The 72,089-nt window shown below is 41.7% G+C and overlaps 1 protein-coding gene, 4 long non-coding RNA genes and 3 pseudogenes across 7 annotated transcripts in view; all 8 read right to left on the reverse strand.

Annotated features, from left to right (window-relative positions):
• Window positions 1-248: 248 nt before the first annotated feature.
• LOC134132990 (uncharacterized) lies at window positions 249-9,782 on the reverse strand (annotated as a pseudogene).
• Window positions 9,783-12,515: 2,733 nt separating this feature from the next.
• LOC134132968 (cytochrome P450 2K1-like) lies at window positions 12,516-16,216 on the reverse strand (annotated as a pseudogene).
• A 1,660-nt stretch (window positions 16,217-17,876) lies between these two features.
• On the reverse strand, window positions 17,877-22,405 carry LOC134132969 (uncharacterized). Of its 2 annotated transcripts, none has more exons than XR_009957126.1 (3): window positions 19,773-20,071; window positions 19,014-19,096; window positions 17,877-18,863 (listed from the first exon to the last, which is right to left on the reverse strand). It is a non-coding gene; the product is annotated as an uncharacterized LOC134132969 (long non-coding RNA). The 2 variants fall into 2 exon arrangements; XR_009957125.1 differs by lacking the exon at window positions 19,773-20,071 and adding an exon at window positions 22,093-22,405 and having other exon boundaries at window positions 17,878-18,863.
• Window positions 22,406-24,261: 1,856 nt separating this feature from the next.
• Window positions 24,262-36,112, reverse strand: LOC134132972 (uncharacterized). Of its 2 annotated transcripts, XR_009957130.1 has the most exons (4): window positions 36,003-36,112; window positions 35,097-35,168; window positions 34,800-34,998; window positions 24,262-25,446 (listed from the first exon to the last, which is right to left on the reverse strand). It is a non-coding gene; the product is annotated as an uncharacterized LOC134132972 (long non-coding RNA). The 2 variants fall into 2 exon arrangements; XR_009957129.1 differs by lacking the exon at window positions 24,262-25,446 and having other exon boundaries at window positions 33,563-34,998.
• On the reverse strand, window positions 25,443-27,542 carry LOC134132963 (uncharacterized; annotated as a pseudogene).
• Window positions 36,113-47,681: 11,569 nt separating the features above from the next.
• On the reverse strand, window positions 47,682-49,538 carry LOC134132971 (uncharacterized). The gene is made up of 2 exons (XR_009957128.1): window positions 49,158-49,538; window positions 47,682-48,481 (listed from the first exon to the last, which is right to left on the reverse strand). It is a non-coding gene; the product is annotated as an uncharacterized LOC134132971 (long non-coding RNA).
• Window positions 49,539-52,830: 3,292 nt separating this feature from the next.
• LOC134132970 (uncharacterized) lies at window positions 52,831-54,687 on the reverse strand. Its single transcript, XR_009957127.1, has 2 exons — window positions 54,307-54,687; window positions 52,831-53,630 (listed from the first exon to the last, which is right to left on the reverse strand). It is a non-coding gene; the product is annotated as an uncharacterized LOC134132970 (long non-coding RNA).
• Window positions 54,688-71,011: 16,324 nt separating this feature from the next.
• Window positions 71,012-72,089, reverse strand: part of LOC119219935 (cytochrome P450 2K1-like) — a 3,817-nt gene continuing 2,739 nt past the window's right edge. The window contains exons 7-9 of the mRNA XM_062566005.1: window positions 71,852-72,036; window positions 71,446-71,587; window positions 71,012-71,359 (exon numbers count right to left, since the gene is read on the reverse strand). Coding sequence (XP_062421989.1) covers window positions 71,175-71,359; window positions 71,446-71,587; window positions 71,852-72,036 — 512 coding nt within the window. The 3' untranslated portion in view covers window positions 71,012-71,174. The remainder of the gene's footprint in view (window positions 71,360-71,445; window positions 71,588-71,851; window positions 72,037-72,089) is intronic.

Genomic DNA, 72,089 nt, shown 5'->3' on the forward strand with positions numbered 1-72,089 from the left:
AGAATTGCTCATGTACAACTTTTTCTCTTCTAAATAAATGTTAAACTTTTTAACTAATTTCCTGCAGTGGATTCTTCTATCAACCAACTCGGGTGGATAAGGAATATCCTAACAACTTTATTATCTCAAAGTAAAATGACTAGTGATACAATTATAAATGAACCAGAAACCATTTTCACAGAGGAGGTGTTGAACCTTAATATTCATAGTGAATCAGACGGATCAAGGTCAAGTTTTAAATTGTTAGTTTATTTTATGGATTACTTTGTGTACTGCTTCCAGGGTAGTTTCCTGAAAAGCTAATATCCCTCACGCTAGAATTGGAGACAGTTTTACTGCAACCACTTTGTTTTCCCTTATCACGGCTGAATAGACACTCAGCAGCCAATCAGAATCCAGTCTTCTTGCAGAGAACAGTCAATACATACATTGACTTGTCAATAATATCACAAATTATATCATGAATCAAAAACGTTGTCAATCCTGTGGTGACTTCTTTTAAACACATTGATGTTTCGCTAATGAATCAAAGAAGAAAATGGCTTTTCTAACAGCTTTTAAATAATTGTTCTCATTTACATATTAAATAATCTACTCATTTTGAATTCCCTCACGACTGATGGCACACAGCTCATGAGGTGAAGGCATGCGGGTGACGGCCACAGCTGGAGTCAGATCCAGATCCTCCTCTTTCACTCCAGGTGGAGGAGTGAAACGGAAGCACTGTACGAGGGAAGTGAAGAAGAGGAAGAGCTCCATCTTGGCCAGACCTTCTCCAGGACACGCCCTGCGTCCTGTGAGGGAACAGCCTTTAGACAATCTGAAAGTATATTTTGGTATTGGAAAGAAGTGTTGGCTTGGTTCACTAACCTGCAGAGAAGGGCATGAAAGCGTCTCTCTTGACAAATTTCCTGTCCTTGTCCAAGAAATGGGCAGGATTAAAGGTGCGTGGGCTCTCCCACTCACTCTCATCCCACAAAACCGATGTCAATAGAGGAAACACGGGGGTCCCCTTGAGAAAGCCACATTGATCATGATTACAATGTTTTAAAATGCAGTATAAACTTTTATATTTAAACAGCTTTCCAGATGCATAATTCATCATTATCATAAAGACGGTTTACCTTTCTTATAAAATAGCCCTGAAATGTCACATCTGTGCTGGTTTGGTGACGCAAAGCGATGGGAAATATATTAGCAAATCTCTGTGTCTCATGGATGACAGCGTCAGCAAAGGGCAGGATCTTCCTGTCCTCTGCCCTCACCTGACGGTCTCCAACCACCCTGCTCAGCTCTGCCTGGACCTGGTCTGGAAATGATTAAATGATTAGAAAAGACAGGGACTAAAAACAAAGCAGCAGTTAAGCATTCTTTAAAACGTGATTATTTTTACCAAAAGTCCAAGAACCAAGTCCTTTGCAACACGTTGCTATTGCTCCATCAAAATGTTTGGCCCATGGTAGATAATTACCATATCACTGCTATTGTGTAACTCAGACCAGTAGAACAATTCACTTTGGTAAAGAAATTAAGGCATTTTTCTATTTTGGCCAAACATTCTTTTCCGAGGTGGAACAGCATTCAAATGAGGATTACATCATGGGCAGAAGGAAATCAATCTGTAATTTAAGCTACAGTTAAATTTTCAAGTTACTGTTTGCGAGTAAAAAGTGGGGCTGCAATCTTAAGAAACTAGCAAGAGTATAGAAGCGCTCTTTTTCTATGATAGTAGCTAGCAGTACTAGCAGGGTCTCCCTGTGAAGCTAAGAGTTTGTAGAATACTCTGTTGACCATCATTGAGTGCAAGTGTAGTGCACTGCAGTTCTTTGACTGTCACAAACTGCAGATTGTTTTGTCACTGCATTTGATTCACTGTTTACTTTCAGTGAACAAATTGTCCTGGATTGTAAATGAAGGAACAACCCATACACTATAGACACTGTAGTTTAAGTTTAAATATTTCAACTTTACAGTTGGGGACTGCATCTCAGGTCCAAGCATATTACTTACCTTGAATTTGGGGATATTTGGCCATGAGCAACAGAACCCATCTCAGTGTAGTTCCTGTCGTATCAGTACCAGCCGCAAAGAGGCTGACAGCAGTCGACACCAGGTTATCAAGGTTATAGTGTGAATCCGTAATCTTCAAATCCTTAACAGGGAAGAGATTTCAACTTTTTCGTTAAAAAAATATAATATAATACTTTTATCAAGAATACCTCTAGCTTCTGTTTGTGTGCTAGGAACGAGTCCACATATCCTCTGCACATCTCAACATTCAAGGTTTCTTGTAGACGTCCGATCAGCCGTTTCATTTGATTTCGGTTTTCAGCAACGTTCCTCTTGAGACGCATCCTGTTTCTCGCCCACCGAAATATCCACGGGAACATATTGAACAACTGTTGGAATTTAAAGAGAATAAAAGGTTCAGCATTTTATTTGTTATCTATTTATCATGAAGGTACAGTTAAAAAACTCAGTATGCCACCTAGTCTGTAATTCTCATTATAACCCACAAAAAGGTACATCATAGTTTTTTAATGAAAAGAAACAAAATGGTACCTGCATTGAAGAAGAACCTGCAAGCTGAAGGTTTTCATTTGCTCGGGTTACCATGAGTTTAAACTCTTCATCACTGTATTCAAATCTGCTGCCAAAGACGATTGAAGAGATGATATTGGAGACTGCATAATTTATTGACTTGGCATTACTGAAGGGTTGACCTATGAAGAAAAAATGAATGAAGTAAAAAAAGGATACCAATATGAAATTCTTGTGAAGACATAATGCTATAAAGGAGACTAGTTACCTTCATGTCTTTCAAACACATCGATCAGATACTGAATCTCCTCAATGATTTTATCCTCTGCTGCTTTTTTGCCCATCCCAAAGTCTCTCAGGTTGCTCACGGCAAAACGCCTCATTTCTTTCCATGATTCCCCGTTGCCAAACAAGATTCCATTCCCTGAAGTGAAATAAAGTACTTTTGTCAAAAACATATGTTCTCGTGTTGGATATTTTAAGGAATATTTCAGCAAAAAGTTCAATGATGACGTTTATTTTTCTTTGGGGGAATTCACTTTGCACATAAATATCAGAAGAACGTCAACGGTCATACATGACAGCATATTTAAGCAATGAGGTAACAAGGGGCTGTTCTTAATCCATTTTGCGTTGGGCATAACACCCTTGATGTGTAATAATAATAATAATAATAATAATAATAATAAAGATCAAGTACTGCCTCAAGTACCCTTTTGCTTTCATAATACGGTTACCAGCGACATTATAAATAGGCAGGTATTTACTAATTATCAGCTCAACATAGTTGAAGCCACCAAACGTTGTGTATCACATTTCAGTAGTCAGAGCGTGCAGAGGCCTGTTTCAATACTACGAGCAAACATCTAGGTCTATCTACTAGTCTACTATTTATCTGGACATTGGTTCCCCTGTTGCTTTGCCACCCAGATCCACAACCTTTCTTCAGGTCTGTTCTTGCTACGGATTTTGTTCAGACAAAGACATCCCTACAACTATTGGATGAAATTAAATTCTATTACAGTGGTCAACTTTGAGCTGTGTTATGTTAACATTGTCATTAATTCAAATGTGGACGTTGCCTAAACCATCTAATAGTAGGAGTAAGCATTACTTAAATCAGCTGGGTACTACTTACTTTGTTCACCGCTGAAGTCATGGCTAGACGGACTGATATATCTCTCTCCAAACTCCACAGCATAGTTAACCAGTGCCTCCTTCACGGTCTTGTTTCCAGCTAGAATCACCACTTTCTGGGATCCAAGGTACACTGTGAACAACGATCCGTATTTCTTGGAAAGCTATGAAACACAAGCAGTAATCATTACAACTTACAATAAAATATAGAATATTTAAATTGCCAGAACATAACTCTGAACTCCCAACATGGAAAAAAAAGACAGAAACACCTCTTAATGTTAGTTCCAGAAGCACATATTCCAATTCTGCCTTAAACATGACAGTTGAGAAGATATTAAATTTCATACATACACACACACTAATATCTGGAATGGGATCCCATGTTGCATTAAAGCAATAACCTATATTACAAATTGCAAACAGGCATACAAATACCAATTGTTTGAAATACAGGTGTGCAACCTGTCATTGAAACCACGTATCATCTTGCTCACAAACACATTACTCACATCAACAAGAGAGCAGTCAATTCTCTTGAGATCCATCTCAAGCAAGTTACCAAGCAGGGGAAGAGGTTTAGGTCCAGGAGGCTCCCTCGTCTCGTCTTTGGAGCGGGATAAAAAGGAAATAAGAATGCATATGAGACCCACCATCATCGCTACTGAAACGTAGGACTGGAAAAGATCTTCCAACATCATCATATTGTAACTTTTGGAACACAGCCCTCCCAAGAAACCTTTCAGCTGAACAGCTTTGTGAAAAGGTAGCTGACAAAAATCTAATAGTGGCAGGCAGATCTTCTTGTCTTATGAACTCAAGTTTCTGCAGAGAAGGCCCCGCCCCTTTAACCACAGCTGTGTGAAGCTCTTCATTAACTGTGAATGAGCTGGTCAGCCAATCACATTTCTGACGGTTAGTCATGAGTAATCTTCTGAAATAAATAACACACAAATGAAAAATTCTATGAAATATTATATATAAAACAGACATTGCAAAGTGGTTGTATTTTACTGTTTCATGGTAAAAGTATAAATTTCTATACTTTTTAAATTCAAGACTTTTTTTCAGATTTTTTGAGAAAAATGTTCGAGACACCAAAAATCTAATATTTGTTCATACATAATACTTATTTTACTTTAAAGGGTACAACATTAAAAAAACAGGTAGTGATGTCATTGTAGGATATTAAAAATAAATTGACCACCAGGTTCATAAATTAAGTATAAAAAAAATGCATTTAGTGCACACCAAAATACAACCACGATATGGATTCAATCAAGTGATGAGAGGGGGGTGGCCCCACTCCCAGGGGGCGTGGCCCCACTCCCAGGGGGCGTGGCCACTAACGGTCAGACCTTTACTGATCTTTAGAAATATTTGAAGGCAGCCATTGTTCTCCAGTTCGCTGTTTGAGACAACAGACATAGTCTAGGGATGGTGAAACGACTGTCCTGTGGCCTTTTGGGTGTAGAGGCCAACACTCCTCAGCAAAGATGTTATTTTTAGCACAACCCATTTTCCTTTATTAAATACTTTTGATTTTAACTGTTCATTCCAAGATGTCTTCCGTCTGTCTGGTGTTTCTTCATTTTTTGAACATATTATTCAAAATAATTTAGTTTTAAGCTGACATTTGAGAGAGCCAAGTCAGGCTGAACCCTCAACCCTTTTTCGCAACGTCCAATGGTGACTCAGCCCAAGGGAATTCCCCACAAGAGATTGCAAATTTGACAGTTAAAACGTTTTAACCAGTGAAAACTCTGTGGGTAAATAAAGGACAGCACACGTATGGTCAGACTGTCATGATAGAATAAATACATTTAAAACAAAGGATTGAAGATGGAGAAAAACACAGACAATATTTATTTATTCAATGAATAAATAATCTTGTCACCAAGGCAATTTTGACAAAAAATGTACAACATTTTAACCCATTCTAACTAATCGAGTTCAAGCAGTTGTGGTTCTTTATTTCTTTTTTCATCCAAAAACATAGAAGGAAATAGTAAGATCATTACATTTTATTTGGTATTCCTGAAAAACCAAAGAAAAAAAATCAATCAAGTAATCACCAAAATAATGACTAAGTTCATGATATATTTAGATGCAAGCTACAGGTATTGGCTATTGGAAAGGGCATCTCTTAATGTATTTACAGTAGGCCAATACATTATATGATTTCTGCAATACTAATACAAAAAATAAAATCCTTGAAAAACTAATCTACGCAACCACGAACATTAATTCGTCAAAATAATGAACAGGAAACCGAAGCAGGAGCATATATGTGTTTATTTTTGTATTTTCGGCACTGGTGTAAACAATCCGCAGGGATCTTGATGTGTTATCACGTATCTAGAGTGAGACCGCTCATAGATGTACTTTTCTGCTGCCTGTGAGTTAAACCCTGTTCATACCATGGTCACCAGTGTGAAGCCATACTTCAGCTCTCGTGTTCATTAGCGACTGACGGCACACAGCTCATGAGGTGACGGGGGGATGGTGAAGCCTACAGCTGGAGTCAGATCCAGATCCTCCTCTTTCACTCCAGGTGGAGGAGTGAAACGAAAGCGCTGGAGGAGGGAGCTGAAGAAGAGGAAGAGCTCCATCTTAGCCAGACTTTCACCCAGACACACCCTGCGACCTGTAAGAACAAAAGGATGAGCAAAGACTGCATCTTAGTCTGTAAAAACACAAAAGAAATACAAAGTCCTGACAAAGTTGTGGTACCTGCAGAAAAAGGCATAAAGGCATCCCTCCGAAAAAATTTCCCATCCTCATCCAGGAAGTGGGAAGGGTTAAAAGAGTGCGGGGTCTCCCATTCACTCTCATCATGAAGGACAGAAGTAAGAAGAGGAAACACAGTGGTCCCCTGTAGGCAAAGGTATAGAGAGAGGTGTGAGTTGCATAATGGTAATAATTTAGATTTTTTAGACTTTAAGAAGACAATAAACATTTTTAGTAATTTGATATTAATTTATTGTTTTATTTGACTGTTATACTGCTTTTGTTTGCTATCAAACTTACTTAAAGTGATTATTGCCATCAAATCCCTTAGTAAGCTCCGGGGGTTTAAGGTTCTTTAAAGCATATACATATTATTACCAGCAAAATAAAACTGGTGTGAGCAACTCACTTTTTTGATGAAGAAGCCCTGGAAGGTGACGTCTCGGCTGGTTTTGTGAGGAATGGAAAGGGGGACAATGTTGGCCAGTCTCTGTGTCTCATGAATAACAGCATCAGTGTACGGCAGGTTCTTCCTGTCCTCTACTCGAGGCTGACGGCTTCCTACCACCCTGCTCAGCTCCTCGTGCACCTGGTCTGGACTCACACGTGAACAAATTCAATGATGCTTCTGCATTTAGACCAGCCCACAGTCACCTAATGTCTCTGACGATGTAGCCTACTACCATGTAACTGCTAAAGTCAGCAGCATAAAATGTTCACAACTATTTATATTTCTATAAACAAAAGGGACAAAACGTTTCTGCTATGGGACTTTTCATTTGAACTCTGTCTTTGAACAGTAAGCTTTACAAGTGGAAAAAAATGCACACCAACAATCCGCATCCCTCTCTTTACCTTGAATATGTGGATATTTAGCCATAAACAGCAAACTCCATCTCAGAGTTGTCGCTGTGGTATCAGTGCCAGCTGAAAACAGGTTGGTCACTGTAAATATCAAGTTGTTCTCATTGTATGGAGTGTCCTTGACACAAGCCTCCTAAGAGAAAGTACATCCACATTTCATTACCTATGTACGATATTAGGTCTTTTGGATGGTTAAAAGCTGAAAAAAAGGAAATTGTCTTACCTCGTCCTTTTGCATCCGGATCAGAAAACAGTCGACAAGGCCTCTGCACGACTGAGGGTTCAGTGTGTCTTTTAGATGCATGATTAGTTCTTTGACATCTCTGACAGTCTCCGTCCGGTTATTTACCAAAAGCTGCCGTTCTTTTGTCCAACTGAACAGCCTGGGAAACATGTTGTAAACCTGTGATGTAGCAGTGAAGGCGACAAAGATTAGTGGAGACAATGTACACCAATCAACATCCTGAGTAGAATTCATATACTAATAAAAACAAATTCAATAGCAAGATTTGTTATACGTTCCCAAATACGTACAGTATATGTAACCATAAACTGTGTATTTAGCATTTGAACACACTTTTGATCAGTTTAAATTCATCTTAAGAGGTGTACAGGACTCTACTTGCCTCCAATGACGCACTTCCTCCCCCACTCAGAGAGGAGGCGTCCTTTCCTCCCAGAATGTAAACTCCATCCAGGTCTCTTTCCCTCCTTCCCTTACACCCCCCTCACCTTCTTCATCCCCCTTCACTGACTGCATGAAAGAATTGCTCATTGTTGGAACCGAACTCACTCCACGCGCCCCTCTGTTTTATAATCCCTCCTCGAAGTTTGTTTGTTTGTTTCCAATGTTTTTACGTGAAGCACTTTAAAATGCCCTGTTGTTTAATGTGCCATACAAATAAAACTCTTACCTTGTTGCTGTAACATATTGGTGCTGTTTAACATTCTGCGCAACCTTTGACGGCTGCCATAGTGTGCAAATCCCCTAATACTGGAGCAATTAAAAAAAAACAAATATGAAGTTCACCTGGATTTGTGTGGAGCCCACAACGCTTATCCTTTCCTTGGATCGCTTCACCATACTTAGAAATTGGGGGTCGTTGTATTCAAACCGGCTGCCGTACACAATAGCAGAGATTATATTGGATGTAGCATAACTTAACGGATTTTCTGTAGAGAAGGGTTTCCCTGTGAAATGGCAGTGACAAAAAAGGACATTATTAAGATGTAGCACTAAAGTTAAAGTTGTGTTTTAATCAATTATAAGAAACCTCAGTATGACTTACATTGAAAGCTACAAAAAAACGAATAAGTGGGGCATGATTCTTGCACAGTGTACCATTTGCCGGGCATTAAAGGTGTACTGAATACACAAAATAACACTCTGTGGAGGAATATTCACTCGCAATTAAGATTTTCTGCTCTTATTCGTTTATACCGTAAGAAATGTCCTTGTAAACTTGTATACTATACCCTTGTATATTTCTACTCCATACCTTGCTGCTTTTCAAACACTTCAATCAGATATTGGCATTCTTCTAAGACTTTATGCTCAGAGAGTTGTTTTCTCATTCCAAAGTCTTTGAGGTTGGTCAGGGCAAAACGTCGCATCTCTTTCCAGGATTCTCCATTAGCAAACAGAATTCCTTTCAAGCATAAAAGTGTATGTTTATTTTAAACTGCACTAGTCATTTGGATGTCATCACATACAACACTTGACACTGTCACTATATTATTTTGTTTAGTGCTAAAGAGTAAATGAGTATTCAAAGGTAAATCATACCATGGCCTTGATTCAAATCATAAAAGATAGGTGAGATTTCTCTGTCTCCAAAGTCCTCTGCATGGTTGACCAGTGCCTCCTTCACGGTCTTGTATCCAGCTAGAATCACCACTTTCTGGTGTCCAAGGTACACTGTGAACACCGATCCGTATTTTTTGGAAAGCTATGAAACACAAGAAAAAGTCATCTTTACAACTTTGAAAGATAAATGTTAAATTTCCAGAACAGAACACTGAATTCCCAACATAAATTTCATACATACACTAATATCTGGAATGGGATCCCATGTTGTGTTAAAGCAATAACCTTTATTACAAATTGCAAACAGGCAAACAAATACTATTTGTTTGAAATACACATGTGCAACCGGTCATTGAAATCACGTATCATCTTGCTCACAAACGCGTTACTCACATCAACAAGAGAGCGGTCAATTCTCTTGAGATCCATCTGAAGCAAGTTACCAAGCAGGGGAAGAGGTTTAGGTCCAGGAGGCTCCGTCGTCTCGTCTTTGGAGCGGGAAAAAAAGGAGATAAGAATGCATATGAAGGCCACCATCAGCGCTACTGAAACGTAGGACTGTAAAAGATCTTCCAACATCATCATATTGTATCTTTTGGACCACAGCCCTCCCAAGAAACCTTTCAGCTGAACAGCTTTGTGAAAAGGTAGCTGACAAATATCTAATAGTGGCAGGCAGATCTTCCTGTCTTATGAACTCAAGTATCTGCAGAGAAGGCCCCGCCCCTTTAACCACAGCTGTGTGAAGCTCTTCATTAACTGTGAATGAGCTGGTCAGCCAATCACATTTCTGATATAACGATTAGTTATGAGTAATCTTCTGAAATAAATAACAGAAATGAATACCATGAAATATTATACACAACACAGACATTGCAAAGTGGTTACATTTAATTCATGTTTTGTATTTTACGGCTTCATGATAAAAGTATGAATTTCTATACTTTTGAAATCAAAGATTTATTTTCTAATTTTTGGAGAAAAATGTTTGAGAGAAAAAAACTCAAATATTTGTTCATCCATAAAACTTTTTCACTTTAAAGGGGACAACATTCAAAAATACAGTCAGTGATGTTAATTCAAAATATTTTGTCTAGCGCAAATTGTGGCAGTGACAACTCGCTGAGGCCCTTCCTGTTGCAGGTTGCGGTGCTGCGGCGAGTCGTGGCAACGGCCTCGTGTGTTTACTCGGTCAAGAGAGGTACCTCGAGCGGTGCCACAATTTCAGGTACAGGTCCCTCAGTCGAAGGAGCTATATGGACCGGTGTCTCGAGTTAAAGGAGCATTGCTACAACCTAACAGGAGTTTAAGGGAGCCTTAGCCTCGGCTGGTCGAGGGAGGTAGCTCAAGCGGTTCCACGAGTTTAGGTACCGGTCACTCGGTCGAGAGAGCTACCTGGACCGGTGCCTTAAGTAATAGGAGCATTTCCAAGACCTAAGGGAGCCTTGGCTAGTGAGGTATATAGTTTAATGGAGAGGTGCCACGGCTGCTAAGGGAGCCTTCAACTTGGTCGAGGGAGGTAGCTTGAGTGGTTCCACGGCTGTTAAGGTAATGGTGCTACGGAGGTTGAGGGTGCTGCGATTGTTTGGGAGAAGTGAAGTTTCCGTTACTTTTAGTATTTCAACAATATATCAAAGTAAACGTTACGCCCGGCCTAGGGTAGCCGGAGCGCCGCATACACGAGAGTCTCCCCACCTCCCAAATTAAGACCAATGCTGCAGCGTTCTCGTTCACAAAGGTTATCTATTACAAGGACGAGGTCATGAACTCTCTTCAGGGTGAGCGTGGCCCAAAACAACAAACAAGACAATCTGTGCAGGTCCCATACGTTCCCTATAACACACAATGAAACAAACCAAAGTACAAGTGTCTTTACCTATCTCCCTACCCGAAAACAGGAGAAAACATGAACAAACAAAATGGGCTTCTCAGCCCTACCGATCTCCTCGCTAACCCCACCACCCAAACATGCACAAGGTCCAGCTTGGCCCAGTTGGAAGCTGGAGAGACAGGCAAAAGAGCCCCGGCTGGCGTCCACAAGATCCCTGTTATACACCAACGACCAATCAACTACAAGAAAAAAAAAGGCACAGAGCAAGGCAAAATATAACAGCAACCCCCTCAGGCAGGGAGCTGAACTGCAACTTTAATATGACACTCTGGGTCATAACAGTATAATACACTTTAAGTATGACTGTTATCCGCAAGTTGAGTTGCCTCGATGCCTGTGCAGGCGTGGAGTATTTTACATAACAAACAAACCTCTCTGATTTAAATATTATGGTGTAAAGTGAAAGTGAAGATATCAAGGAACGCACATTCCTGAGTTTTATGTCTATTCACAATGTTGTTCGTTTCAGATGTTGTACTGCTTAACTCTGGGTATTGTGCGCATGGAGAGGCTGCAGAAGCAGAACTCGCTATCAAACAAATGTATCATATGTTTGACTTGCTGTAGTTTCAGCCTGACGGTTGAGAGAGTTGACAAATGAACCCTTTCTCGCAACGTCCAGAACATTAGCACCTTCCAAAGCCTGGGACGTGGCCTCGTTGTCTTATGTACATTCAAAAAAAGAAAACATCAAGTTACATTTCTTACTACACACTGTTCACTCTATTTGAACTCTAAATAACAAGAACTCTCAAAAGTCCTGTCTACCAGGTGACGTCTCATCCATCAACACAATACAAAAAAATATAAAATAGGACAGACAATTTGAAGTGGTAGCAGTATTTTCTGACACAAATTCATATGGGTGTAGTACGGCAGATGTGTTGGGACTTCAACATGTGGTTGTTTACTGACCGCCGAGAACCCCTGCTGTGTAAAGCCACGTAGTGTGTGAATGCAGCCTGTATTGTGTGCCTCAATAATCTATGAAATACATAGAGCCTCGCTGCCAGTTTAGTGTATCGTTATCATGTACACTATCACAAAGGCCATTTTTATTTTGCTCTTGATTCTCCCTCTAATCCCACATTAGAGCTTAGAGCTTTCTGTAACTACTTTGTGCAAATGCATTGTCTCAATTTTATAGCCTGTGCTCCTCCATTATCTCAAAGTGAAATGACTAGTGAAACAATTATCGATGAACCAGAAACCAATTTTACAGAGGAGGTGTTGAACCTTAATATTCATAGTGAATCAGACGGATCAATGTCAAGTTTTATATTGTTAGTTTATTTTATGGATTACTTTGTGTACTACTTCCAGGGTAGTTTCCTGAAAAGCTAATATCCCTCACGCTAGAATTGTAGACAGTTTTACTGCAACCACTTTGTTTTCCCTTATCACGGCTGAATAGACACTCAGCAGCCAATCAGAATCCAGTCTTATTACAGAGAACATTCAATACATACATTGACATGTCAATAATATCACAAATTATATCATGAATCAAAAACGTTGTCAATCCTGTGGTGACTTCTTTTAAACACATTGATGTTTCGCTAATGAATCAAAGAAGAAAATGGCTTTTCTAACAGCTTTTAAATAATTGTTCTCATTTACATATTAAATAATCTACTCATTTTGAATTCCCTCACGACTGATGGCACACAGCTCATGAGGTGAAGGCATGCGGGTGACGGCCACAGCTGGAGTCAGATCCAGATCCTCCTCTTTCACTCCAGGTGGGGGAGTGAAACGGAAGCGCTGTACGAGGGAAGTGAAGAAGAGAAAGAGCTCCATCTTGGCCAGACCTTCTCCAGGACACGCCCTGCGTCCTGTGAGGGAACAGCCTTTAGACAATCTGAAAGGTATATTTTGGTATTGGAAAGAAGTGTAAGCTTGGTTCACTAACCTGCAGAGAAGGGCATGAAGGCGTCTCTCTTGACAAATTTCCTGTCCTTGTCCAAGAAATGGGCAGGATTAAAGGTGCTTGGGCTCTCCCACTCACTCTCATCCCACAAAACCGATGTCAAAAGAGGAAACACGGGGGTCCCCTTGAGAAAGCCACATTGATCATGATTACAATGTTTTAAAATGCAGTATAAACTTTTATATTTAAACAGCTTTCCAGATGCATAATTCATCACTACCATAAAGACGGTCTACCTTTCTTATAAAATAGCCCTGAAATGTCACATCTGTGCTGGTTTGGTGACGCAAAGCGATGAGAAATACATTAGCAAATCTCTGTGTCTCATGGATGACAGCGTCAGCAAAGAGCAGGATCTTCCTGTCCTCACCTGACGGTCTCCAACCACCCTGCTCAGCTCCGCCTGGACCTGGTCTGGAAATGATGAAATGATTAGAAAAGACAGTGACTAAAAACAAAGCAGCAGTTAAGCATTCTTTAAAACGTGATTATTTTTGACCAAAAGTCCAAGAACCAAGTCCTTTGCAACACGTTGCTATTGCTCCATCAAAATGTTTGGCCCATGGTAGATAATTACCACATCACTGCTATTGTGTAACTCAGACCAGTAGAACAATTCACTTTGGTAAAGAAATTAAGGCATTTTCCTATTTTGGCCAAACATTCTTTTCCGAGGTGGAACAGCATTCAAATGAGGGTTACATCATGGGCAGAAGGAAATCAATCTGTAATTTAAGCTACAGTTAAATTTTCAAGTTACTGTTTGCGAGTAAAAAGTGGGGCTGCAATCTTAAGAAACTAGCAAGAGTATAGAAGCGCTCTTTTTCTATGATAGTAGCTAGCAGTACTAGCAGGGTCTCCCTGTGAAGCTAAGAGTTTGTAGAATACTCTGTTGACCATCATTGAGTGCAAGTGTAGTGCACTGCAGTTCTTTGACTGTCACAAACTGCAGATTGTTTTGTCACTGCATTTGATTCACTGTTTACTTTCAGTGAACAAATTGTCCTGGATTGTAAATAAAGGAACAACCCATACACTATAGACACTGTAGTTTAAGTTTAAATATTTCAACTTTACAGTTGGGGACTGCATCTCAGGTCTAAGCATATTACTTGCCTTGAATTTGGGGATATTTGGCCATGAGCAACAGAACCCATCTCAGTGTAGTTCCTGTTGTATCCGTACCAGCCGCAAAGAGGCTGACAGCAGTTGACACCAGGTTATCAAGGTTATAGTGTGAATCCGTAATCTTCAAATCCTTAACAGGGAAGAGATTTCAACTTTTTCGTAAAAAAATATAATATAATACTTTTATCAAGGATACCTCTAGCTTCTGTTTGTGTGCTAGGAACGAGTCCACATATCCTCTGCACATCTCAACATTCAAGGTTTCTTGTAGACGTCCGATCAGCCATTTCATTTGATTTCGGTTTTCAGCAACGTTCCTCTTGAGACGCAAAAGACGATTGAAGAGATGATATTGGAGACTGCATAATTTATTGACTTGGCATTACTGAAGGGTTGACCTATGAAGAAAAAATGAATGAAGTAAAAAAAGGATACCAATATGAAATTCTTGTGAAGACATAATGCTATAATGGAGACTAGTTACCTTCATGTCTTTCAAACACATCGATCAGATACTGAATCTCCTCAATGATTTTATCCTCTGCTGCTTTTTTGCCCATCCCAAAGTCTCTCAGGTTGCTCACGGCAAAACGCCTCATTTCTTTCCATGATTCCCCGTTGCCAAACAAGATTCCATTCCCTGAAGTGAAATAAAGTACTTTTGTCAAAAACATATGTTCTCGTGTTGGATATTTTAAGGAATATTTCAGCAAAAAGTTCAATGATGACGTTTATTTTTCTTTGGGGGAATTCACTTTGCACATAAATATCAGAAGAACGTCAACGGTCATACATGACAGCATATTTAAGCAATGAGGTAACAAGGGGCTGTTCTTAATCCATTTTGCGTTGGGCATAACACCCTTGATGTGTAATAATAATAATAATAATAATAATAATAATAATAATAATAAAGATCAAGTACTGCCTCAAGTACCCTTTTGCTTTCATAATACGGTTACCAGCGACATTATAAATAGGCAGGTATTTACTAATTATCAGCTCAACATAGTTGAAGCCACCAAACGTTGTGTATCACATTTCAGTAGTCAGAGCGTGCAGAGGCCTGTTTCAATACTACGAGCAAACATCTAGGTCTATCTACTAGTCTACTATTTATCTGGACATTGGTTCCCCTGTTGCTTTGCCACCCAGATCCACAACCTTTCTTCAGGTCTGTTCTTGCTACGGATTTTGTTCAGACAAAGACATCCCTACAACTATTGGATGAAATTAAATTCTATTACAGTGGTCAACTTTGAGCTGTGTTATGTTAACATTGTCATTAATTCAAATGTGGACGTTGCCTAAACCATCTTATAGTATAAGTGAGTATTACTTAAATCAGCTGGGTACTACTTACTTTGTTCACCGCTGAAGTCATGGCTAGACGGACTGATATATCTCTCTCCAAACTCCACAGCATAGTTAACCAGTGCCTCCTTCACGGTCTTGTTTCCAGCTAGAATCACCACTTTCTGGGATCCAAGGTACACTGTGAACAACGATCCGTATTTCTTGGAAAGCTATGAAACACAAGCAGTAATCATTACAACTTACAATAAAATATAGAATATTTAAATTGCCAGAACATAACTCTGAACTCCCAACATGGAAAAAAAGACAGAAACACCTCTTAATGTTAGTTCCAGAAGCACATATTCCAATTCTGCCTTAAACATGACAGTTGAGAAGAAATTAAATTTCATACATACACACACACTAATATCTGGAATGGGATCCCATGTTGCATTAAAGCAATAACCTATATTACAAATTGCAAACAGGCATACAAATACCAATTGTTTGAAATACAGGTGTGCAACCTGTCATTGAAACCACGTATCATCTTGCTCACAAACACATTACTCACATCAACAAGAGAGCAGTCAATTCTCTTGAGATCCATCTCAAGCAAGTTACCAAGCAGGGGAAGATGTTTAGGTCCAGGAGGCTCCCTCGTCTCGTCTTTGGAGCGGGATAAAAAGGAAATAAGAATGCATATGAGACCCACCATCAGCGCTACTGAAACGTAGGACTGGAAAAGATCTTCCAACATCATCATATTGTAACTTTTGGAACACAGCCCTCCCAAGAAACCTTTCAGCTGAACAGCTTTGTGAAAAGGTAGCTGACAAAAATCTAATAGTGGCAGGCAGATCTTCTTGTCTTATGAACTCAAGTTTCTGCAGAGAAGGCCCCGCCCCTTTAACCACAGCTGTGTGAAGCTCTTCATTAACTGTGAATGAGCTGGTCAGCCAATCACATTTCTGACGGTTAGTCATGAGTAATCTTCTGAAATAAATAACACACAAATGAAAAATTCTATGAAATATTATACATAAAACAGACATTGCAAAGTGGTTGTATTTTACTGTTTCATGGTAAAAGTATAAATTTCTATACTTTTTAAATTCAAGACTTTTTTTCTGATTTTTTGAGAAAAATGTTCGAGACACCAAAAATCTAATATTTGTTCATACATACTTATTTTACTTTAAAGGGTACAAAATTAAAAAAAACAGGTAGTGATGTCATTGTAGGATATTAAAAATAAATTGACCACCAGGTTCATAAATTAAGTATAAAAAAAATGCATTTAGTGCACACCAAAATACAACCACGATATGGATTCAATAAAGTGATGAGAGGGGGGTGGCCCCACTCCCAGGGGGCGTGGCCACTAACAGTCAGACCTTTACTGATCTTTAGAAATATTTGAAGGCAGCCATTGTTCTCCAGTTCGCTGTTTGAGACAACAGACATAGTCTAGGGATGGTCAAACGACTGTCCTGTGGCCTTTTGGGTGTAGAGGCCAACACTCCTCAGCAAAGATGTTATTTTTAGCACAACCCATTTTCCTTTATTAAATACTTTTGATTTTAACTGTTCATTCCAAGATGTCTTCCGTCTGTCTGGTGTTTCTTCATTTTTTGAACATATTATTCAAAATAATTTAGTTTTAGGCTGACATTTGAGAGAGCCAAGTCAGGCTGAACCCTCAACCCTTTTTCGCAACGTCCAATGGTGACTCAGCCCAAGGGAATTCCCCACAAGAGATTGCAAATTTGACAGTTAAAACGTTTTAACCAGTGAAAACTCTGTGGGTAAATAAAGGACAGCACACGTATGGTCAGACTGTCATGATAGAATAAATACATTTAAAACAAAGGATTGAAGATGGAGAAAAACACAGACAATATTTATTTATTCAATGAATAAATAATCTTGTCACCAAGGCAATTTTGACAAAAAATGTACAACATTTTAACCCATTCTAACTAATCGAGTTCAAGCAGTTGTGGTTCTTTATTTCTTTTTTCATCCAAAAACATAGAAGGAAATAGTAAGATCATTACATTTTATTTGGTATTCCTGAAAAACCAAAGAAAAAAAATCAATCAAGTAATCACCAAAATAATGACTAAGTTCATGATATATTTAGATGCAAGCTACAGGTATTGGCTATTGGAAAGGGCATCTCTTAATGTATTTACAGTAGGCCAATACATTATATGATTTCTGCAATACTAATACAAAAAATTAAAGCTGCAAGCAGCGATGAACGGGCCTTCGCCACTTCTCGCACGTTGGGGTGGGGCGGCGGTCGGCCGGGCTCGCAGTTAAAAAGAAGAAAAAAAACGATGGCTCTAACGGGAAGCGAACCCGGGTCAAAATATTGAAAGTCCTGTGAATAAGCAACGGAGCTACATGCTGACTTGTGATTGCAAAATCGAAAAGTGACCTAAAAAAAAGGCGATTGACCCACATTGCGTCAGGGCAGAGGGATCAATATTTTGCAGCATTCTTCAATAAACACAATTTAAGTCACATCAGTAGTGTAATTAACCTTGGATTAGTCGAGGTACAATGACGACAGCTAACCCCACCTCTTTTGCTCCATCAAGATATGTAAACTTTTTAACCAAACCCGCTGGATGACGACGTGGCTGTCTTCCTGAAGAGAGCTTTGCTTAATGAATTAATGAATACATTTAGTAAGATCCGCTTCTCCCCCGGGGCATTATATATTGGTGAATTCAAATTGAATCAGTGGAGCCATGTACTTTCAGCTAAAAGTAATATTGCAGTCTTAAGGGAGAGGAGATTCCAGCAATGTTGTCAATGGATTGTCAATTCAGGTTGATAACAAATCCAGGTCTACAGATTCCAAAGCATCAAGCAAACCTATACAACACAGGACTTGTTGTGAATCAATGATCAAAACGTCACCAAAATAACTTTGATCGCCCCCATTCAGTCAAGGCAAGATTATATATATTATTTTATTATAAATGAGCTTATGAGCTTTTTCATATGTGGCATTACAAGCTCTTTACCCAGTTGCTTAATGAACAGCACCATGCATTGTTAGCACTCCTTGCAGAGAAGGGCTGCAATGAGCAAAAAAAAGATCAAGGTACACACTTGACACCGTGAGAGAGAATTAATCACAACAGGTGCTGGGGCAAGTTAGATAAAATACCAAGCAAAATTCAATTGTGGAAGCGCTAGAATAAATCACAACAGGTGCTGGGGCAAGTTAGATGAAATACCAAGCAAAATTCAATTGTGGAAGCGCTAGAATAAATCACAACAGGTGCTGGGGCAAGTTAGAGTTAGTGAGAGCTAAAGGAGAAAATAAACGCAGTAGGGTCACATAAGTTCTGTCGGATGTTCAAGTTGCCCAGAAGGATGAGCGGCGAGCTGTCATCTGGAAGTTGTAACTCTTCCATTCGTTGTAGAAGTAAATAACTTCTTCTCTGGAAGGATCATTTTCCGCTGTGGTCCAGTCGACTTGGGTCTTTGCCACGATTGCCCGCGGTGAAGCCCACCTGTGCCGTGTGGTGGAAGAAAAAAAGAAGGCCAAATTATTACATCCATCGACAGTCACACGATATGGAATGCTGTTGTACGAATGCGGGAAGAAGTCTTTTACAATTATGCAGACAGAACAAAATATACATAAAGAAATGCTTTCCCACCTCGCTGGAGTTGAAAGCCACGTGTCCCATGTGCCATTCCCAGTGATGTCCTCAGACTGGTGGCATGACTTTGCACGGGCCATCTGAAAATATTTGAGCACCAACGTGTATTATCAGAATACGATTATGGCTGTCAACAGATTATAGACAATTAACTAGTTAATCACACGTTTTGAAAACATTTATCTTGATTACAATATTTTTTTCTCTTATATTAACTGTTTACAGTTTAGTAATTTGTTGTTTCAACTCCATAATGAGCTTGACGTGTGTATATTATTTCTTTGGAATGAGGGGCATATTAATCATATCATTTAATGTTAGATTCATGCTCATTGTGAAGGCAATAAATATATAACATATTGAAAAGCATTGAAGACGCACAATACATTACGTGTCATTTAGCTGCGCCCGGCTGCACGCTGCGGGCAGATTATAGACAATGAAGTTAAACAACAAAGTAGTTAAGTTAGCTGCTGCGAGCACGGTTCTACTCATAGTGTGTAAATAAAGTGATTCAATCGGGCCAAGTTATTTAGGGCACACGGAAACGTAAACAAAGTGGCGCTGATAGAGTGAAGAGGGGTCTTTTATCCCCGTGAAGCTACCGTAGTTAGCTTAGCTAAAAGACGTATGCTGGTTGTTATTGTTCAGTGCTAAATAAAAACCCTCTTGAATGTAGAACACAACTCACGTCTGGCCTCATACCATGACAGGCACATTAATGTTGACAATTAACTTCGTTAGCCTTGTGTTCACCTTTCCTGCCGGTCCGTCTCTGACCGTAGTCGGAGTTTGCAGGGGGAGGCGTTGCTGTCTGCTCCAGGGCCAAAGTACTGTCGGCTAAGTAAACTTTGGGGTTAATTCCCTTCGTCCCGGGGTTGGTGAATAAAAGTCCGCTTTACTTTCTTTGAGGATTTATTAATCTAACACTGAGTAACAAAGTTACAGTACAGACAATTCTCCGGCCGCTACATCCACTCCGTCATCACAACAACAACACAACTTCCTCATGCGCTCTCCCCCTCCGTAGCCCGTGCGTGTAGCTCTTAAAGGGGCCGCACCATTTTCTCTAGTAACATCACCATGACGTATGTTGCAGAATACGTCTATTTAAATCCAGATGTAAATATATTGAACTGTCCGTGTTATTTGTCCAGGTTAGATGTGTCGTAACTCGCAACCAGCTGCCCGGTCCGCCAGCTGAGTCCCTCAGTCTGCTGTTTCATTCTGTTCATGTGCCACGGAGCAGCTTCTGTCCTTAAACTGAAACGATTTTCACAAACCTGCTCTTAAGTGTAGTTGTTTAAGTCAAACACATCAGCAAGGAGCGTAAACTGAATCATTTTGTTCGTTAGATCAGACGACACGCGTTTAAAAAGAGGAGGAAAAAAAAATTAAAGCTGCAAGCAGCGATGAACGGGCCTTCGCCTATTCTCGCACGTCGGGGTGGGGCGGCGGTCGGCCGGGCTCGCGGGTCAAAAAAGACTAAAGAGACTAAACAAATCACTCTCGGGGCTTCCATTCAAACCTGAATCTGCGGCCTCGCGAACGGAATCCACCGACGCCGGGCTGTTGCCCCGCTGCAAAAGACCTGCGGAGTAATTGTTACGGGTCTCGGGCACGATGACCACAATAAGTATCACAGCAACACTTGTCTCGTTCTCCAGTTTGCGTCTGTATAATTGATTCAACACATATACACATCCAGTGCATTTTTCTTGTCCTGTATATCTTAGATATCATAGATGCAGTCTCAATCAAGGTTAATTCCCAGAAATATCCACCTGTAATTACCTTAGCTGTTATTTCTGCCTACTATAGTTCCTATTGACCAACTACATAAGGGATATTTCCACACCATGTTGACTATGATAAACGTATACAACTCTTATTCACATATGGACGTTGCACTTTAGAATGTGTATTGATTAACTCGGCATGTACCAAACCATATTGACAAGTAAAAAAAAACAAAATATGACTAAACATGACTGAATAAATCACCGCCCAAAACATGTTAAAGATAAGTGGCATTATAAGTACAATTTAAGTGCTACCATTTGTTAGTGCTACGGTTTGCTAGTGTTTTAGTCAAGGTAGAGTCTAAAAAGGTGTGTCTTGAGTTTTCGACGGAAGATGTAGAGGCTCTCTGCGGTCCTGATGTCATCAGAGAGCTCATTCCACCATCTGGGAGCAGGACAGCAAAGAGTCGCCATCTCGTCGAGTGCTTTTCTCTCAGTGAGGGAGGAACAAGCAGCTTGCCAGATGCAGATCGGAGTGCGTGGGTTGGGATGCAGGGTTTCACCATGTCCCGGATGTAGACTGCTCCCGATCCATTCACAGCGTGGTCCGTCAGTACCAATGCTTTGAACTGCATGCGGGCAGCCACTCGTATCCAAAGAAGAGAGCGGAGAAGTGGTGTGGGAGTATTTTGGAAGGTTGAAGACCAGTCGAGCTGCTGCATTCTGGATGAGCTGCAGTGGTCGAATGGCGGCAGCAGGGAGACCTGCCAGCAGAGAGTTACAGTAGTATTTGGTGTATTATCAGAATACGATTAGGGCTGTCAACAGATTATAGACAATTAACTAGTTAATCACACATTTTGAAAAACATTTATCTTGATTACAATATTTTTTTCTCTTATATTAACTGTTTACAGTTTAGTAATTTGTTGTTTCAACTCCATAATGAGCTTGACGTGTGTATATTATTTCATTGGAATGAGGGGCATATGAATCATATCATTTAATGTTAGATTCATGCTCATTGTGAAGGAAATGAATATATAACATATTGAAAAGCATTGAAGACGCACATTACATTACGTGTCATTTAGCTGACGCTTTTAAACAACAAAGTAGTTAGTTAGCTGCTGCGAGCACGGTTCTACTCAAAGTGTGTAAATAAAGTGATTCAATCGGGCCAAGTTATTTAGGGCACACGGAAACGTAAACAAAGTGGCGTTAATAGCGTGAAGAGGTGTCTTTTGACGCTGTAAAGCTACCGTAGTTAGCTTAGCTAAAAGACGTATGCTGGGTGAGACTGGAGAACGCACAAGGAAAACGTAATCACTCACCGTCAAAGGCGTTTCCACTTCGTTGAGTACATGTGGACGTAAGCACCGGTGTGTAGTTAGCAAGCTGGCTGACTGGCTGCTCCATCCGGCAGCCGCTAGCTCCACTCGCTATCCCAGTTAGCTGTCCGTGCCGTCGAGCAGATATAACAAGCCCTTAAACAAAACGTACCTCACTGGCTGCACACATCCAAGAGGGAATGAGAACACTTTGCTTACATCCACATAGTAGTAATAGTTCCTGAAGTATAGGTGTGTAGTTAGCAGTTTAAAATACGGAGCGGTGATACTTTGCCTGTTCAACACAAAACCGGAACATGCGCAGACTACGTGCGCGGCTGTGCGCACGTAGTCTGCGCATGTCCGTCAACCAAGAATAGGGAATTCTGGGTGATGAAGTTCTTTAACTTAAAATTTCCCCGTAACATCTATTTACATCACCAAACGTGTTTGCATCTCCACCCGTATGTTGCAGAATACGTGTATTTAAATCCAGATGTAAATATATTGAACTGTCCGTGTTATTTGTCTAGGTTAGATATGTCAAACCCGCGACACGCTGCCAAACGGCTGCGCCGTGAGCCAGCTGTCCTGCATCAGCCTTACCTTCTTCTGTCAGCTGTATGCGCGGCCACGGAGCAGTTTCTGGCCTTAAACTGAAACGAGTTTGACATACCTGCTCTTAAGTGTACAAAGTCAGTAACCTCAGCAAGGAGAGTAAACTGAATCATTTTGTTCGTTAGATCAGAAGACACGCGTTTAAAAAGAGGAGGAAAAAAAAAAAAATATTTCGCCGGGACACGATCTCACGACCATAGGATCGGGGGGGCGGTTTCTTACCAGGAGAGCTAAACCTTCTGATGGGTTTGAGAATTCGAAAACTCACTGAAATAGGATCGGTCACTCTCCGCCAAAAATACAGGAAATATTCACACTAAAAAAATTATAACTGCCTTCCTGTTTGTTTTAGAGAAAATTCCTCAGAGACTTTTTTAAGTCTCCCTTTAATACATTTGGTAAAAAATCAGCGGACTTGTCGGTCAAACAGGGTGCGGGCGGGGCTTCGTCAAAATCTTCCAGGGGGCGCAATGGAGGCAATTTTTCACTTTTGATCCAAAACTGCACATCAGGTCTGTAAAGGTCATCACGTAGGATACTCACAGAGGTTTTCAAGAGTTTTGGAGTGTGCCGAGGCTCAGAAGATGTGCTTGAACTTTCATGCGAATATGGCGACGTCACAGCCACAAAGTTGGTCCAAAACTCCCAATTCTCACTGTGAGCCATCGTCACAGTCTTACGTCTTATATTCCCAGATTTGAAGTTGATCAGATTAAAGGGCTGGGAAATGGACATGTAAATGTACAAACTTTGCATTGACCTAAGCCAATAGGTGGCGCTATACTTTTTCGAAAATCACTGCATGGCATTACTTAAAGGCCTACACAAGCATCATGAATATACATTTATAGCCAGAAATATCAATGTTCCTTGGAGTTATACCATTTTACATTTTGGAAAAAAATCGTCCAAAATTGTCCAAACTGCACGCAAGCTCACGCCCAGGTGGTTTTATGAAAACTCTTGATTTTAATAACTTTTGACCCCAAGGCTGTCAGGAACCAGTTGCCAAATTTTGAAATGGATCGGATTTAAACTCTCGGAGGAGTTCGTTCGTTTGTAAATGCAAAAATTGAAGGAAATGGCCAAAAATACACAGAATCACCACAGCGCCCCCTAATGTTCAAATATTCTGGGAAAATTTGGGGATGTTCTAGGACTCATTGTGAACATGTCCTCAAAATTTGGTGAAAATGACGGTTAGAAAAAAAAAAAGTTATAGGCCTTTGAACTTTCAGGACACAAACCTACAAACTTCATTGGTCCATAACTTTATTGAAAAATGAGATATCAACATTCTTTCAATAACTTTTGATCGCATCGAGCCAACGATCATTTTGCCGAAGATTTCGTAAGAATCGGACCAAGCGTCTGGGAGGAGTTCGCAAAAACGTGTTTTTCACAAAATTCAAAATGGCGGCCATAAAACGGTAGGCGCATTTGCATACCATAATTTTTTTTGTGTACAGCACATCCAAGAGCACCTGTGTGAAAAGGTTCCAAGTCGATCGGTGAAAGTAAAAAAAATAATTAACATTGCGGCCACTTTGGGGGGCGCTAGAGAGTTCTTTTTCTTCTCCTCTAATTGCGGGACCCGAATCATACGTCAATTTTGCGCACTTCTGATGCGCGTGCAAAAATTCAAGAGTTTTTGAACATGATGAAGTCCCCGAAAGTGCGTTCGAAGTGGCGAAATAATAATAATATTAAAGCTGCAAGCAGCGATGAACGGGCCTTCGCCTATTCTCGCACGTTGGGGTGGGGCGGCGGTCGGCCGGGCTCGCGGGTCAAAAAAGACTAAAGAGACTAAACAAATCACTCTCGGGGCTGCCATTCAAACCTGAATCTGCGGCCTCGCGAACGGAATCCACCGACGCCGGGCTGTTGCCCCGCTGCAAAAGACCTGCGGAGTAATTGTTACGGGTCTCGGGCACGATGACCACAATAAGTATCACAGCAACACTTGTCTCGTTCTCCAGTTTGCGTCTGTATAATTGATTCAACACATATACACATCCAGTGCATTTTTCTTGTCCTGTATATCTTAGATATCATAAATGCAGTCTCATTTAAGGTTAATTCCCAGAAATATCCACCTGTAATTACCTTAGCTGTTATTACGGCCTACTATAGTTCCCATTGACCAACTACATAAGGGATATTTCCACACCATGTTGACTATGATAAACGTATACAACTCTTATTCACATATGGACATTGCACTTTAGAATGTATATTCATTAACTCAGCATGTACCAAACCATATTGTCATGTAAAAAAACCAAAACATGACCAAACATGACTAAATAAATCACTGCCCTTGCATACTGAACAAATATTGCATTCTGGATTCATTTTAAGTCACATGAGGAGTCTTGTGCATGCCAAGAATCAAACCCTGGTTTACTGCGCCAGGGGCCAACGCTCTGCAGATGACCTATATGGTCCAATACAATTTCACAATCGAAACGTCACTCAAATAGGATTGGTGCCTCTCTTGCAAAAATACAGCGAATTTTAATACTTAAATGACAGCTAAAGGAGAAAATAAAACGCAGTAGGTCACATAAGTTCTGTCGGATGTTCAAGTTGCCCAGAAGGATGAGCGGCGAGCTGTCATCTGGAAGTTGTAACTTTTCCATTCATTGTAGAAGTAAATAACTTCTTCTCTGGAAGGATAATTTTCCGCTGTGGTCCAGTCAACTTTGCCATGATTGTGACGCCAACCTGTGCCGTGTGCTGGAAGAAAAAAAGAAGGCCAAATTTTTACATCGATATGTAATGGAATGCTGTTGTAAGAACACAGGAAGAAGGCTTTTACATTACATGTCATTTAGCTGACGCTTTTATCCAAAGCGACGTACAATAAGTGCATTTCCACATAGAGATACAAACTCAGAAGAACAAGTAACAAGAAAGTACATTTTTCATTAACTAAGCAGTTTCAAAACATGTTAAAGATAAGTGGCATTATAAGTACAATTTAAGTGCTACCATTTGTTAGTGCTACGGTTTGCTAGTGTTTTAGTCAAGGTAGAGTCTAAAAAGGTGTGTCTTGAGTTTTCGACGGAAGATGGAGAGGCTCTCTGCAGTCCTGATGTCATCAGAGAGCTCGTTCCACCATCTGGGAGCCAGGACAGCAAAGAGTCGCGATCTCGTCGAGTGCTTTTCTCTCAGTGAGGGAGGAACAAGCAGCGTGGCAGATGCAGAATGGAGTGTGTGGGTTGGGATGTAGGGTTTAACCATGTCCCGGATGTAGACTGGTCCCGATCCATTCACAGCGTGGTACGTCAGTACCAATGCTTTGAACTGGATGCGGGGAGCCACTGGTAACCAATGAAGAGAACGGAGAAGCGGTGTGGTGTGGGAGTATTTCAGAAGGTTGAAGACCAGTCGAGCTGCTGCATTCTGGATGAGCTGCAGTGGTCGTATGGCGGTAGCAGGGAGACCCGCCAGCAGAGAGTTACAGTAGTCGAGGCGAGAGATGACAAGAGCCTGAATCTGTACCTGCGCCGCCATCTGAGTGAGAAGGGGTCGTATTCTCCTGATGTTAACGGTGTTCGCCAAAGTTAACAGTCAGGTCCTGAGTGGGCGAGTTTTTTCCAGGGAAGAGAAGTAGTTCAGTCTTGTCGGGGTTGATCTTCAGGTGATGGGCGGACATCCACTGGGAGATGTCAGTCAGACATGCAGAGATCCGTGCCGCCACCTGAGTGTCCGAGTCGGGGAAGGAGAGAATTAGTTGGGTGTCTGTGTTTTACAATTATGCAGACAGAACAAAATATACATAAAGAAATGCTTTCCCACCTCGCTGGAGTTGAAAGCCACGTGTCCCATGTGCCATTCCCATTGATGGTGGCATGACTTTGCACGTGGCATCTGAAAGTATTTGAGCACCAACATGTATTATCAGAATACGATTAGGGCTGTCAACAGATTATAGACAATTAACTAGTTAATCACACATTTTGTAAAACATTTATCTTGATAACAATATTTTTTTCTCTTATATTAACTGTTTACAGTTTAGTAATTTGTTGTTTCAACTCCATAATGAGCTTGACGTGTGTATATTATTTCATTGGAATGAGGGGCATATTAATCATATCATTTAATGTTAGATTCATGCTCATTGTGAAGGAAATGAATATATAACATATTGAAAAGCATTGAAGACGCACATTACATTACGTGTCATTTAGCTGACGCTTTTAAACAACAAAGTAGTTAGTTAGCTGCTGCGAGTAGTAGTGTGTAAATAAAGTGATTCAATCGGGCCAAGTTATTTAGGGCACACGGAAACGTAAACAAAGTGGCGCTAATAGCGTGAAGAGGGGTCTTTTATTCCCGTGAAGCTACCGTGGTTAGCTTTACAGGAACAAAATACGTATGCTAGTTGATGTTCTTCAAGCATAGCATAGGCTGCCCTGGGCTGTGCTAAATAGTGCACAGCAGCCACAGCCGGCAGTAAACTCAAATTAGTGTGACAAATCTGCTCTAAAGTGTAGTTATTTAAGTCAATAACCTCAGCAAATAGAGTAATCTGAACCACTTTGTTCGTTAGATCAGCCGGAGACGCGGAAAAAAAGAGATGTTTGTGACGGGACGTCCCTTAAGCAGCTAATAGCACCGAATTAGTGTTAGCATGTTTACAGTATCCCCGCTATTTAAGTGGGTAAGACTGAAGAACGCACAAGGAAAAAGTCATCACTCACCTACCAAAGCGTTTCCACTTGGTTTAGTCCGTTTGGATTTAAGCATAGGTGTGTAGCTAGCAGTTTAAAATATAAAATACGGACTTGATACGAGCTGCAGCTGTTCAACGCCGGGGCTTCAATGGCGACCTCTCGCGATAACAGCATTAACTCACGCGACACTACGAGCCGCCCTCTACTCTGCGCATGTCCGTCAACAAAGACTGCTGGGTAATTGAGTTCTTTAACGTAACAGTTCCCCGTAACATCTAGTAAAATCCCAAAACGTGTTTGCATCTCCACCCGTATGTGGCAGAATACGTGTATTTAAATTCAGATGTAAATATATTGAACTGTCCGTGTTATTTTTCTAGGTTAGATGTGTCAAACTCGCGACACGCTGGCGAACGGCTGCACCGTCCAGACCGTACCGGGCTGCAACGCCAGCTCCACACATACGGCAGCTGTGCCCAGCAGCCGTATGTGGCTGAAACGAGTGTGACACAGCTGCTCTAACGTGTACAGTTATTTAATAACCTCAGCAAGGAGAGTAAACTAATTCATTTTGTCCGTTAGATCAGCCGGACACACGTTTAAAAAAAGAAGAAAAAAAAAAAAAGTATGATTTCGTCGGGAGTCGATCTCACGACCATTGCATCGGGGGGCCAACACCTTACTCACTGAGCTATTCTTCCAGATGGATGTGAGAATTCGAAAAGTCACTGAAATAGGATTGGTCACTCTCCGCCAAAAATTGAGGTAATATTCACACTAAAAAAATTATAACTGCCTTCCTGTTTGTTTTAGAGAAAATTCCTCAGAGACTTTTTTAAGTCTCCCTTTAATACATTTGGTAAAAAATCAGCGGACTTGTCGGTCAAACAGGGTGCGGGCGGGGCTTCGTCAAAATCTTCCAGGGGGCGCAATGGAGGCAATTTTTCACTTTTGATCCAAAACTGCACATCAGGTCTGTAAAGGTCATCACGTAGGATACTCACAGAGGTTTTCAAGAGTTTTGGAGTGTGCCGAGGCTCAGAAGATGTGCTTGAACTTTCATGCGAATATGTCGTCGCCACAGCAACAAAGTTGGTCCAAAACTCCCAATTCTCACTGTGAGCCATCGTCACAGTCTTACGTCTTATATTCCCAGATTTGAAGTTGATCAGATTAAAGGGCTAGGAAATGGACATGTAAATGTACAAACTTTGCATTGACCTAAGCCAATAGGTGGCGCTATACTTTTTCGAAAATCACTGCATGGCATTACTTAAAGGCCTACACAAGCATCATGAATATACATTTATAGCCAGAAATATCAATGTTCCTTGGAGTTATACCATTTTACATTTTGGAAAAAAATCTTCCAAAATTGTCCAAACTGCACGCAAGCTCACGCCCAGGTAGTTTTATGAAAACTCTTGATTTTAATAACTTTTGACCCCAAGGGTGTCAGGAACCAGTTGCCAGATTTTGAAATGGATCGGATTTAAACTCTCGGAGGAGTTCGTTCGTTTGTAAATGCAAAAATTGAAGGAAATGGCCAAAAATACACAGAATCACCACAGCGCCCCCTAATGTTCAAATATTCTGGGAAAATTTGGGGATGTTCTAGGACTCATTGTGAACATGTCCTCAAAATTTGGTGAAAATGACGGTTAGAAAAAAAAAAAGTTATAGGCCTTTGAACTTTCAGGACACAAACCTACAAACTTCATTGGTCCATAACTTTATTGAAAAATGAGATATCAACATTCTTTCAATAACTTTTGATCGCATCGAGCCAACGATCATTTTGCCGAAGATTTCGTAAGAATCGGACCAAGCGTCTGGGAGGAGTTCGCAAAAACGTGTTTTTCACAAAATTCAAAATGGCGGCCATAAAACGGTAGGCGCATTTGCATACCATAATTTTTTTTGTGTACAGCACATCCAAGAGAACCTGTGTGAAAAGGTTCCAAGTCGATCGGTGAAAGTAAAAAAAAAAATTAACATTGCGGCCACTTTGGGGGGCGCTAGAGAGTTCTTTTTCTTCTCCTCTAATTGCGGGACCCGAATCATACGTCAATTTTGCGCACTTCTGATGCGCGTGCAAAAATTCAAGAGTTTTTGAACATGATGAAGTCCCCGAAAGTGCGTTCGAAGTGGCGAAATAATAATAATTAAAGCTGCAAGCAGCGATGAACGGGCCTTCGCCTATTCTCGCACGTCGGGGTGGGGCGGCGGTCGGCCGGGCTCGCGGGTCAAAAAAGACTAAAGAGACTAAACAAATCACTCTCGGGGCTTCCATTCAAACCTGAATCTGCGGCCTCGCGAACGGAATCCACCGACGCCGGGCTGTTGCCCCGCTGCAAAAGACCTGCGGAGTAATTGTTACGGGTCTCGGGCACGATGACCACAATAAGTATCACAGCAACACTTGTCTCGTTCTCCAGTTTGCGTCTGTATAATTGATTCAACACATATACACATCCAGTGCATTTTTCTTGTCCTGTATATCTTAGATATCATAGATGCAGTCTCAATCAAGGTTAATTCCCAGAAATATCCACCTGTAATTACCTTAGCTGTTATTTCTGCCTACTATAGTTCCTATTGACCAACTACATAAGGGATATTTCCACACCATGTTGACTATGATAAACGTATACAACTCTTATTCACATATGGACGTTGCACTTTAGAATGTGTATTGATTAACTCGGCATGTACCAAACCATATTGACAAGTAAAAAAAACAAAATATGACTAAACATGACTGAATAAATCACCGCCCAAAACATGTTAAAGATAAGTGGCATTATAAGTACAATTTAAGTGCTACCATTTGTTAGTGCTACGGTTTGCTAGTGTTTTAGTCAAGGTAGAGTCTAAAAAGGTGTGTCTTGAGTTTTCGACGGAAGATGTAGAGGCTCTCTGCGGTCCTGATGTCATCAGAGAGCTCATTCCACCATCTGGGAGCAGGACAGCAAAGAGTCGCCATCTCGTCGAGTGCTTTTCTCTCAGTGAGGGAGGAACAAGCAGCTTGCCAGATGCAGATCGGAGTGCGTGGGTTGGGATGCAGGGTTTCACCATGTCCCGGATGTAGACTGCTCCCGATCCATTCACAGCGTGGTCCGTCAGTACCAATGCTTTGAACTGCATGCGGGCAGCCACTCGTATCCAAAGAAGAGAGCGGAGAAGTGGTGTGGGAGTATTTTGGAAGGTTGAAGACCAGTCGAGCTGCTGCATTCTGGATGAGCTGCAGTGGTCGAATGGCGGCAGCAGGGAGACCTGCCAGCAGAGAGTTACAGTAGTATTTGGTGTATTATCAGAATACGATTAGGGCTGTCAACAGATTATAGACAATTAACTAGTTAATCACACATTTTGAAAAACATTTATCTTGATTACAATATTTTTTTCTCTTATATTAACTGTTTACAGTTTAGTAATTTGTTGTTTCAACTCCATAATGAGCTTGACGTGTGTATATTATTTCATTGGAATGAGGGGCATATGAATCATATCATTTAATGTTAGATTCATGCTCATTGTGAAGGAAATGAATATATAACATATTGAAAAGCATTGAAGACGCACATTACATTACGTGTCATTTAGCTGACGCTTTTAAACAACAAAGTAGTTAGTTAGCTGCTGCGAGCACGGTTCTACTCAGTGTGTAAATAAAGTGATTCAATCGGGCCAAGTTATTTAGGGCACACGGAAACGTAAACAAAGTGGCGTTAATAGCGTGAAGAGGTGTCTTTTGACGCTGTAAAGCTACCGTAGTTAGCTTAGCTAAAAGACGTATGCTGGGTGAGACTGGAGAACGCACAAGGAAAACGTAATCACTCACCGTCAAAGGCGTTTCCACTTCGTTGAGTACATGTGGACGTAAGCACCGGTGTGTAGTTAGCAAGCTGGCTGACTGGCTGCTCCATCCGGCAGCCGCTAGCTCCACTCGCTATCCCAGTTAGCTGTCCGTGCCGTCGAGCAGATATAACAAGCCCTTAAACAAAACGTACCTCACTGGCTGCACACATCCAAGAGGGAATGAGAACACTTTGCTTACATCCACATAGTAGTAATAGTTCCTGAAGTATAGGTGTGTAGTTAGCAGTTTAAAATACGGAGCGGTGATACTTTGCCTGTTCAACACAAAACCGGAACATGCGCAGACTACGTGCGCGGCTGTGCGCACGTAGTCTGCGCATGTCCGTCAACCAAGAATAGGGAATTCTGGGTGATGAAGTTCTTTAACTTAAAATTTCCCCGTAACATCTATTTACATCACCAAACGTGTTTGCATCTCCACCCGTATGTTGCAGAATACGTGTATTTAAATCCAGATGTAAATATATTGAACTGTCCGTGTTATTTGTCTAGGTTAGATATGTCAAACCCGCGACACGCTGCCAAACGGCTGCGCCGTGAGCCAGCTGTCCTGCATCAGCCTTACCTTCTTCTGTCAGCTGTATGCGCGGCCACGGAGCAGTTTCTGGCCTTAAACTGAAACGAGTTTGACATACCTGCTCTTAAGTGTACAAAGTCCATAACCTCAGCAAGGAGAGTAAACTGAATCATTTTGTTCGTTAGATCAGAAGACACGCGTTTAAAAAGAGGAGGAAAAAAAAAAAATTGATTTCGCCGGGACACGATCTCACGACCATAGGATCGGGGGGGCGGTTTCTTACCAGGAGAGCTAAACCTTCTGATGGGTTTGAGAATTCGAAAACTCACTGAAATAGGATCGGTCACTCTCCGCCAAAAATACAGGAAATATTCACACTAAAAAAATTATAACTGCCTTCCTGTTTGTTTTAGAGAAAATTCCTCAGAGACTTTTTTAAGTCTCCCTTTAATACATTTGGTAAAAAATCAGCGGACTTGTCGGTCAAACAGGGTGCGGGCGGGGCTTCGTCAAAATCTTCCAGGGGGCGCAATGGAGGCAATTTTTCACTTTTGATCCAAAACTGCACATCAGGTCTGTAAAGGTCATCACGTAGGATACTCACAGAGGTTTTCAAGAGTTTTGGAGTGTGCCGAGGCTCAGAAGATGTGCTTGAACTTTCATGCGAATATGGCGACGTCACAGCCACAAAGTTGGTCCAAAACTCCCAATTCTCACTGTGAGCCATCGTCACAGTCTTACGTCTTATATTCCCAGATTTGAAGTTGATCAGATTAAAGGGCTGGGAAATGGACATGTAAATGTACAAACTTTGCATTGACCTAAGCCAATAGGTGGCGCTATACTTTTTCGAAAATCACTGCATGGCATTACTTAAAGGCCTACACAAGCATCATGAATATACATTTATAGCCAGAAATATCAATGTTCCTTGGAGTTATACCATTTTACATTTTGGAAAAAAATCGTCCAAAATTGTCCAAACTGCACGCAAGCTCACGCCCAGGTGGTTTTATGAAAACTCTTGATTTTAATAACTTTTGACCCCAAGGCTGTCAGGAACCAGTTGCCAAATTTTGAAATGGATCGGATTTAAACTCTCGGAGGAGTTCGTTCGTTTGTAAATGCAAAAATTGAAGGAAATGGCCAAAAATACACAGAATCACCACAGCGCCCCCTAATGTTCAAATATTCTGGGAAAATTTGGGGATGTTCTAGGACTCATTGTGAACATGTCCTCAAAATTTGGTGAAAATGGGGGTTGGAAAAAAAAAAGTTATAGGCCTTTGAACTTTCAGGACACAAACCTACAAACTTCATTGGTCCATAACTTTATTGAAAAATGAGATATCAACATTCTTTCAATAACTTTTGATCGCATCGAGCCAACGATCATTCTGCCGAAGATTTCGTAAGAATCGGACCAAGCGTCTGGGAGGAGTTCGCAAAAACGTGTTTTTCACAAAATTCAAAATGGCGGCCATAAAACGGTAGGCGCATTTGCATACCATAATTTTTTTTGTGTACAGCACATCCAAGAGAACCTGTGTGAAAAGGTTCCAAGTCGATCGGTAAAAGTAAAAAAAAAAATTAACATTGCGGCCACTTTGGGGGGCGCTAGAGAGTTCTTTTTTCTCTCCTCTAATTGCGGGACCCGAATCATACGTCAATTTTGCGCACTTCTGATGCGCGTGCAAAAATTCAAGAGTTTTTGAACATGATGAAGTCCCCAAAAGTGCGTTCGAAGTGGCGAAATAATAAGAAAAAGAAAAAGAAAAATTCTTGCAATTTCAATAGGGCTTTCGCCCGACTTGCAGTCGGCTCAGGCCCTAATTAAAGCTGCAAGCAGCGATGAACGGGCCTTCGCCTATTCTCGCACGTCGGGGTGGGGCGGCGGTCGGCCGGGCTCGCGGGTCAAAAAAGACTAAAGAGACTAAACAAATCACTCTCGGGGCTTCCATTCAAACCTGAATCTGCGGCCTCGCGAACGGAATCCACCGACGCCGGGCTGTTGCCCCGCTGCAAAAGACCTGCGGAGTAATTGTTACGGGTCTCGGGCACGATGACCACAATAAGTATCACAGCAACACTTGTCTCGTTCTCCAGTTTGCGTCTGTATAATTGATTCAACACATATACACATCCAGTGCATTTTTCTTGTCCTGTATATCTTAGATATCATAGATGCAGTCTCAATCAAGGTTAATTCCCAGAAATATCCACCTGTAATTACCTTAGCTGTTATTTCTGCCTACTATAGTTCCTATTGACCAACTACATAAGGGATATTTCCACACCATGTTGACTATGATAAACGTATACAACTCTTATTCACATATGGACGTTGCACTTTAGAATGTGTATTGATTAACTCGGCATGTACCAAACCATATTGACAAGTAAAAAAAACAAAATATGACTAAACATGACTGAATAAATCACCGCCCAAAACATGTTAAAGATAAGTGGCATTATAAGTACAATTTAAGTGCTACCATTTGTTAGTGCTACGGTTTGCTAGTGTTTTAGTCAAGGTAGAGTCTAAAAAGGTGTGTCTTGAGTTTTCGACGGAAGATGGAGAGGCTCTCTGCAGTCCTGATGTCATCAGAGAGCTCGTTCCACCATCTGGGAGCCAGGACAGCAAAGAGTCGCGATCTCGTCGAGTGCTTTTCTCTCAGTGAGGGAGGAACAAGCAGCGTGGCAGATGCAGATCGGAGTGTGTGGGTTGGGATGTAGGGTTTAACCATGTCCCGGATGTAGACTGGTCCCGATCCATTCACAGCGTGGTACGTCAGTACCAATGCTTTGAACTGGATGCGGGGAGCCACTAGTAACCAATGAAGAGAACGGAGAAGCGGTGTGGTGTGGGAGTATTTCAGAAGGTTGAAGACCAGTCGAGCTGCTGCATTCTGGATGAGCTGCAGTGGTCGTATGGCGGTAGCAGGGAGACCCGCCAGCAGAGAGTTACAGTAGTCGAGGCGAGAGATGACAAGAGCCTGAATCTGTACCTGCGCCGCCTTCTGAGTGAGAAGGGGTCGTATTCTCCTGATGTTAACGGTGTTCGCCAAAGTTAACAGTCAGGTCCTGAGTGGGCGAGTTTTTTCCAGGGAAGAGAAGTAGTTCAGTCTTGTCGGGGTTGATCTTCAGGTGATGGGCGGACATCCACTGGGAGATGTCAGTCAGACATGCAGAGATCCGTGCCGCCACCTGAGTGTCCGAGTCGGGGAAGGAGAGAATTAGTTGGGTGTCTGTGTTTTACAATTATGCAGACAGAACAAAATATACATAAAGAAATGCTTTCCCACCTCGCTGGAGTTGAAAGCCACGTGTCCAATGTGCCATTCCCATTGATGGTGGCATGACTTTGCACGTGGCATCTGAAAGTATTTGAGCACCAACATGTATTATCAGAATACGATTAGGGCTGTCAACAGATTATAGACAATTAACTAGTTAATCACACATTTTGTAAAACATTTATCTTGATAACAATATTTTTTTCTCTTATATTAACTGTTTACAGTTTAGTAATTTGTTGTTTCAACTCCATAATGAGCTTGACGTGTGTATATTATTTCATTGGAATGAGGGGCATATTAATCATATCATTTAATGTTAGATTCATGCTCATTGTGAAGGAAATAAATATATAACATTGAAAAGCATTGAAGACGCACATTACATTACGTGTCATTTAGCTGACGCTTTTAAACAACAAAGTAGTTAGTTAGCTGCTGCGAGTAGTAGTGTGTAAATAAAGTGATTCAATCGGGCCAAGTTATTTAGGGCACACGGAAACGTAAACAAAGTGGCGCTAATAGCGTGAAGAGGGGTCTTTTATTCCCGTGAAGCTACCGTAGTTAGCTTTACAGGAACAAAATACGTATGCTAGTTGATGTTCTTCAAGCATAGCATAGGCTGCCCTGGGCTGTGCTAAATAGTGCACAGCAGCCACAGCCGGCAGTAAACTCAAATTAGTGTGACAAATCTGCTCTAAAGTGTAGTTATTTAAGTCAATAACCTCAGCAAATAGAGTAATCTGAACCACTTTGTTCGTTAGATCAGCCGGAGACGCGGAAAAAAAGAGATGTTTGTGACGGGACGTCCCTTAAGCAGCTAATAGCACCGAATTAGTGTTAGCATGTTTACAGTATCCCCGCTATTTAAGTGGGTAAGACTGAAGAACGCACAAGGAAAAAGTCATCACTCACCTACCAAAGCGTTTCCACTTGGTTTAGTCCGTTTGGATTTAAGCATAGGTGTGTAGCTAGCAGTTTAAAATATAAAATACGGACTTGATACGAGCTGCAGCTGTTCAACGCCGGGGCTTCAATGGCGACCTCTCGCGATAACAGCATTAACTCACGCGACACTACGAGCCGCCCTCTACTCTGCGCATGTCCGTCAACAAAGACTGCTGGGTAATTGAGTTCTTTAACGTAACAGTTCCCCGTAACATCTAGTAAAATCCCAAAACGTGTTTGCATCTCCACCCGTATGTGGCAGAATACGTGTATTTAAATTCAGATGTAAATATATTGAACTGTCCGTGTTATTTTTCTAGGTTAGATGTGTCAAACTCGCGACACGCTGGCGAACGGCTGCACCGTCCAGACCGTACCGGGCTGCAACGCCAGCTCCACACATACGGCAGCTGTGCCCAGCAGCCGTATGTGGCTGAAACGAGTGTGACACAGCTGCTCTAACGTGTACAGTTATTTAATAACCTCAGCAAGGAGAGTAAACTGAATCATTTTGTCCGTTAGATCAGCCGGACACACGTTTAAAAAAAGAAGAAAAAAAAAAAAAGTATGATTTCGTCGGGAGTCGATCTCACGACCATTGCATCGGGGGGCCAACACCTTACTCACTGAGCTATTCTTTCAGATGGATGTGAGAATTCGAAAACTCACTCAAATAGGATTGGTCACTCTCCGCCAAAAATACAGGTAATATTCACACTAAAAAAATTATAACTGCCTTCCTGTTTGTTTTAAAAAAAATTCCTCAGAGACTTTTTTAAGTCTCCCTTTAATACATTTGGTAAAAAATCAGCGGACTTGTCGGTCAAACAGGGTGCGGGCGGGGCTTCGTCAAAATCTTCCAGGGGGCGCAATGGAGGCAATTTTTCACTTTTGATCCAAAACTGCACATCAGGTCTGTAAAGGTCATCACGTAGGATACTCACAGAGGTTTTCAAGAGTTTTGGAGTGTGCCGAGGCTCAGAAGATGTGCTTGAACTTTCATGCGAATATGGCGACGTCACAGCCACAAAGTTGGTCCAAAACTCCCAATTCTCACTGTGAGCCATCGTCACAGTCTTACGTCTTATATTCCCAGATTTGAAGTTGATCAGATTAAAGGGCTGGGAAATGGACATGTAAATGTACAAACTTTGCATTGACCTAAGCCAATAGGTGGCGCTATACTTTTTCGAAAATCACTGCATGGCATTACTTAAAGGCTTACACAAGCATCATGAATATACATTTATAGCCAGAAATATCAATGTTCCTTGGAGTTATACCATTTTACATTTTGGAAAAAAATCGTCCAAAATTGTCCAAACTGCACGCAAGCTCACGCCCAGGTGGTTTTATGAAAACTCTTGATTTTAATAACTTTTGACCCCAAGGCTGTCAGGAACCAGTTGCCAGATTTTTAAATGGATCGGATTTAAACTCTCGGAGGAGTTCGTTCGTTTGTAAATGCAAAAATTGAAGGAAATGGCCAAAAATACACAGAATCACTACAGCGCCCCCTAATGTTCAAATATTCTGGGAAAATTTGGGGATGTTCTAGGACTCATTGTGAACATGTCCTCAAAATTTGGTGAAAATGGGGGTTGGAAAAAAAAAAGTTATAGGACTTTGAACTTTCAGGACACAAACCTACAAACTTCATTGGTCCATAACTTTATTGAAAAATGAGATATCAACATTCTTTCAATAACTTTTGATCGCATCGAGCCAACGATCATTTTGCCGAAGATTTCGTAAGAATCGGATCAAGCGTCTGGGAGGAGTTCGCAAAAACGTGTTTTTCACAAAATTCAAAATGGCGGCCATAAAACGGTAGGCGCATTTGCATACCATAATTTTTTTTGTGTACAGCACATCCAAGAGCACCTGTGTGAAAAGGTTCCAGGTCGATCGGTAAAAGTAAAAAAATCAATTAACATTGCGGCCACTTTGGGGGGCGCTAGAGAGTTCTTTTTTTTCTCCTCTAATTGCGGGACCCCAATCATACGTCAATTTTGCGCACTTCTGATGCGCGTGCAAAAATTCAAGAGTTTTTGAACATGATGAAGTCCCCAAAAGTGCGTTCGAAGTGGCGAAATAATAATAATAATAATTCTTGCAATTTCAATAGGGCTTTCGCCCGACTTTCAGTCGGCTCAGGCCCTAATTAAAGCTGCAAGCAGCGATGAACGGGCCTTCGCCTATTCTCGCACGTCGGGGTGGGGCGGCGGTCGGCCGGGCTCGCGGGTCAAAAAAGACTAAAGAGACTAAACAAATCACTCTCGGGGCTTCCATTCAAACCTGAATCTGCGGCCTCGCGAACGGAATCCACCGACGCCGGGCTGTTGCCCCGCTGCAAAAGACCTGCGGAGTAATTGTTACGGGTCTCGGGCACGATGACCACAATAAGTATCACAGCAACACTTGTCTCGTTCTCCAGTTTGCGTCTGTATAATTGATTCAACACATATACACATCCAGTGCATTTTTCTTGTCCTGTATATCTTAGATATCATAGATGCAGTCTCAATCAAGGTTAATTCCCAGAAATATCCACCTGTAATTACCTTAGCTGTTATTTCTGCCTACTATAGTTCCTATTGACCAACTACATAAGGGATATTTCCACACCATGTTGACTATGATAAACGTATACAACTCTTATTCACATATGGACGTTGCACTTTAGAATGTGTATTGATTAACTCGGCATGTACCAAACCATATTGACAAGTAAAAAAAACAAAATATGACTAAACATGACTGAATAAATCACCGCCCAAAACATGTTAAAGATAAGTGGCATTATAAGTACAATTTAAGTGCTACCATTTGTTAGTGCTACGGTTTGCTAGTGTTTTAGTCAAGGTAGAGTCTAAAAAGGTGTGTCTTGAGTTTTCGACGGAAGATGTAGAGGCTCTCTGCGGTCCTGATGTCATCAGAGAGCTCATTCCACCATCTGGGAGCAGGACAGCAAAGAGTCGCCATCTCGTCGAGTGCTTTTCTCTCAGTGAGGGAGGAACAAGCAGCTTGCCAGATGCAGATCGGAGTGCGTGGGTTGGGATGCAGGGTTTCACCATGTCCCGGATGTAGACTGCTCCCGATCCATTCACAGCGTGGTCCGTCAGTACCAATGCTTTGAACTGCATGCGGGCAGCCACTCGTATCCAAAGAAGAGAGCGGAGAAGTGGTGTGGGAGTATTTTGGAAGGTTGAAGACCAGTCGAGCTGCTGCATTCTGGATGAGCTGCAGTGGTCGAATGGCGGCAGCAGGGAGACCTGCCAGCAGAGAGTTACAGTAGTATTTGGTGTATTATCAGAATACGATTAGGGCTGTCAACAGATTATAGACAATTAACTAGTTAATCACACATTTTGAAAAACATTTATCTTGATTACAATATTTTTTTCTCTTATATTAACTGTTTACAGTTTAGTAATTTGTTGTTTCAACTCCATAATGAGCTTGACGTGTGTATATTATTTCATTGGAATGAGGGGCATATGAATCATATCATTTAATGTTAGATTCATGCTCATTGTGAAGGAAATGAATATATAACATATTGAAAAGCATTGAAGACGCACATTACATTACGTGTCATTTAGCTGACGCTTTTAAACAACAAAGTAGTTAGTTAGCTGCTGCGAGCACGGTTCTACTCAGTGTGTAAATAAAGTGATTCAATCGGGCCAAGTTATTTAGGGCACACGGAAACGTAAACAAAGTGGCGTTAATAGCGTGAAGAGGTGTCTTTTGACGCTGTAAAGCTACCGTAGTTAGCTTAGCTAAAAGACGTATGCTGGGTGAGACTGGAGAACGCACAAGGAAAACGTAATCACTCACCGTCAAAGGCGTTTCCACTTCGTTGAGTACATGTGGACGTAAGCACCGGTGTGTAGTTAGCAAGCTGGCTGACTGGCTGCTCCATCCGGCAGCCGCTAGCTCCACTCGCTATCCCAGTTAGCTGTCCGTGCCGTCGAGCAGATATAACAAGCCCTTAAACAAAACGTACCTCACTGGCTGCACACATCCAAGAGGGAATGAGAACACTTTGCTTACATCCACATAGTAGTAATAGTTCCTGAAGTATAGGTGTGTAGTTAGCAGTTTAAAATACGGAGCGGTGATACTTTGCCTGTTCAACACAAAACCGGAACATGCGCAGACTACGTGCGCGGCTGTGCGCACGTAGTCTGCGCATGTCCGTCAACCAAGAATAGGGAATTCTGGGTGATGAAGTTCTTTAACTTAAAATTTCCCCGTAACATCTATTTACATCACCAAACGTGTTTGCATCTCCACCCGTATGTTGCAGAATACGTGTATTTAAATCCAGATGTAAATATATTGAACTGTCCGTGTTATTTGTCTAGGTTAGATATGTCAAACCCGCGACACGCTGCCAAACGGCTGCGCCGTGAGCCAGCTGTCCTGCATCAGCCTTACCTTCTTCTGTCAGCTGTATGCGCGGCCACGGAGCAGTTTCTGGCCTTAAACTGAAACGAGTTTGACATACCTGCTCTTAAGTGTACAAAGTCCATAACCTCAGCAAGGAGAGTAAACTGAATCATTTTGTTCGTTAGATCAGAAGACACGCGTTTAAAAAGAGGAGGAAAAAAAAAAAATTGATTTCGCCGGGACACGATCTCACGACCATAGGATCGGGGGGGCGGTTTCTTACCAGGAGAGCTAAACCTTCTGATGGGTTTGAGAATTCGAAAACTCACTGAAATAGGATCGGTCACTCTCCGCCAAAAATACAGGAAATATTCACACTAAAAAAATTATAACTGCCTTCCTGTTTGTTTTAGAGAAAATTCCTCAGAGACTTTTTTAAGTCTCCCTTTAATACATTTGGTAAAAAATCAGCGGACTTGTCGGTCAAACAGGGTGCGGGCGGGGCTTCGTCAAAATCTTCCAGGGGGCGCAATGGAGGCAATTTTTCACTTTTGATCCAAAACTGCACATCAGGTCTGTAAAGGTCATCACGTAGGATACTCACAGAGGTTTTCAAGAGTTTTGGAGTGTGCCGAGGCTCAGAAGATGTGCTTGAACTTTCATGCGAATATGGCGACGTCACAGCCACAAAGTTGGTCCAAAACTCCCAATTCTCACTGTGAGCCATCGTCACAGTCTTACGTCTTATATTCCCAGATTTGAAGTTGATCAGATTAAAGGGCTGGGAAATGGACATGTAAATGTACAAACTTTGCATTGACCTAAGCCAATAGGTGGCGCTATACTTTTTCGAAAATCACTGCATGGCATTACTTAAAGGCCTACACAAGCATCATGAATATACATTTATAGCCAGAAATATCAATGTTCCTTGGAGTTATACCATTTTACATTTTGGAAAAAAATCGTCCAAAATTGTCCAAACTGCACGCAAGCTCACGCCCAGGTGGTTTTATGAAAACTCTTGATTTTAATAACTTTTGACCCCAAGGCTGTCAGGAACCAGTTGCCAAATTTTGAAATGGATCGGATTTAAACTCTCGGAGGAGTTCGTTCGTTTGTAAATGCAAAAATTGAAGGAAATGGCCAAAAATACACAGAATCACCACAGCGCCCCCTAATGTTCAAATATTCTGGGAAAATTTGGGGATGTTCTAGGACTCATTGTGAACATGTCCTCAAAATTTGGTGAAAATGACGGTTAGAAAAAAAAAAAGTTATAGGCCTTTGAACTTTCAGGACACAAACCTACAAACTTCATTGGTCCATAACTTTATTGAAAAATGAGATATCAACATTCTTTCAATAACTTTTGATCGCATCGAGCCAACGATCATTTTGCCGAAGATTTCGTAAGAATCGGACCAAGCGTCTGGGAGGAGTTCGCAAAAACGTGTTTTTCACAAAATTCAAAATGGCGGCCATAAAACGGTAGGCGCATTTGCATACCATAATTTTTTTTGTGTACAGCACATCCAAGAGAACCTGTGTGAAAAGGTTCCAAGTCGATCGGTAAAAGTAAAAAAAAAAATTAACATTGCGGCCACTTTGGGGGGCGCTAGAGAGTTCTTTTTTCTCTCCTCTAATTGCGGGACCCGAATCATACGTCAATTTTGCGCACTTCTGATGCGCGTGCAAAAATTCAAGAGTTTTTGAACATGATGAAGTCCCCGAAAGTGCGTTCGAAGTGGCGAAATAATAATAATGAATTCTTGCAATTTCAATAGGGCTTTCGCCCGACTTTCAGTCGGCTCAGGCCCTAATTAAAGCTGCAAGCAGCGATGAACGGGCCTTCGCCTATTCTCGCACGTCGGGGTGGGGCGGCGGTCGGCCGGGCTCGCGGGTCAAAAAAGACTAAAGAGACTAAACAAATCACTCTCGGGGCTTCCATTCAAACCTGAATCTGCGGCCTCGCGAACGGAATCCACCGACGCCGGGCTGTTGCCCCGCTGCAAAAGACCTGCGGAGTAATTGTTACGGGTCTCGGGCACGATGACCACAATAAGTATCACAGCAACACTTGTCTCGTTCTCCAGTTTGCGTCTGTATAATTGATTCAACACATATACACATCCAGTGCATTTTTCTTGTCCTGTATATCTTAGATATCATAGATGCAGTCTCAATCAAGGTTAATTCCCAGAAATATCCACCTGTAATTACCTTAGCTGTTATTTCTGCCTACTATAGTTCCTATTGACCAACTACATAAGGGATATTTCCACACCATGTTGACTATGATAAACGTATACAACTCTTATTCACATATGGACGTTGCACTTTAGAATGTGTATTGATTAACTCGGCATGTACCAAACCATATTGACAAGTAAAAAAAACAAAATATGACTAAACATGACTGAATAAATCACCGCCCAAAACATGTTAAAGATAAGTGGCATTATAAGTACAATTTAAGTGCTACCATTTGTTAGTGCTACGGTTTGCTAGTGTTTTAGTCAAGGTAGAGTCTAAAAAGGTGTGTCTTGAGTTTTCGACGGAAGATGTAGAGGCTCTCTGCGGTCCTGATGTCATCAGAGAGCTCATTCCACCATCTGGGAGCAGGACAGCAAAGAGTCGCCATCTCGTCGAGTGCTTTTCTCTCAGTGAGGGAGGAACAAGCAGCTTGCCAGATGCAGATCGGAGTGCGTGGGTTGGGATGCAGGGTTTCACCATGTCCCGGATGTAGACTGCTCCCGATCCATTCACAGCGTGGTCCGTCAGTACCAATGCTTTGAACTGCATGCGGGCAGCCACTCGTATCCAAAGAAGAGAGCGGAGAAGTGGTGTGGGAGTATTTTGGAAGGTTGAAGACCAGTCGAGCTGCTGCATTCTGGATGAGCTGCAGTGGTCGAATGGCGGCAGCAGGGAGACCTGCCAGCAGAGAGTTACAGTAGTATTTGGTGTATTATCAGAATACGATTAGGGCTGTCAACAGATTATAGACAATTAACTAGTTAATCACACATTTTGAAAAACATTTATCTTGATTACAATATTTTTTTCTCTTATATTAACTGTTTACAGTTTAGTAATTTGTTGTTTCAACTCCATAATGAGCTTGACGTGTGTATATTATTTCATTGGAATGAGGGGCATATGAATCATATCATTTAATGTTAGATTCATGCTCATTGTGAAGGAAATGAATATATAACATATTGAAAAGCATTGAAGACGCACATTACATTACGTGTCATTTAGCTGACGCTTTTAAACAACAAAGTAGTTAGTTAGCTGCTGCGAGCACGGTTCTACTCAGTGTGTAAATAAAGTGATTCAATCGGGCCAAGTTATTTAGGGCACACGGAAACGTAAACAAAGTGGCGTTAATAGCGTGAAGAGGTGTCTTTTGACGCTGTAAAGCTACCGTAGTTAGCTTAGCTAAAAGACGTATGCTGGGTGAGACTGGAGAACGCACAAGGAAAACGTAATCACTCACCGTCAAAGGCGTTTCCACTTCGTTGAGTACATGTGGACGTAAGCACCGGTGTGTAGTTAGCAAGCTGGCTGACTGGCTGCTCCATCCGGCAGCCGCTAGCTCCACTCGCTATCCCAGTTAGCTGTCCGTGCCGTCGAGCAGATATAACAAGCCCTTAAACAAAACGTACCTCACTGGCTGCACACATCCAAGAGGGAATGAGAACACTTTGCTTACATCCACATAGTAGTAATAGTTCCTGAAGTATAGGTGTGTAGTTAGCAGTTTAAAATACGGAGCGGTGATACTTTGCCTGTTCAACACAAAACCGGAACATGCGCAGACTACGTGCGCGGCTGTGCGCACGTAGTCTGCGCATGTCCGTCAACCAAGAATAGGGAATTCTGGGTGATGAAGTTCTTTAACTTAAAATTTCCCCGTAACATCTATTTACATCACCAAACGTGTTTGCATCTCCACCCGTATGTTGCAGAATACGTGTATTTAAATCCAGATGTAAATATATTGAACTGTCCGTGTTATTTGTCTAGGTTAGATATGTCAAACCCGCGACACGCTGCCAAACGGCTGCGCCGTGAGCCAGCTGTCCTGCATCAGCCTTACCTTCTTCTGTCAGCTGTATGCGCGGCCACGGAGCAGTTTCTGGCCTTAAACTGAAACGAGTTTGACATACCTGCTCTTAAGTGTACAAAGTCCATAACCTCAGCAAGGAGAGTAAACTGAATCATTTTGTCCGTTAGATCAGCCGGACACACGTTTAAAAAAAGAAGAAAATAAAATAATTTCGTCGGGAGTCGATCCCACGACCATAGCGTCGGGGGGCCAACACTTTACTCACTGAGCTATTCTTCCAGATGGATTTTAGAATTCGAAAAGTCATTGAAATAGGATTGGTCACTCTCCGCCAAAAATACAGGTAATATTCACACTATAAAAATTATAACTGCCTTCCTGTTTGTTTTAGAGAAAATTCCTCAGAGACTTTTTTAAGTCTCCCTTTAATACATTTGGTAAAAAATCAGCGGACTTGTCAGTCAAACAGGGTGCGGGCGGGGCGTCGTCAAAATCTTCCAGGGGGCGCAATGGAGGCAATTTTTCCCTTTTGATCCAAAACTGCACATCAGGTCTGTAAAGGTCATCACGTAGGATACTCACAGAGGTTTTCAAGAGTTTTGGAGTGTGCCGAGGCTCAGAAGATGTGCTTGAACTTTCATGCAAATATGGCGACGTCACAGCCACAAAGTTGGTCCAAAACTCCCAATTCTCACTGTGAGCCATCGTCACAGTCTAACGTCTTATATTCCCAGATTTGAAGTTGATCAGATTAAAGGGCTAGGAAATGGACATGTAAATGTAGAAACTTTGCATTGACCTAAGCCAATAGGTGGCGCTATACTTTTTCGAAAATCACTGCATGGCATTACTTAAAGGCCTACACAAGCATCATGAATATACATTTATAGCCAGAAATATCAATGTTCCTTGGAGTTATACCATTTTCCGTTCTGGAAAAAAATCGTCCAAAATTGTCCAAACTGCACGCACGCTCACGCCCAGGTAGTTTTATGAAAACTCTTGATTTTAATAACTTTTGACCCCAAGGGTGTCAGGAACCAGTTGCCAGATTTTGAAATGGATCGGATTTAAACTCTCGGAGGAGTTCGTTCGTTTGTAAATGCAAAAATTGAAGGAAATGGCCAAAAATACACAGAATCACCACAGCGCCCCCTAATGTTCAAATATTCTGGGAAAATTTGGGGATGTTCTAGGACTCATTGTGAACATGTCCTCAAAATTTGGTGAAAATGACGGTTAGAAAAAAAAAAAGTTATAGGCCTTTGAATTTTCAGGACACAAACCTATAAACTTCATTGGTCCATAACTTTATTGAAAAATGAGATATCAACATTCTTTCAATAACTTTTGATCGCATCGAGCCAACGATCATTTTGCCGAAGATTTCGTAAGAATCGGACCAAGCGTCTGGGAGGAGTTCGCAAAAACGTGTTTTTCACAAAATTCAAAATGGCGGCCATAAAACGGTAGGCGCATTTGCATACCATAATTTTTTTTGTGTACAGCACATCCAAGAGAACCTGTGTGAAAAGGTTCCAAGTCGATCGGTGAAAGTAAAAAAAATAATTAACATTGCGGCCACTTTGGGGGGCGCTAGAGAGTTCTTTTTCTTCTCCTCTAATTGCGGGACCCGAATCATACGTCAATTTTGCGCACTTCTGATGCGCGTGCAAAAATTCAAGAGTTTTTGAACATGATGAAGTCCCCGAAAGTGCGTTCGAAGTGGCGAAATAATAATAATAATAATAATTCTTGCAATTTCAATAGGGCTTTCGCCCGACTTTCAGTCGGCTCAGGCCCTAATTAAAGCTGCAAGCAGCGATGAACGGGCCTTCGCCACTTCTCGCACGTTGGGGTGGGGCGGCGGTCGGCCGGGCTCGCAGTTAAAAAGAAGAAAAAAAACGATGGCTCTAACGGGAAGCGAACCCGGGTCAAAATATTGAAAGTCCTGTGAATAAGCAACGGAGCTACGTGCTGACTTGTGATTGCAAAATCGAAAAGTGACCTAAAAAAAAGGCGATTCACCCACATTGCGTCAGGGCAGAGGGATCAATATTTTGCAGCATTCTTCAATAAACACAATTTAAGTCACATCAGTAGTGTAATTAAATAACTTGGGACGATGTACAAAGTGCAAGACCTGGATAGTGGTTACTTTGAACAGAAATACATTACGTTAGAGCTGGCGTACTCTCACAGCATGAACTGACGCAAGACTACGAGCGCGTCTGTGGCTCCGCTATTTATATCAGTCAGTCAGCTGTGTCATTCTGTTCATGTGCCACGGAGCAGTTTCTGGCCCCAACCTGAAAATAGTTTAACACCCCTGCTCGAAGTGTACAGTTATTTAAAAACCTCAGCAAGGAGAGTTACCTGAATCATTTTGTCCGTTAGATCAGCCGGACACGCGTTTAAAAAAAGGAGGAACACGGACGGGAAATCAGAAGGTCGACCTGGGGCGTCGCGTGAACCGGGCCCCTACATGTGACGACCCTCGATCAGCCAGTTGTCACAGACCTTGTCGTACGGAAAGTCATTCGTTTATTGAAGATCACATTTTCATACAGTCAAGTCACACCCGTGAGTCTCTGTAAAACACGGGAGCTGTGGATTCAGTGTGTGGCTTCAGGCGATAACATGACCATGTTTGAAGTGCTCTGTAAGAAGTGGAGAGCGCGTAACGGTTAGCTGTTGGATCTTAAATGTTATTGTTTGATTCTTTAGCTTGATGCAATATTGAAACGTAGGATCACCTTGGATTAGTCGAGGTACAATGACGACAGCTAACCCCACCTCTTTTGCTCCATCAAGATGTGTAAACTTTTTAACCAAACCCGCTGGATGACGACGTGGCTGTCTTCCTGAAGTGAGCTTTGCTTAATGAATTAATGAATACATTTAGTAAGATCCGCTTCTCCCCCGGGGCATTATATATTGGTGAATTCAAATTGAATCAGTGGAGCCATGTACTTTCAGCTAAAAGTAATATTGCAGTCTTAAGGGAGAGGAGATTCCAGCAATGTTGTCAATGGATTGTCAATTCAGGTTGATAACAAATCCAGGTCTACAGATTCCAAAGCATCAAGCAAACCTATACAACACAGGACTTGTTGTGAATCAATGATCAAAACGTCACCAAAATAACTTTGATCGCCCCCATTCAGTCAAGGCAAGATTATATATATTATTTTATTATAAATGAGCTTATGAGCTTTTTCATATGTGGCATTACAAGCTCTTTACCCAGTTGCTTAATGAACAGCACCATGCATTGTTAGCACTCCTTGCAGAGAAGGGCTGCAATGAGCAAAAAAAAGATCAAGGTACACACTTGACACCGTGAGAGAGAATTAATCACAACAGGTGCTGGGGCAAGTTAGATAAAATAACAAGCAAAATTCAATTGTGGAAGCGCTAGAATAAATCACAACAGGTGCTGGGGCAAGTTAGATGAAATACCAAGCAAAATTCAATTGTGGAAGCGCTAGAATAAATCACAACAGGTGCTGGGGCAAGTTAGAGTTAGTGAGAGCTAAAGGAGAAAATAAACGCAGTAGGTCACATAAGTTCTGTCGGATGTTCAAGTTGCCCAGAAGGATGAGCGGCGAGCTGTCATCTGGAAGTTGTAACTCTTCCATTCGTTGTAGAAGTAAATAACTTCTTCTCTGGAAGGATCATTTTCCGCTGTGGTCCAGTCGACTTGGGTCTTTGCCACGATTGCCCGCGGTTAAGCCCACCCGTGCCGTGTGGTGGAAGAAAAAAAGAAGGCCAAATTATTACATCCATCGACAGTCACACGATATGGAATGCTGTTGTACGAATGCGGGAAGAAGTCTTTTACAATTATGCAGACAGAACAAAATATACATAAAGAAATGCTTTCCCACCTCGCTGGAGTTGAAAGCCACGTGTCCCATGTGCCATTCCCAGTGATGTCCTCAGACTGGTGGCATGACTTTGCACGGGCCATCTGAAAATATTTGAGCACCAACGTGTATTATCAGAATACGATTATGGCTGTCAACAGATTATAGACAATTAACTAGTTAATCACACGTTTTGAAAACATTTATCTTGATTACAATATTTTTTTCTCTTATATTAACTGTTTACAGTTTAGTAATTTGTTGTTTCAACTCCATAATGAGCTTGACGTGTGTATATTATTTCTTTGGAATGAGGGGCATATTAATCATATCATTTAATGTTAGATTCATGCTCATTGTGAAGGCAATAAATATATAACATATTGAAAAGCATTGAAGACGCACAATACATTACGTGTCATTTAGCTGCGCCCGGCTGCACGCTGCGGGGAGATTATAGACAATGAAGTTAAACAACAAAGTAGTTAAGTTAGCTGCTGCGAGCACGGTTCTACTCAAAGTGTGTAAATAAAGTGATTCAATCGGGCCAAGTTATTTAGGGCACACGGAAACGTAAACAAAGTGGCGCTGATAGAGTGAAGAGGGGTCTTTTATCCCCGTGAAGCTACCGTAGTTAGCTTAGCTAAAAGACGTATGCTGGTTGTTATTGTTCAGTGCTAAATAAAAACCCTCTTGAATGTAGAACACAACTCACGTCTGGCCTCATACCATGACAGGCACATTAATGTTGACAATTAACTTCGTTAGCCTTGTGTTCACCTTTCCTGCCGGTCCGTCTCTGACCGTAGTCGGAGTTTGCAGGGGGAGGCGTTGCTGTCTGCTCCAGGGCCAAAGTACTGTCGGCTAAGTAAACTTTGGGGTTAATTCCCTTCGTCCCGGGGTTGGTGAATAAAAGTCCGCTTTACTTTCTTTGAGGATTTATTAATCTAACACTGAGTAACAAAGTTACAGTACAGACAATTCTCCGGCCGCTACATCCACTCCGTCATCACAACAACAACACAACTTCCTCATGCGCTCTCCCCCTCCGTAGCCCGTGCGTGTAGCTCTTAAAGGGGCCGCACCATTTTCTCTAGTAACATCACCATGACGTATGTTGCAGAATACGTCTATTTAAATCCAGATGTAAATATATTGAACTGTCCGTGTTATTTGTCCAGGTTAGATGTGTCGTAACTCGCAACCAGCTGCCCGGTCCGCCAGCTGAGTGCCTCAGTCTGCTGTTTCATTCTGTTCATGTGCCACGGAGCAGCTTCTGTCCTTAAACTGAAACGATTTTCACAAACCTGCTCTTAAGTGTAGTTGTTTAAGTCAAACACATCAGCAAGGAGCGTAAACTGAATCATTTTGTTCGTTAGATCAGACGACACGCGTTTAAAAAGAGGAGGAAAAAAAAATAATTTCGTCGGGAGTCGATCCCACGACCATAGCATCGGGGGGCCAACACCTTACTCACTGAGCTATTCTTTCAGATGGATTTGAGAATTCGAAAACTCACTGAAATAGGATTGGTCACTCTCCGCCAAAAATACAGGAAATATTCACACTAAAAAAATTATAACTGCCTTCCTGTTTGTTTTAGAGAAAATTCCTCAGAGACTTTTTTAAGTCTCCCTTTAATACATTTGGTAAAAAATCAGCGGACTTGTCGGTCAAACAGGATGCGGGCGGGGCTTCGTCAAAATCTTCCAGGGGGCGCAATGGAGGCAATTGTTCACTTTTGATCCAAAACTGCACATCAGGTCTGTAAAGGTCATCACGTAGGATACTCACAGAGGTTTTCAAGAGTTTTGGAGTGTGCCGAGGCTCAGAAGATGTGCTTGAACTTTCATGCGAATATGGCGACGTCACAGCCACAAAGTTGGTCCAAAACTCCCAATTCTCACTGTGAGCCATCGTCACAGTCTTACGTCTTATATTCCCAGATTTGAAGTTGATCAGATTAAAGGGCTAGGAAATGGACATGTAAATGTAGAAACTTTGCATTGACCTAAGCCAATAGGTGGCGCTATACTTTTTCGAAAATCACTGCATGGCATTACTTAAAGGCCTACACAAGCATCATGAATATACATTTCTAGCCAGAAATATCAATGTTCCTTGGAGTTATACCATTTTACATTTTGGAAAAAAATCTTCCAAAATTGTCCAAACTGCACGCAAGCTCACGCCCAGGTAGTTTTATGAAAACTCTTGATTTTAATAACTTTTGACCCCAAGGGTGTCAGGAACCAGTTGCCAAATTTTGAAATGGATCGGATTTAAACTCTCGGAGGAGTTCGTTCGTTTGTAAATGCAAAAATTGAAGGAAATTGCCAAAAATACACAGAATCACCACAGCGCCCCCTAATGTTCAAATATTCTGGGAAAATTTGGGGATGTTCTAGGACTCAATGTGAACATGTCCTCAAAATTTGGTGAAAATGGGGGTTGGAAAAAAAAAAGTTATAGGCCTTTGAACTTTCAGGACACAAACCTACAAACTTCATTGGTCCATAACTTTATTGAAAAATGAGATATCAACATTCTTTCAATAACTTTTGATCGCATCGAGCCAACGATCATTTTGCCGAAGATTTCGTAAGAATCGGACCAAGCGTCTGGGAGGAGTTCGCAAAAACGTGTTTTTCACAAAATTCAAAATGGCGGCCATAAAACGGTAGGCGCATTTGCATACCATAATTTTTTTTGTGTACAGCACATCCAAGAGAACCTGTGTGAAAAGGTTCCAAGTCGATCGGTAAAAGTAAAAAAAAAAATTAACATTGCGGCCACTTTGGGGGGCGCTAGAGAGTTCTTTTTTCTCTCCTCTAAATGCGGGACCCGAATCATACGTCAATTTTGCGCACTTCTGATGCGCGTGCAAAAATTCAAGAGTTTTTGAACATGATAAAGTCCCCAAAAGTGCGTTCGAAGTGGCGAAATAATAAGAAAAAGAAAAAGAAAAATTCTTGCAATTTCAATAGGGCTTTCGCCCGACTTGCAGTCGGCTCAGGCCCTAATAATAATAATTCTTGCAATTTCAATAGGGCTTTCGCCCGACTTTCAGTCGGCTCAGGCCCTAATTAAAGCTGCAAGCAGCGATGAACGGGCCTTCGCCACTTCTCGCACGTTGGGGTGGGGCGGCGGTCGGCCGGGCTCGCAGTTAAAAAGAAGAAAAAAAACGATGGCTCTAACGGGAAGCGAACCCGGGTCAAAATATTGAAAGTCCTGTGAATAAGCAACGGAGCTACGTGCTGACTTGTGATTGCAAAATCGAAAAGTGACCTAAAAAAAAGGCGATTCACCCACATTGCGTCAGGGCAGAGGGATCAATATTTTGCAGCATTCTTCAATAAACACAATTTAAGTCACATCAGTAGTGTAATTAAATAACTTGGGACGATGTACAAAGTGCAAGACCTGGATAGTGGTTACTTTGAACAGAAATACATTACGTTAGAGCTGGCGTACTCTCACAGCATGAACTGACGCAAGACTACGAGCGCGTCTGTGGCTCCGCTATTTATATCAGTCAGTCAGCTGTGTCATTCTGTTCATGTGCCACGGAGCAGTTTCTGGCCCCAACCTGAAAATAGTTTAACACCCCTGCTCGAAGTGTACAGTTATTTAAAAACCTCAGCAAGGAGAGTTACCTGAATCATTTTGTCCGTTAGATCAGCCGGACACGCGTTTAAAAAAAGGAGGAACACGGACGGGAAATCAGAAGGTCGACCTGGGGCGTCGCGTGAACCGGGCCCCTACATGTGACGACCCTCGATCAGCCAGTTGTCACAGACCTTGTCGTACGGAAAGTCATTCGTTTATTGAAGATCACGTTTTCATACAGTCAAGTCACACCCGTGAGTCTCTGTAAAACACGGGAGCTGTGGATTCAGTGTGTGGCTTCAGGCGATAACATGACCATGTTTGAAGTGCTCTGTAAGAAGTGGAGAGCGCGTAACGGTTAGCTGTTGGATCTTAAATGTTATTGTTTGATTCTTTAGCTTGATGCAATATTGAAACGTAGGATCACCTTGGATTAGTCGAGGTACAATGACGACAGCTAACCCCACCTCTTTTGCTCCATCAAGATGTGTAAACTTTTTAACCAAACCCGCTGGATGACGACGTGGCTGTCTTCCTGAAGTGAGCTTTGCTTAATGAATTAATGAATACATTTAGTAAGATCCGCTTCTCCCCCGGGGCATTATATATTGGTGAATTCAAATTGAATCAGTGGAGCCATGTACTTTCAGCTAAAAGTAATATTGCAGTCTTAAGGGAGAGGAGATTCCAGCAATGTTGTCAATGGATTGTCAATTCAGGTTGATAACAAATCCAGGTCTACAGATTCCAAAGCATCAAGCAAACCTATACAACACAGGACTTGTTGTGAATCAATGATCAAAACGTCACCAAAATAACTTTGATCGCCCCCATTCAGTCAAGGCAAGATTATATATATTATTTTATTATAAATGAGCTTATGAGCTTTTTCATATGTGGCATTACAAGCTCTTTACCCAGTTGCTTAATGAACAGCACCATGCATTGTTAGCACTCCTTGCAGAGAAGGGCTGCAATGAGCAAAAAAAAGATCAAGGTACACACTTGACACCGTGAGAGAGAATTAATCACAACAGGTGCTGGGGCAAGTTAGATAAAATAACAAGCAAAATTCAATTGTGGAAGCGCTAGAATAAATCACAACAGGTGCTGGGGCAAGTTAGATGAAATACCAAGCAAAATTCAATTGTGGAAGCGCTAGAATAAATCACAACAGGTGCTGGGGCAAGTTAGAGTTAGTGAGAGCTAAAGGAGAAAATAAACGCAGTAGGTCACATAAGTTCTGTCGGATGTTCAAGTTGCCCAGAAGGATGAGCGGCGAGCTGTCATCAGGAAGTTGTAACTCTTCCATTCGTTGTAGAAGTAAATAACTTCTTCTCTGGAAGGATCATTTTCCGCTGTGGTCCAGTCGACTTGGGTCTTTGCCACGATTGCCCGCGGTTAAGCCCACCCGTGCCGTGTGGTGGAAGAAAAAAAGAAGGCCAAATTATTACATCCATCGACAGTCACACGATATGGAATGCTGTTGTACTAATGCGGGAAGAAGTCTTTTACAATTATGCAGACAGAACAAAATATACATAAAGAAATGCTTTCCCACCTCGCTGGAGTTGAAAGCCACGTGTCCCATGTGCCATTCCCAGTGATGTCCTCAGACTGGTGGCATGACTTTGCACGGGCCATCTGAAAATATTTGAGCACCAACGTGTATTATCAGAATACGATTATGGCTGTCAACAGATTATAGACAATTGACTAGTTAATCACACGTTTTGAAAACATTTATCTTGATTACAATATTTTTTTCTCTTATATTAACTGTTTACAGTTTAGTAATTTGTCGTTTCAACTCCATAATGAGCTTGACGTGTGTATATTATTTCATTGGAATGAGGGGCATATTAATCATATCATTTAATGTTAGATTCATGCTCATTGTGAAGGCAATAAATATATAACATATTGAAAAGCATTGAAGACGCACAATACATTACGTGTCATTTAGCTGCGCCCGGCTGCACGCTGCGGGGAGATTATAGACAATGAAGTTAAACAACAAAGTAGTTAAGTTAGCTGCTGCGAGCACGGTTCTACTCAAAGTGTGTAAATAAAGTGATTCAATCGGGCCAAGTTATTTAGGGCACACGGAAACGTAAACAAAGTGGCGCTGATAGAGTGAAGAGGGGTCTTTTATCCCCGTGAAGCTACCGTAGTTAGCTTAGCTAAAAGACGTATGCTGGTTGTTATTGTTCAGTGCTAAATAAAAACCCTCTTGAATGTAGAACACAACTCACGTCTGGCCTCATACCATGACAGGCACATTAATGTTGACAATTAACTTCGTTAGCCTTGTGTTCACCTTTCCTGCCGGTCCGTCTCTGACCGTAGTCGGAGTTTGCAGGGGGAGGCGTTGCTGTCTGCTCCAGGGCCAAAGTACTGTCGGCTAAGTAAACTTTGGGGTTAATTCCCTTCGTCCCGGGGTTGGTGAATAAAAGTCCGCTTTACTTTCTTTGAGGATTTATTAATCTAACACTGAGTAACAAAGTTACAGTACAGACAATTCTCCGGCCGCTACATCCACTCCGTCATCACAACAACAACACAACTTCCTCATGCGCTCTCCCCCTCCGTAGCCCGTGCGTGTAGCTCTTAAAGGGGCCGCACCATTTTCTCTAGTAACATCACCATGACGTATGTTGCAGAATACGTCTATTTAAATCCAGATGTAAATATATTGAACTGTCCGTGTTATTTGTCCAGGTTAGATGTGTCGTAACTCGCAACCAGCTGCCCGGTCCGCCAGCTGAGTGCCTCAGTCTGCTGTTTCATTCTGTTCATGTGCCACGGAGCAGCTTCTGTCCTTAAACTGAAACGATTTTCACAAACCTGCTCTTAAGTGTAGTTGTTTAAGTCAAACACATCAGCAAGGAGCGTAAACTGAATCATTTTGTTCGTTAGATCAGACGACACGCGTTTAAAAAGAGGAGGAAAAAAAAATAATTTCGTCGGGAGTCGATCCCACGACCATAGCATCGGGGGGCCAACACCTTACTCACTGAGCTATTCTTTCAGATGGATTTGAGAATTCGAAAACTCACAGAAATAGGATTGGTCACTCTCCGCCAAAAATACAGGAAATATTCACACTAAAAAAATTATAACTGCCTTCCTGTTTGTTTTAGAGAAAATTCCTCAGAGACTTTTTTAAGTCTCCCTTTAATACATTTGGTAAAAAATCAGCGGACTTGTCGGTCAAACAGGATGCGGGCGGGGCTTCGTCAAAATCTTCCAGGGGGCGCAATGGAGGCAATTGTTCACTTTTGATCCAAAACTGCACATCAGGTCTGTAAAGGTCATCACGTAGGATACTCACAGAGGTTTTCAAGAGTTTTGGAGTGTGCCGAGGCTCAGAAGATGTGCTTGAACTTTCATGCGAATATGGCGACGTCACAGCCACAAAGTTGGTCCAAAACTCCCAATTCTCACTGTGAGCCATCGTCACAGTCTTACGTCTTATATTCCCAGATTTGAAGTTGATGAGATTAAAGGGCTAGGAAATGGACATGTAAATGTAGAAACTTTGCATTGACCTAAGCCAATAGGTGGCGCTATACTTTTTCGAAAATCACTGCATGGCATTACTTAAAGGCCTACACAAGCATCATGAATATACATTTATAGCCAGAAATATCAATGTTCCTTGGAGTTATACCATTTTACATTTTGGAAAAAAATCTTCCAAAATTGTCCAAACTGCACGCAAGCTCACGCCCAGGTAGTTTTATGAAAACTCTTGATTTTAATAACTTTTGACCCCAAGGGTGTCAGGAACCAGTTGCCAAATTTTGAAATGGATCGGATTTAAACTCTCGGAGGAGTTCGTTCGTTTGTAAATGCAAAAATTGAAGGAAATTGCCAAAAATACACAGAATCACCACAGCGCCCCCTAATGTTCAAATATTCTGGGAAAATTTGGGGATGTTCTAGGACTCAATGTGAACATGTCCTCAAAATTTGGTGAAAATGGGGGTTGGAAAAAAAAAAGTTATAGGCCTTTGAACTTTCAGGACACAAACCTACAAACTTCATTGGTCCATAACTTTATTGAAAAATGAGATATCAACATTCTTTCAATAACTTTTGATCGCATCGAGCCAACGATCATTTTGCCGAAGATTTCGTAAGAATCGGACCAAGCGTCTGGGAGGAGTTCGCAAAAACGTGTTTTTCACAAAATTCAAAATGGCGGCCATAAAACGGTAGGCGCATTTGCATACCATAATTTTTTTTGTGTACAGCACATCCAAGAGAACCTGTGTGAAAAGGTTCCAAGTCGATCGGTAAAAGTAAAAAAAAAAATTAACATTGCGGCCACTTTGGGGGGCGCTAGAGAGTTCTTTTTTCTCTCCTCTAATTGCGGGACCCAAATCATACATCAATTTTGCGCACTTCTGATGCGCGTGCAAAAATTCAAGAGTTTTTGAACATGATAAAGTCCCCAAAAGTGCGTTCGAAGTGGCGAAATAATAAGAAAAAGAAAAAGAAAAATTCTTGCAATTTCAATAGGGCTTTCGCCCGACTTGCAGTCGGCTCAGGCCCTAATTAAAGCTGCAAGCAGCGATGAACGGGCCTTCGCCTATTCTCGCACGTCGGGGTGGGGCGGCGGTCGGCCGGGCTCGCGGGTCAAAAAAGACTAAAGAGACTAAACAAATCACTCTCGGGGCTTCCATTCAAACCTGAATCTGCGGCCTCGCGAACGGAATCCACCGACGCCGGGCTGTTGCCCCGCTGCAAAAGACCTGCGGAGTAATTGTTACGGGTCTCGGGCACGATGACCACAATAAGTATCACAGCAACACTTGTCTCGTTCTCCAGTTTGCGTCTGTATAATTGATTCAACACATATACACATCCAGTGCATTTTTCTTGTCCTGTATATCTTAGATATCATAGATGCAGTCTCAATCAAGGTTAATTCCCAGAAATATCCACCTGTAATTACCTTAGCTGTTATTTCTGCCTACTATAGTTCCTATTGACCAACTACATAAGGGATATTTCCACACCATGTTGACTATGATAAACGTATACAACTCTTATTCACATATGGACGTTGCACTTTAGAATGTGTATTGATTAACTCGGCATGTACCAAACCATATTGACAAGTAAAAAAAACAAAATATGACTAAACATGACTGAATAAATCACCGCCCAAAACATGTTAAAGATAAGTGGCATTATAAGTACAATTTAAGTGCTACCATTTGTTAGTGCTACGGTTTGCTAGTGTTTTAGTCAAGGTAGAGTCTAAAAAGGTGTGTCTTGAGTTTTCGACGGAAGATGTAGAGGCTCTCTGCGGTCCTGATGTCATCAGAGAGCTCATTCCACCATCTGGGAGCAGGACAGCAAAGAGTCGCCATCTCGTCGAGTGCTTTTCTCTCAGTGAGGGAGGAACAAGCAGCTTGCCAGATGCAGATCGGAGTGCGTGGGTTGGGATGCAGGGTTTCACCATGTCCCGGATGTAGACTGCTCCCGATCCATTCACAGCGTGGTCCGTCAGTACCAATGCTTTGAACTGCATGCGGGCAGCCACTCGTATCCAAAGAAGAGAGCGGAGAAGTGGTGTGGGAGTATTTTGGAAGGTTGAAGACCAGTCGAGCTGCTGCATTCTGGATGAGCTGCAGTGGTCGAATGGCGGCAGCAGGGAGACCTGCCAGCAGAGAGTTACAGTAGTATTTGGTGTATTATCAGAATACGATTAGGGCTGTCAACAGATTATAGACAATTAACTAGTTAATCACACATTTTGAAAAACATTTATCTTGATTACAATATTTTTTTCTCTTATATTAACTGTTTACAGTTTAGTAATTTGTTGTTTCAACTCCATAATGAGCTTGACGTGTGTATATTATTTCATTGGAATGAGGGGCATATGAATCATATCATTTAATGTTAGATTCATGCTCATTGTGAAGGAAATGAATATATAACATATTGAAAAGCATTGAAGACGCACATTACATTACGTGTCATTTAGCTGACGCTTTTAAACAACAAAGTAGTTAGTTAGCTGCTGCGAGCACGGTTCTACTCAGTGTGTAAATAAAGTGATTCAATCGGGCCAAGTTATTTAGGGCACACGGAAACGTAAACAAAGTGGCGTTAATAGCGTGAAGAGGTGTCTTTTGACGCTGTAAAGCTACCGTAGTTAGCTTAGCTAAAAGACGTATGCTGGGTAAGACTGGAGAACGCACAAGGAAAACGTAATCACTCACCGTCAAAGGCGTTTCCACTTCGTTGAGTACATGTGGACGTAAGCACCGGTGTGTAGTTAGCAAGCTGGCTGACTGGCTGCTCCATCCGGCAGCCGCTAGCTCCACTCGCTATCCCAGTTAGCTGTCCGTGCCGTCGAGCAGATATAACAAGCCCTTAAACAAAACGTACCTCACTGGCTGCACACATCCAAGAGGGAATGAGAACACTTTGCTTACATCCACATAGTAGTAATAGTTCCTGAAGTATAGGTGTGTAGTTAGCAGTTTAAAATACGGAGCGGTGATACTTTGCCTGTTCAACACAAAACCGGAACATGCGCAGACTACGTGCGCGGCTGTGCGCACGTAGTCTGCGCATGTCCGTCAACCAAGAATAGGGAATTCTGGGTGATGAAGTTCTTTAACTTAAAATTTCCCCGTAACATCTATTTACATCACCAAACGTGTTTGCATCTCCACCCGTATGTTGCAGAATACGTGTATTTAAATCCAGATGTAAATATATTGAACTGTCCGTGTTATTTGTCTAGGTTAGATATGTCAAACCCGCGACACGCTGCCAAACGGCTGCGCCGTGAGCCAGCTGTCCTGCATCAGCCTTACCTTCTTCTGTCAGCTGTATGCGCGGCCACGGAGCAGTTTCTGGCCTTAAACTGAAACGAGTTTGACATACCTGCTCTTAAGTGTACAAAGTCCATAACCTCAGCAAGGAGAGTAAACTGAATCATTTTGTCCGTTAGATCAGCCGGACACACGTTTAAAAAAAGAAGAAAATAAAATAATTTCGTCGGGAGTCGATCCCACGACCATAGCGTCGGGGGGCCAACACTTTACTCACTGAGCTATTCTTCCAGATGGATTTTAGAATTCGAAAAGTCATTGAAATAGGATTGGTCACTCTCCGCCAAAAATACAGGTAATATTCACACTATAAAAATTATAACTGCCTTCCTGTTTGTTTTAGAGAAAATTCCTCAGAGACTTTTTTAAGTCTCCCTTTAATACATTTGGTAAAAAATCAGCGGACTTGTCAGTCAAACAGGGTGCGGGCGGGGCGTCGTCAAAATCTTCCAGGGGGCGCAATGGAGGCAATTTTTCCCTTTTGATCCAAAACTGCACATCAGGTCTGTAAAGGTCATCACGTAGGATACTCACAGAGGTTTTCAAGAGTTTTGGAGTGTGCCGAGGCTCAGAAGATGTGCTTGAACTTTCATGCAAATATGGCGACGTCACAGCCACAAAGTTGGTCCAAAACTCCCAATTCTCACTGTGAGCCATCGTCACAGTCTAACGTCTTATATTCCCAGATTTGAAGTTGATCAGATTAAAGGGCTAGGAAATGGACATGTAAATGTAGAAACTTTGCATTGACCTAAGCCAATAGGTGGCGCTATACTTTTTCGAAAATCACTGCATGGCATTACTTAAAGGCCTACACAAGCATCATGAATATACATTTATAGCCAGAAATATCAATGTTCCTTGGAGTTATACCATTTTCCGTTCTGGAAAAAAATCGTCCAAAATTGTCCAAACTGCACGCACGCTCACGCCCAGGTAGTTTTATGAAAACTCTTGATTTTAATAACTTTTGACCCCAAGGGTGTCAGGAACCAGTTGCCAGATTTTGAAATGGATCGGATTTAAACTCTCGGAGGAGTTCGTTCGTTTGTAAATGCAAAAATTGAAGGAAATGGCCAAAAATACACAGAATCACCACAGCGCCCCCTAATGTTCAAATATTCTGGGAAAATTTGGGGATGTTCTAGGACTCATTGTGAACATGTCCTCAAAATTTGGTGAAAATGACGGTTAGAAAAAAAAAAAGTTATAGGCCTTTGAATTTTCAGGACACAAACCTATAAACTTCATTGGTCCATAACTTTATTGAAAAATGAGATATCAACATTCTTTCAATAACTTTTGATCGCATCGAGCCAACGATCATTTTGCCGAAGATTTCGTAAGAATCGGACCAAGCGTCTGGGAGGAGTTCGCAAAAACGTGTTTTTCACAAAATTCAAAATGGCGGCCATAAAACGGTAGGCGCATTTGCATACCATAATTTTTTTTGTGTACAGCACATCCAAGAGAACCTGTGTGAAAAGGTTCCAAGTCGATCGGTGAAAGTAAAAAAAATAATTAACATTGCGGCCACTTTGGGGGGCGCTAGAGAGTTCTTTTTCTTCTCCTCTAATTGCGGGACCCGAATCATACGTCAATTTTGCGCACTTCTGATGCGCGTGCAAAAATTCAAGAGTTTTTGAACATGATGAAGTCCCCGAAAGTGCGTTCGAAGTGGCGAAATAATAATAATAATAATAATTCTTGCAATTTCAATAGGGCTTTCGCCCGACTTTCAGTCGGCTCAGGCCCTAAATAATAATAATTAAAGCTGCAAGCAGCGATGAACGGGCCTTCGCCTATTCTCGCACGTCGGGGTGGGGCGGCGGTCGGCCGGGCTCGCGGGTCAAAAAAGACTAAAGAGACTAAACAAATCACTCTCGGGGCTTCCATTCAAACCTGAATCTGCGGCCTCGCGAACGGAATCCACCGACGCCGGGCTGTTGCCCCGCTGCAAAAGACCTGCGGAGTAATTGTTACGGGTCTCGGGCACGATGACCACAATAAGTATCACAGCAACACTTGTCTCGTTCTCCAGTTTGCGTCTGTATAATTGATTCAACACATATACACATCCAGTGCATTTTTCTTGTCCTGTATATCTTAGATATCATAGATGCAGTCTCAATCAAGGTTAATTCCCAGAAATATCCACCTGTAATTACCTTAGCTGTTATTTCTGCCTACTATAGTTCCTATTGACCAACTACATAAGGGATATTTCCACACCATGTTGACTATGATAAACGTATACAACTCTTATTCACATATGGACGTTGCACTTTAGAATGTGTATTGATTAACTCGGCATGTACCAAACCATATTGACAAGTAAAAAAAACAAAATATGACTAAACATGACTGAATAAATCACCGCCCAAAACATGTTAAAGATAAGTGGCATTATAAGTACAATTTAAGTGCTACCATTTGTTAGTGCTACGGTTTGCTAGTGTTTTAGTCAAGGTAGAGTCTAAAAAGGTGTGTCTTGAGTTTTCGACGGAAGATGTAGAGGCTCTCTGCGGTCCTGATGTCATCAGAGAGCTCATTCCACCATCTGGGAGCAGGACAGCAAAGAGTCGCCATCTCGTCGAGTGCTTTTCTCTCAGTGAGGGAGGAACAAGCAGCTTGCCAGATGCAGATCGGAGTGCGTGGGTTGGGATGCAGGGTTTCACCATGTCCCGGATGTAGACTGCTCCCGATCCATTCACAGCGTGGTCCGTCAGTACCAATGCTTTGAACTGCATGCGGGCAGCCACTCGTATCCAAAGAAGAGAGCGGAGAAGTGGTGTGGGAGTATTTTGGAAGGTTGAAGACCAGTCGAGCTGCTGCATTCTGGATGAGCTGCAGTGGTCGAATGGCGGCAGCAGGGAGACCTGCCAGCAGAGAGTTACAGTAGTATTTGGTGTATTATCAGAATACGATTAGGGCTGTCAACAGATTATAGACAATTAACTAGTTAATCACACATTTTGAAAAACATTTATCTTGATTACAATATTTTTTTCTCTTATATTAACTGTTTACAGTTTAGTAATTTGTTGTTTCAACTCCATAATGAGCTTGACGTGTGTATATTATTTCATTGGAATGAGGGGCATATGAATCATATCATTTAATGTTAGATTCATGCTCATTGTGAAGGAAATGAATATATAACATATTGAAAAGCATTGAAGACGCACATTACATTACGTGTCATTTAGCTGACGCTTTTAAACAACAAAGTAGTTAGTTAGCTGCTGCGAGCACGGTTCTACTCAGTGTGTAAATAAAGTGATTCAATCGGGCCAAGTTATTTAGGGCACACGGAAACGTAAACAAAGTGGCGTTAATAGCGTGAAGAGGTGTCTTTTGACGCTGTAAAGCTACCGTAGTTAGCTTAGCTAAAAGACGTATGCTGGGTGAGACTGGAGAACGCACAAGGAAAACGTAATCACTCACCGTCAAAGGCGTTTCCACTTCGTTGAGTACATGTGGACGTAAGCACCGGTGTGTAGTTAGCAAGCTGGCTGACTGGCTGCTCCATCCGGCAGCCGCTAGCTCCACTCGCTATCCCAGTTAGCTGTCCGTGCCGTCGAGCAGATATAACAAGCCCTTAAACAAAACGTACCTCACTGGCTGCACACATCCAAGAGGGAATGAGAACACTTTGCTTACATCCACATAGTAGTAATAGTTCCTGAAGTATAGGTGTGTAGTTAGCAGTTTAAAATACGGAGCGGTGATACTTTGCCTGTTCAACACAAAACCGGAACATGCGCAGACTACGTGCGCGGCTGTGCGCACGTAGTCTGCGCATGTCCGTCAACCAAGAATAGGGAATTCTGGGTGATGAAGTTCTTTAACTTAAAATTTCCCCGTAACATCTATTTACATCACCAAACGTGTTTGCATCTCCACCCGTATGTTGCAGAATACGTGTATTTAAATCCAGATGTAAATATATTGAACTGTCCGTGTTATTTGTCTAGGTTAGATATGTCAAACCCGCGACACGCTGCCAAACGGCTGCGCCGTGAGCCAGCTGTCCTGCATCAGCCTTACCTTCTTCTGTCAGCTGTATGCGCGGCCACGGAGCAGTTTCTGGCCTTAAACTGAAACGAGTTTGACATACCTGCTCTTAAGTGTACAAAGTCCATAACCTCAGCAAGGAGAGTAAACTGAATCATTTTGTTCGTTAGATCAGAAGACACGCGTTTAAAAAGAGGAGGAAAAAAAAAAAAATTATTTCGCCGGGACACGATCTCACGACCATAGGATCGGGGGGGCGGTTTCTTACCAGGAGAGCTAAACCTTCTGATGGGTTTGAGAATTCGAAAACTCACTGAAATAGGATCGGTCACTCTCCGCCAAAAATACAGGAAATATTCACACTAAAAAAATTATAACTGCCTTCCTGTTTGTTTTAGAGAAAATTCCTCAGAGACTTTTTTAAGTCTCCCTTTAATACATTTGGTAAAAAATCAGCGGACTTGTCGGTCAAACAGGGTGCGGGCGGGGCTTCGTCAAAATCTTCCAGGGGGCGCAATGGAGGCAATTTTTCACTTTTGATCCAAAACTGCACATCAGGTCTGTAAAGGTCATCACGTAGGATACTCACAGAGGTTTTCAAGAGTTTTGGAGTGTGCCGAGGCTCAGAAGATGTGCTTGAACTTTCATGCGAATATGGCGACGTCACAGCCACAAAGTTGGTCCAAAACTCCCAATTCTCACTGTGAGCCATCGTCACAGTCTTACGTCTTATATTCCCAGATTTGAAGTTGATCAGATTAAAGGGCTGGGAAATGGACATGTAAATGTACAAACTTTGCATTGACCTAAGCCAATAGGTGGCGCTATACTTTTTCGAAAATCACTGCATGGCATTACTTAAAGGCCTACACAAGCATCATGAATATACATTTATAGCCAGAAATATCAATGTTCCTTGGAGTTATACCATTTTACATTTTGGAAAAAAATCGTCCAAAATTGTCCAAACTGCACGCAAGCTCACGCCCAGGTGGTTTTATGAAAACTCTTGATTTTAATAACTTTTGACCCCAAGGCTGTCAGGAACCAGTTGCCAAATTTTGAAATGGATCGGATTTAAACTCTCGGAGGAGTTCGTTCGTTTGTAAATGCAAAAATTGAAGGAAATGGCCAAAAATACACAGAATCACCACAGCGCCCCCTAATGTTCAAATATTCTGGGAAAATTTGGGGATGTTCTAGGACTCATTGTGAACATGTCCTCAAAATTTGGTGAAAATGACGGTTAGAAAAAAAAAAAGTTATAGGCCTTTGAACTTTCAGGACACAAACCTACAAACTTCATTGGTCCATAACTTTATTGAAAAATGAGATATCAACATTCTTTCAATAACTTTTGATCGCATCGAGCCAACGATCATTTTGCCGAAGATTTCGTAAGAATCGGACCAAGCGTCTGGGAGGAGTTCGCAAAAACGTGTTTTTCACAAAATTCAAAATGGCGGCCATAAAACGGTAGGCGCATTTGCATACCATAATTTTTTTTGTGTACAGCACATCCAAGAGCACCTGTGTGAAAAGGTTCCAAGTCGATCGGTGAAAGTAAAAAAAATAATTAACATTGCGGCCACTTTGGGGGGCGCTAGAGAGTTCTTTTTCTTCTCCTCTAATTGCGGGACCCGAATCATACGTCAATTTTGCGCACTTCTGATGCGCGTGCAAAAATTCAAGAGTTTTTGAACATGATGAAGTCCCCGAAAGTGCGTTCGAAGTGGCGAAATAATAATAATAATAATAATAATAATAATAATTCTTGCAATTTCAATAGGGCTTTCGCCCGACTTTCACAAATTTTCACAAAATTCAAAATGGCGGCCATAAAACGGTAGGCGCATTTGCATACCATAATTTTTTTTGTGTACAGCACATCCAAGAGCACCTGTGTGAAAAGGTTCCAAGTCGATCGGTGAAAGTAAAAAAAATAATTAACATTGCGGCCACTTTGGGGGGCGCTAGAGAGTTCTTTTTCTTCTCCTCTAATTGCGGGACCCGAATCATACGTCAATTTTGCGCACTTCTGATGCGCGTGCAAAAATTCAAGAGTTTTTGAACATGATGAAGTCCCCGAAAGTGCGTTCGAAGTGGCGAAATAATAATAATAATAATAATAATAATAATAATTCTTGCAATTTCAATAGGGCTTTCGCCCGACTTTCAGTCGGCTCAGGCCCTAATAATAATAATTCTTGCAATTTCAATAGGGCTTTCGCCCGACTTTCAGTCGGCTCAGGCCCTAATAATAATAATTCTTGCAATTTCAATAGGGCTTTCGCCCGACTTTCAGTCGGCTCAGGCCCTAATAATTTCGTCGGGAGTCGATCCCACGACCATAGCATCGGGGGGCCAACACCTTACTCACTGAGCTATTCTTTCAGATGGATTTGAGAATTCGAAAACTCACTCAAATAGGATTGGTCACTCTCCGCCAAAAATACAGGTAATATTCACACTAAAAAAATTATAACTGCCTTCCTGTTTGTTTTAAAAAAAATTCCTCAGAGACTTTTTTAAGTCTCCCTTTAATACATTTGGTAAAAAATCAGCGGACTTGTCGGTCAAACAGGATGCGGGCGGGGCTTCGTCAAAATCTTCCAGGGGGCGCAATGGAGGCAATTTTTCAATTTTGATCCAAAACTGCACATCAGGTCTGTAAAGGTCATCACGTAGGATACTCACAGAGGTTTTCAAGAGTTTTGGAGTGTGCCGAGGCGCAGAAGATGTGCTTGAACTTTCATGCGAATATGTCGTCGCCACAGCAACAAAGTTGGTCCAAAACTCCCAATTCTCACTGTGAGCCATCGTCACAGTCTTACGTCTTATATTCCCAGATTTGAAGTTGATCAGATTAAAGGGCTAGGAAATGGACATGTAAATGTACAAACTTTGCATTGACCTAAGCCAATAGGTGGCGCTATACTTTTTCGAAAATCACTGCATGGCATTACTTAAAGGCCTACACAAGCATCATGAATATACATTTATAGCCAGAAATATCAATGTTCCTTGGAGTTATACCATTTTACATTTTGGAAAAAAATCTTCCAAAATTGTCCAAACTGCACGCAAGCTCACGCCCAGGTAGTTTTATGAAAACTCTTGATTTTAATAACTTTTGACCCCAAGGGTGTCAGGAACCAGTTGCCAAATTTTGAAATGGATCGGATTTAAACTCTCGGAGGAGTTCGTTCGTTTGTAAATGCAAAAATTGAAGGAAATTGCCAAAAATACACAGAATCACCACAGCGCCCCCTAATGTTCAAATATTCTGGGAAAATTTGGGGATGTTCTAGGACTCAATGTGAACATGTCCTCAAAATTTGGTGAAAATGGGGGTTGGAAAAAAAAAAGTTATAGGCCTTTGAACTTTCAGGACACAAACCTACAAACTTCATTGGTCCATAACTTTATTGAAAAATGAGATATCAACATTCTTTCAATAACTTTTGATCGCATCGAGCCAACGATCATTTTGCCGAAGATTTCGTAAGAATCGGACCAAGCGTCTGGGAGGAGTTCGCAAAAACGTGTTTTTCACAAAATTCAAAATGGCGGCCATAAAACGGTAGGCGCATTTGCATACCATAATTTTTTTTGTGTACAGCACATCCAAGAGAACCTGTGTGAAAAGGTTCCAAGTCGATCGGTAAAAGTAAAAAAAAAAATTAACATTGCGGCCACTTTGGGGGGCGCTAGAGAGTTCTTTTTTCTCTCCTCTAAATGCGGGACCCGAATCATACGTCAATTTTGCGCACTTCTGATGCGCGTGCAAAAATTCAAGAGTTTTTGAACATGATAAAGTCCCCAAAAGTGCGTTCGAAGTGGCGAAATAATAAGAAAAAGATTAAAGCTGCAAGCAGCGATGAACGGGCCTTCGCCTATTCTCGCACGTCGGGGTGGGGCGGCGGTCGGCCGGGCTCGCGGGTCAAAAAAGACTAAAGAGACTAAACAAATCACTCTCGGGGCTTCCATTCAAACCTGAATCTGCGGCCTCGCGAACGGAATCCACCGACGCCGGGCTGTTGCCCCGCTGCAAAAGACCTGCGGAGTAATTGTTACGGGTCTCGGGCACGATGACCACAATAAGTATCACAGCAACACTTGTCTCGTTCTCCAGTTTGCGTCTGTATAATTGATTCAACACATATACACATCCAGTGCATTTTTCTTGTCCTGTATATCTTAGATATCATAGATGCAGTCTCAATCAAGGTTAATTCCCAGAAATATCCACCTGTAATTACCTTAGCTGTTATTTCTGCCTACTATAGTTCCTATTGACCAACTACATAAGGGATATTTCCACACCATGTTGACTATGATAAACGTATACAACTCTTATTCACATATGGACGTTGCACTTTAGAATGTGTATTGATTAACTCGGCATGTACCAAACCATATTGACAAGTAAAAAAAACAAAATATGACTAAACATGACTGAATAAATCACCGCCCAAAACATGTTAAAGATAAGTGGCATTATAAGTACAATTTAAGTGCTACCATTTGTTAGTGCTACGGTTTGCTAGTGTTTTAGTCAAGGTAGAGTCTAAAAAGGTGTGTCTTGAGTTTTCGACGGAAGATGTAGAGGCTCTCTGCGGTCCTGATGTCATCAGAGAGCTCATTCCACCATCTGGGAGCAGGACAGCAAAGAGTCGCCATCTCGTCGAGTGCTTTTCTCTCAGTGAGGGAGGAACAAGCAGCTTGCCAGATGCAGATCGGAGTGCGTGGGTTGGGATGCAGGGTTTCACCATGTCCCGGATGTAGACTGCTCCCGATCCATTCACAGCGTGGTCCGTCAGTACCAATGCTTTGAACTGCATGCGGGCAGCCACTCGTATCCAAAGAAGAGAGCGGAGAAGTGGTGTGGGAGTATTTTGGAAGGTTGAAGACCAGTCGAGCTGCTGCATTCTGGATGAGCTGCAGTGGTCGAATGGCGGCAGCAGGGAGACCTGCCAGCAGAGAGTTACAGTAGTATTTGGTGTATTATCAGAATACGATTAGGGCTGTCAACAGATTATAGACAATTAACTAGTTAATCACACATTTTGAAAAACATTTATCTTGATTACAATATTTTTTTCTCTTATATTAACTGTTTACAGTTTAGTAATTTGTTGTTTCAACTCCATAATGAGCTTGACGTGTGTATATTATTTCATTGGAATGAGGGGCATATGAATCATATCATTTAATGTTAGATTCATGCTCATTGTGAAGGAAATGAATATATAACATATTGAAAAGCATTGAAGACGCACATTACATTACGTGTCATTTAGCTGACGCTTTTAAACAACAAAGTAGTTAGTTAGCTGCTGCGAGCACGGTTCTACTCAGTGTGTAAATAAAGTGATTCAATCGGGCCAAGTTATTTAGGGCACACGGAAACGTAAACAAAGTGGCGTTAATAGCGTGAAGAGGTGTCTTTTGACGCTGTAAAGCTACCGTAGTTAGCTTAGCTAAAAGACGTATGCTGGGTGAGACTGGAGAACGCACAAGGAAAACGTAATCACTCACCGTCAAAGGCGTTTCCACTTCGTTGAGTACATGTGGACGTAAGCACCGGTGTGTAGTTAGCAAGCTGGCTGACTGGCTGCTCCATCCGGCAGCCGCTAGCTCCACTCGCTATCCCAGTTAGCTGTCCGTGCCGTCGAGCAGATATAACAAGCCCTTAAACAAAACGTACCTCACTGGCTGCACACATCCAAGAGGGAATGAGAACACTTTGCTTACATCCACATAGTAGTAATAGTTCCTGAAGTATAGGTGTGTAGTTAGCAGTTTAAAATACGGAGCGGTGATACTTTGCCTGTTCAACACAAAACCGGAACATGCGCAGACTACGTGCGCGGCTGTGCGCACGTAGTCTGCGCATGTCCGTCAACCAAGAATAGGGAATTCTGGGTGATGAAGTTCTTTAACTTAAAATTTCCCCGTAACATCTATTTACATCACCAAACGTGTTTGCATCTCCACCCGTATGTTGCAGAATACGTGTATTTAAATCCAGATGTAAATATATTGAACTGTCCGTGTTATTTGTCTAGGTTAGATATGTCAAACCCGCGACACGCTGCCAAACGGCTGCGCCGTGAGCCAGCTGTCCTGCATCAGCCTTACCTTCTTCTGTCAGCTGTATGCGCGGCCACGGAGCAGTTTCTGGCCTTAAACTGAAACGAGTTTGACATACCTGCTCTTAAGTGTACAAAGTCCATAACCTCAGCAAGGAGAGTAAACTGAATCATTTTGTTCGTTAGATCAGAAGACACGCGTTTAAAAAGAGGAGGAAAAAAAAAAAATTGATTTCGCCGGGACACGATCTCACGACCATAGGATCGGGGGGGCGGTTTCTTACCAGGAGAGCTAAACCTTCTGATGGGTTTGAGAATTCGAAAACTCACTGAAATAGGATCGGTCACTCTCCGCCAAAAATACAGGAAATATTCACACTAAAAAAATTATAACTGCCTTCCTGTTTGTTTTAGAGAAAATTCCTCAGAGACTTTTTTAAGTCTCCCTTTAATACATTTGGTAAAAAATCAGCGGACTTGTCGGTCAAACAGGGTGCGGGCGGGGCTTCGTCAAAATCTTCCAGGGGGCGCAATGGAGGCAATTTTTCACTTTTGATCCAAAACTGCACATCAGGTCTGTAAAGGTCATCACGTAGGATACTCACAGAGGTTTTCAAGAGTTTTGGAGTGTGCCGAGGCTCAGAAGATGTGCTTGAACTTTCATGCGAATATGGCGACGTCACAGCCACAAAGTTGGTCCAAAACTCCCAATTCTCACTGTGAGCCATCGTCACAGTCTTACGTCTTATATTCCCAGATTTGAAGTTGATCAGATTAAAGGGCTGGGAAATGGACATGTAAATGTACAAACTTTGCATTGACCTAAGCCAATAGGTGGCGCTATACTTTTTCGAAAATCACTGCATGGCATTACTTAAAGGCCTACACAAGCATCATGAATATACATTTATAGCCAGAAATATCAATGTTCCTTGGAGTTATACCATTTTACATTTTGGAAAAAAATCGTCCAAAATTGTCCAAACTGCACGCAAGCTCACGCCCAGGTGGTTTTATGAAAACTCTTGATTTTAATAACTTTTGACCCCAAGGCTGTCAGGAACCAGTTGCCAAATTTTGAAATGGATCGGATTTAAACTCTCGGAGGAGTTCGTTCGTTTGTAAATGCAAAAATTGAAGGAAATGGCCAAAAATACACAGAATCACCACAGCGCCCCCTAATGTTCAAATATTCTGGGAAAATTTGGGGATGTTCTAGGACTCATTGTGAACATGTCCTCAAAATTTGGTGAAAATGGGGGTTGGAAAAAAAAAAGTTATAGGCCTTTGAACTTTCAGGACACAAACCTACAAACTTCATTGGTCCATAACTTTATTGAAAAATGAGATATCAACATTCTTTCAATAACTTTTGATCGCATCGAGCCAACGATCATTCTGCCGAAGATTTCGTAAGAATCGGACCAAGCGTCTGGGAGGAGTTCGCAAAAACGTGTTTTTCACAAAATTCAAAATGGCGGCCATAAAACGGTAGGCGCATTTGCATACCATAATTTTTTTTGTGTACAGCACATCCAAGAGAACCTGTGTGAAAAGGTTCCAAGTCGATCGGTAAAAGTAAAAAAAAAAATTAACATTGCGGCCACTTTGGGGGGCGCTAGAGAGTTCTTTTTTCTCTCCTCTAATTGCGGGACCCGAATCATACGTCAATTTTGCGCACTTCTGATGCGCGTGCAAAAATTCAAGAGTTTTTGAACATGATGAAGTCCCCAAAAGTGCGTTCGAAGTGGCGAAATAATAAGAAAAAGAAAAAGAAAAATTCTTGCAATTTCAATAGGGCTTTCGCCCGACTTGCAGTCGGCTCAGGCCCTAATGAATTCTTGCAATTTCAATAGGGCTTTCGCCCGACTTTCAGTCGGCTCAGGCCCTAAAAAAGAAAAATTCTTGCAATTTCAATAGGGCTTTCGCCCGACTTGCAGTCGGCTCAGGCCCTAATAAAATCCTTGAAAAACTAATCTACGCAACCACGAACATTAATTCGTCAAAATAATGAACAGGAAACCGAAGCAGGAGCATATATGTGTTTATTTTTGTATTTTCGGCACTGGTGTAAACAATCCGCAGGGATCTTGATGTGTTATCACGTATCTAGAGTGAGACCGCTCATAGATGTACTTTTCTGCTGCCTGTGAGTTAAACCCTGTTCATACCATGGTCACCAGTGTGAAGCCATACTTCAGCTCTTGTGCTCATTAGCGACTGACGGCACACAGCTCATGAGGTGACGGGGGGATGGTGAAGCCTACAGCTGGAGTCAGATCCAGATCCTCCTCTTTCACTCCAGGTGGAGGAGTGAAACGAAAGCGCTGGATGAGGGAGCTGAAGAAGAGGAAGAGCTCCATCTTAGCCAGACTTTCACCCAGACACACCCTGCGACCTGTAAGAACAAAAGGATGAGCAAAGACTGCATCTTAGTCTGTAAAAACACAAAAGAAATACAAAGTCCTGACAAAGTTGTGGTACCTGCAGAAAAAGGCATAAAGGCATCCCTCCGAAAAAATTTCCCATCCTCATCCAGGAAGTGGGAAGGGTTAAAAGATTGCGGGGTCTCCCATTCACTCTCATCATGAAGGACAGAAGTAAGAAGAGGAAACACATTGGTCCCCTGTAGGCAAAGGTATAGAGAGAGGTGTAAGTTGCATAATGGTAATAATTTAGATTTTTTAGACTTTAAGAAGACAATAAACATTTTTAGTAATTTGATATTAATTTATTGTTTTATTTGACTGTTATACTGCTTTTGTTTGCTATCAAACTTACTTAAAGTGATTATTGCCATCAAATCCCTTAGTAAGCTCCGGGGGTTTAAGGTTCTTTAAAGCATATACATATTATTACCAGCAAAATAAAACTGGTCTGAGCAACTCACTTTTTTGATGAAGAAGCCCTGGAAGGTGACGTCTCGGCTGGTTTTGTGAGGAATGGAAAGGGGGACAATGTTGGCCAGTCTCTGTGTCTCATGAATAACAGCATCAGTGTACGGCAGGTTCTTCCTGTCCTCCACTCGAGGCTGACGGCTTCCTACCACCCTGCTCAGCTCCTCGTGCACCTGGTCTGGACTCACACGTGAACAAATTCAATGATGCTTCTGCATTTAGACCAGCCCA

This window comes from Pungitius pungitius, chromosome 12 (genome assembly GCF_949316345.1).
Source record: "Pungitius pungitius chromosome 12, fPunPun2.1, whole genome shotgun sequence".
NCBI lineage: Eukaryota > Metazoa > Chordata > Actinopteri > Perciformes > Gasterosteidae > Pungitius > Pungitius pungitius.